The 71,067-nt window shown below is 39.7% G+C and overlaps 5 protein-coding genes and 2 pseudogenes across 7 annotated transcripts; 2 read left to right on the top strand and 5 right to left on the bottom strand.

Annotated features, from left to right (window-relative positions):
• Positions 1-32,291: 32,291 nt before the first annotated feature.
• Positions 32,292-32,401, bottom strand: LOC121999038 (annotated as a pseudogene).
• Positions 32,402-32,714: 313 nt separating this feature from the next.
• LOC121997047 lies at positions 32,715-33,502 on the top strand (annotated as a pseudogene).
• A 46-nt stretch (positions 33,503-33,548) lies between these two features.
• LOC121997046 (transcription factor ILR3-like) lies at positions 33,549-35,521 on the bottom strand. Its single transcript, XM_042551258.1, has 5 exons — positions 35,220-35,521; positions 34,715-34,777; positions 34,564-34,641; positions 34,301-34,463; positions 33,549-34,076 (listed from the first exon to the last, which is right to left on the bottom strand). Exons 1-5 carry the CDS (start codon positions 35,357-35,359, stop codon positions 33,807-33,809), a joined length of 714 nt encoding a protein of 237 aa, XP_042407192.1. The 5' UTR covers positions 35,360-35,521; the 3' UTR covers positions 33,549-33,806.
• Positions 35,522-37,092: 1,571 nt separating this feature from the next.
• LOC121997045 (protein H2A.7-like) lies at positions 37,093-37,876 on the top strand. Its single transcript, XM_042551257.1, has 2 exons — positions 37,093-37,380; positions 37,513-37,876. The coding sequence occupies exons 1-2, from the start codon at positions 37,192-37,194 to the stop codon at positions 37,723-37,725; spliced, it is 402 nt and encodes a 133-aa protein (XP_042407191.1). The 5' UTR covers positions 37,093-37,191; the 3' UTR covers positions 37,726-37,876.
• On the bottom strand, positions 37,799-42,247 carry LOC121997044 (formin-like protein 5). 2 transcript variants are annotated; one of them, XM_042551256.1, is made up of 7 exons: positions 41,911-42,247; positions 41,556-41,814; positions 40,483-41,086; positions 39,736-40,402; positions 39,458-39,657; positions 38,992-39,227; positions 37,799-38,891 (listed from the first exon to the last, which is right to left on the bottom strand). In XM_042551256.1, the coding sequence occupies exons 2-7, from the start codon at positions 41,709-41,711 to the stop codon at positions 38,040-38,042; spliced, it is 2,715 nt and encodes a 904-aa protein (XP_042407190.1). In that variant the 5' UTR covers positions 41,712-41,814; positions 41,911-42,247; the 3' UTR covers positions 37,799-38,039. The 2 variants fall into 2 exon arrangements, with proteins under 2 accessions (XP_042407190.1, XP_042407189.1); XM_042551255.1 differs by having other exon boundaries at positions 41,919-42,247.
• A 268-nt stretch (positions 42,248-42,515) lies between these two features.
• LOC121997042 (calcium/calmodulin-regulated receptor-like kinase 1) lies at positions 42,516-47,599 on the bottom strand. 2 transcript variants are annotated; one of them, XM_042551251.1, is made up of 8 exons: positions 47,447-47,599; positions 46,297-46,672; positions 45,760-45,913; positions 45,555-45,681; positions 44,392-44,483; positions 44,219-44,290; positions 43,402-43,605; positions 42,516-43,046 (listed from the first exon to the last, which is right to left on the bottom strand). In XM_042551251.1, the coding sequence occupies exons 2-8, from the start codon at positions 46,617-46,619 to the stop codon at positions 42,711-42,713; spliced, it is 1,308 nt and encodes a 435-aa protein (XP_042407185.1). In that variant the 5' UTR covers positions 46,620-46,672; positions 47,447-47,599; the 3' UTR covers positions 42,516-42,710. The 2 variants fall into 2 exon arrangements, with proteins under 2 accessions (XP_042407185.1, XP_042407186.1); XM_042551252.1 differs by having other exon boundaries at positions 44,392-44,477.
• Positions 47,600-48,368: 769 nt separating this feature from the next.
• Positions 48,369-50,845, bottom strand: LOC121997043 (organelle RRM domain-containing protein 2, mitochondrial-like). The gene is made up of 4 exons (XM_042551253.1): positions 50,666-50,845; positions 48,976-49,044; positions 48,791-48,897; positions 48,369-48,641 (listed from the first exon to the last, which is right to left on the bottom strand). Exons 1-4 carry the CDS (start codon positions 50,778-50,780, stop codon positions 48,522-48,524), a joined length of 411 nt encoding a protein of 136 aa, XP_042407187.1. The 5' UTR covers positions 50,781-50,845; the 3' UTR covers positions 48,369-48,521.
• Positions 50,846-71,067: the final 20,222 nt, after the last annotated feature.

Genomic DNA, 71,067 nt, shown 5'->3' with positions numbered 1-71,067 from the left:
GTTTTAAGTAGTGATGGTGTTCGACATTTCTATGGTCGAGCAAGGCTTCATTCGACAAACAAACAATCATTCACTAGATCTTCTTCTTATTGTAGGGTATTGAAGATAGAAAACTTGACCCGCTTGTACCCAAAAATGAAAAGTTCAAACTTATTGAACCTATTGTTTAAATTAACCTCAACTAAATTATAATTTGGATATATTATGGTACATGTTCTTAGGATCAGATCATACCATGGACATTTAAATAATATACACTTTTTTATAAGTAATGCAGGATATTCAACCTCTATGATTTCGTTAAATCTGACATATTAATCAAACTCAGTGTTACTGTTGTCCATAAATTTTTAACATATTCATATTCATGCATTGAGCCATATTTGTGGCATATCCATCTGAGAAGTTTATTTCTTTCAACCAACTATATAAACCTTGCTTATTATCTTTGTTCAATGTATAACGAGCCTTTAAAAATCTATTTGTTTTATTATGATGCAACTCTGGTCTGTTAACTAGTTCTTTTAATTTCTCACATAATTTTTATAGTGTTTTTAGTTTTCTAGGCACGTTCATTATAGTGTTGAAGATATTGACAAAGAAATTTATCTCAATATGTATGGCATCTAAATTATATCGAATGAGTAAATACTTTTAACATGACAGCTCCCAAAAATACTCATTTTTTTCCAATCACACTTACACAACCTAATAATGTACTTATTTATCTCATCGGAACTAGGTTGAGATATTGATAAAAATCTATAATTGTCTATTTATTTAATGATTTCTTCATCTGAAGTATAAACTATTAGAGGAGGTTTTTGATGAGGTGTGTCTATCACTCACCCCAAATCAAATTAAATAATTTCTAATCAACTGAACCCCTTAACCTAAACTAAGGTAGTGTAGTAGAAGGCCCGGGTCATCTCTCACGTGAAACTAATGATAGGAGGCTTACTTTCAGACAAAATCGAACAAGGGGTTTGTTTTCTAAAACTAATATAATAAATGAAATTCTAACTAACCAGCAGTGATGAATCCATAGTGCAGTGTCACTCTACGTTACAAGCATCACTTTTTACAGCATAAACATGCATAAAGAAATTAACTAACAAACCTAGCTAACTATCGAACACTACCCTGCACCGCATTGTCACACTACGATATAAGAATCATCACAAGAGGCATAATATGAAACAAATGCAATTAACACAAACATGTATAAGGAAAGTAATAGTCAAACAAAGGTAATTGGCTAAACAACTTAGCAACAATTAACAAATCCTAACTACGCATAAAAGCTAAATCTATACCACATTATCATACTATGAGACAAGATTAACAATCATGCATAACGAAACTAAACAAAGTGTCACACTAAACAATCAAACATGGATAAGAACATAACACATAAATCAAATAAAAAAATCAACTAAATTAACCAATCTCGTTTCCCTCGATCGAATCTAAATGACTACCCTCTGCCATCACATGAAGGGCCCTAATTTGGAACCACCAAAATATGGTGAACAACAACACAAATTTTGGAAGCGCTTTCATTAACAAAGACAATGGACGAATCTTCCATCGAAGCTAGACCACTTTAGTAGAAGTTGACTAGAAGAAATGGGGTTAATGTTGGCCTTTGTCGATTTGAGCTTCTGCCCACATGAACCATGGCGAGATTGCTTGGCCAGATCGGAGGAAATCAGAGAGGTAACAACACTGTGGAAACTTGATGCAGGGTCGGATGAGTTGCGAACTCTCCTTTAGAACCCCCTGACATCGCAACCACCCGACAGGGAACTCTCAGGGGCTTGATGATGGATTGTGAAGGAAGTAGAATATTGCTGAAGAATTGGAGATGAACCTCACTACCACCTCCTGCTCTTGCCCTTATCTTACCAAACCATGAGAAATAGGGATGAATGGATGGACGCTAGTGGATGGAGGACACACAGGAGAACTACTCCGGTGAGGTGAAGTTGATCAAGCTTGTCGCTGTCGTTGCTTCTTGAAACCCTAGCCTTTGCAACCACTCCAGTGAGAGCAACAAAGAAGCCACGGGAGAAGGGGAAATGCGGGAGAACCACTCCGACGAGTTGAGCTTGATCAGGGGATGTCATCACCATCGTTCACAGCCTGACAGGAATGCCACTGTTGTCACTACTTGGAGAGAATCATGGGGGGGGCATCGGGGGATTTTTGATGAAGAGAAAAATGTGCATACTTATGTTTTCCTATGTCGTTGTTTTTTGAACTAGATGTTGTTGGTTGCTACTCGGAAAACTTAATGGTTCCACTGTACAAAAATTTTGTACAAAGGTCCGAACCTTTTCCTAGCTACCATGTGTTCTTTTAAATTAAACTTGGATCGCCTGCGGAACTTAACACGTTTGATCCAAAATTTAATCTATATGTTCTTTTAGATTTTGACTTGGATCTCCTGCGGAACTTAACACGTTCGATCCAAATCACCTAAGTTACTAATTCCATTAAATATTAATTTCCATAATTGGTTCCCAGTACTGACGTGGTGAGACGCATAACCTTCTTGGATATGGGAGCAACCACCACCGACTAGACAAAACCTTTTAAGGAAAGCTAATATTTAATTTCCTAAAATAACTTTAGGTCAACCGAAAAGAACAATCAAATCACAAGGAAAAGAACAAACAATAGAACACTACATCGAAAGCAAATTCGAAACACTAAAATCGTATGCCTCTTGTATTTGGTATTATTTCCTAAAATAACTAGTATGATGCGGAAAGGAAAAATACTAGTTATACCTTTTAGAAAAACCTCTTGATCTTCTACCGTATTCCTCTTCTAACCTCGGACGTTGTGTGGGCAACGATCTTCCGAGATGAGAAACCACCAAAACACCTTCTTCTCCTCCTTGTAAGATTCGGCCAACTCAAGTGCACCTCCAAGGATGAAGAGAAAACATCACCAATGCTCCAAGGGATATAAGCTTTCTCTCCTTCTTCTCCAAGCTTGTATCCGGCCACAACTTGATCTCCAAAAGGAAGAAGAGGTTCGGCCACAACAAGGAGAAGAGAAAGCTTGAAGGGGTCGGCCACACCAAGGAAGAAAAGAGCTGGAGAAGAATAATAGAAGTTGCATCTTTTGAAGGCACCCCAATCCCCTCTTTTATATTCCTTAGCTTTGACAAATAAGGAAATTTAATTATAATAAAATTTCCTTAACTTTGCTTGACATGAATTAATTGGGAAGAATTAAATAAAACTTCCTCTTTATCCATACAATGGTCGGCCACAATCAAAAAGACAAATTAGGAAAGTTTCAATCAACAAATTAAAACTTCCTAATTTGTTTCCGGAAATTTTAAAAAATAAAATTTCTCTTCAAAAATCCCTTCATGGTTGATAAAAAGAAATTTCTATAATTTTAATTTTTCAACATGTGAATAATTTTCAGAGAAAAAAATAAAATATCTTTCCTATCACAAATAAGGAAAGAGATCTAATCTCTTTTCTTAATCTTTTGTAGAAGAGATATTTTAATTTTAATTCTCTCCAATAAATTATATCTTCCACATAAGAAAATATTAAAATTAAAATTCTTTTTAATTTCATTAGGGTCGGCCCCCTTTAGCTTGGGTTCAAGCTAGGGTCGGCCACCCATAAACTATGCTTAGGCCGGCCCTAGCTTGATCCCCAAGCTAGCTTGGCCGACCCCCTTTAGGTGGGTATAGAAGGTGGGTATAGGTGGGTATAATACTCTATAATTAAGAGGCTACGATAGGGACCGAGAGGAGGAATTGGTTTTGGTCTCCCGATAAAATTAAGCATGTTCGTTTCGAACACACAACTTAATTTTATCAATAATAATTCATTCCACTAGAGAACTATTATTGAACTACCGCACATATCCCAAATTACATTTTTGGGCTCCTTCTTATTATGAGTATGTTAGTCTCCCTGTGTTTAAGATGTCGAATGTCCACTAATTAAGTGAGTTACTGACAACTCATTTAATTAATATCTTAATCCAAGAATAGTACCACTCAACCTTATCGTCATGTCGGACTAAGTCCACCTACAGGGTTTAACATGACAATCTTTATGAGCTCATCTTGAGGACATTATCAACTTAGATTACTAGGACACAGTTTCCTTCTATAATCAACAACACACACTATAAGTGATATCATTTCTCAACTTATCGGGCTTATTGATTGATCGAACTAAATCTCACCCATTGATAAATTAAATAAATAAATATCAAATATATGTGCTTGTTATTATATTAGGATTAAGAGCACACACTTCCATAATAACTGAGGTATTTGTTCCTTTATAAAGTCAGTATAAAAAAAACAATCTCAAATGGTCCTACTCAATACACTCTAAGTGTACTAGTGTAATTATATAGTTAAGATAAACTAATTCCTAATTACACTACGACCTTCCAATGGTTTGTTCCTTTCCATTTTGGTCGTGAGCTACTGTTTATAATTTATAAGGTATTGATAACATCCTCTTCTGTATGTGGCACCACATACTATGTTATCTACAATATAAATTAATTGAACAACTACAACTAAATGTAGACAATTTGACTAAATGTGATTCTTTATTCAAAATAAATGTTTACAAAAGCTTAGGCTTTCAGTATACACTCTAACAGATGCTCCCTTTTAACACTCCATTAAACCGGACTAAACTAGCCTGAACCATTTGGAAATGAGCTAAATTGGACTGTTGAACCAATCAAACCAGTTGAAACGTAAATTTTATGGTTTCTTCAATTAGGGTTTGAATTGGGTTTCTGGATTGGGAATTTCTTTTCTTTTATCCAACAATTGAACTGAACCATAATTTGAACCATATTGGACCGAACCGGTGTTCTTCTCCTCAATTATTGTCTCTCTCAATTCCTGCCAAATAAAATATAATCAAATAATAGTCAAAATTCCCATAAAATGTATAGGAATTAAAATGAAGACTAACAAAGATCCAAACTCATTAAACACGCTAAAAGTATATATTTAGATACATAAGAGGAGGAAAATACTGATAAATAATACTAAAATACCTGCCCAAATGCTGGTTATCAATTTTCTGACTACAACATTCTTTAGGAATTTTTTTTTCACCTGAAAGAGTGATCAACTGGTAAAAATTTATGGTGATTATTAAACCAAGATACCTTTCTACTACAAGATAATGAAAATACATCAGACTCTGTCATGTAGTGTGGATATGTTAATTTATCAGTCGTGCTCCATCCTGATAATATTGAGTATGCTAGAAAATCACTGATCATCCATAATAATGCAGCATATAATCTAAAATTAGTTTTATTTGTAACATCATAAGTCACTGACCTTACATTTCATAATTCATTCAACTCGACTATCAGATGTTGCAAGAAAATATCTATTTTCTCTTTGGGATTGGTTGAATTAGGAATAAACATGGTAAGGAATATAAATTCATCTTTTATGCACATCCATGGTGGTAAATTATACAATGTTAATATAACTAGCCAAGATGAATATTGTTATCCTGACTGACCAAATGGCTGAAATTTATCTGCGAAAGTTCCAATCTCATATTATGTATTCCCATTGCAAATGAGGGAAATATAATATCAAGATGTTTCCATGCAGGGAAATCACAAGGATGACACATAATACCTCCTTCATGCTCATGCTCATGCTCATGCTCATGATGTCACATCATGTGATAAGCTATAGCGGCAGATGCATACAGACGTTGAAGTCTAGTAGTTATGTGAAAGTAATACATCACTTTCCAAGCATTATTTTTCTTCTTCTTCCCTGGTATGCGAGTACGCTTCTTATAATGAGGGTGAGTACAGATTTTGCATTCACTCAATTCGTTGTCTTTATTTTAAAATATCTTGTAGTTGTTATACAATAATCAATCTTCTCTATAGGCAAAGCTAAACCCCTAACTATTTTTTTTTACTATAGAAGCTATCAGTCATTATGTTATCAATATGGAGCAACTCTGAGATCAATTGACATATGTCATCGTAATATCTTTCTGAAAAATAATGTTCTACTTTCATATTCAATAACCTTGCAGTAGCTGATAGTTAAGAATGACCAAAACGAATGCCTTTCCACACTTCTCTTTCACTAACTTTTAATATTTCTTATAGTTATTGATATTCATGTGTTGGTATTTCATCAATATTAGAATAATCAACAACATTCATCGTATTGTGAACTATTGATTGCATTGCAATATCATTAGTTGATTATTCCCCAATCTATACAAATGATGAACCACCAGATGATCCAATTGGCTTATACAAATAAGGCTCTCCGTGACAGTACCGATTGCAGTAATTTAGCACAAAATTATATATATGTACTTTCACGGTATTCTTATCACAAAATGTTCTATTTCTACATTTGGAACGATTACATGGTACACCGTAACTCAGCACCATTCATATATTTTGGATGACTCTTAGTAAAATTCACAAACAGATCAACTTCAACAATAAAATCATCTATAATAAATTCATCATTTTCTAATCAATTGTACATCCAAACTTTGTTCATAGACATTGTCACCTAATGAGAATATAATTTCATACAATTTGTTACAAAATATATAAATTTCACAAAATAAGAAACTATATTATCTTTCATGTTCCAACTAAAAATAATAAGGTCTAAAATTATTTTAGATGTATATATACCAATAGTAAAATGACAAAATGACTATACCATATTATAAATCTAAATACTAACGTAATATAGGTATTGTTTAATAAATTATACATGAAAATGAGTAGTATAGCTGAAGAAGAGCAACAAATGTAGTAACCCATAAAACAAAAAATAATTGGCTAAAATTAATCATAAAGAATGACAAGCTAGGATAAATTCACAGTATGACCAAATTGGCGCTTGGATAAGCTGTCGGCCGTGTGCTAGCGGGCGGCCATGCTACCAGCCATGGCCAACAGTTGGTGGCCAGCCACGACCAATAGTTGGTGGCCAACCAAGCTGCAGCCCCGCATGCTTCTGACCATGAGCTAGCGGCCAACCATGACCAATAGTCGATGGCCAACCAAGCTGCGATTGCCCATGCTTCCAGCCACGAGTTGATGACCTAGCTACCAACGACAGCAGGCACAATAGCTAGGCGGTGTGCTGGCGGTCGACACAACAGCCGGCAACACCCGTGATGGTGGCCGACATAGCTGCCAATCGCGTGCTATGCTAGACACCAATCACTGCCTGCGTCAGGAAGAGGGGAGAGATGGGGAGGAGAGAACTCATCGAAATTGCCGAAGTAGATCGGGATTGGGGATCGAACGCACACGTGAAGAAAGTTTGGGATTGTGCCCTAGAATTTTCTGCAAACTTACCAACGGAATTATGTCCATCGGGGATCCGTCGATATTACCGATGAAACTTGATACCTGTCGTAATCCCTATAATACTGATAGAAAAGGTATTCCATCGGTAATTCCTATTTGGTATTATCGACGAAATAGTGATTCTGTCAGTGATTCCTATTTAATATTACCAATGGAACATATATTCGATCGATAAATCTATTAGTAAAACTAAGATTTTCTAGTTATGACTAACCCTATCGACGAAACTCGGTATTTACAGACAGAAATTAATTCCGTCAGTAATTCTGTTATTATTCTTAGATATTTTTGTAGTGTGATGTGGATGGAGTCTTCTTCAAAGACTGTAGCGTGGAGGGAGGGAGATATGAGGAAGAAGGAACTTTGCTGGTATAAATACAGATGTGTTTAGCAGGTAGGTGAGAGGTCATTTGTGGTTAATTAATTGCTAATTACCCCCCATGTAACTTCAATTTACCCAAACCGATCCATGTCATTACTTGATTTGGATAATGAGTTTATTCATAAAAAGCTTTCAAACATGAAGTAAAGCAATACGCCGAGGATATACAATAATAAAAAAAATTAAGTCTTATGGACTCACTCATCTTTTAACTTATTAAATTCTATCCTATAGTATTATATTACTCCTAAACTTAAATAAATTTTATACTAATTTTAAAATTGTTGGTATTTTTTTATCTTTCTTTTCTTAGTTAATATTCTCATTTTTTTTTTACTTTTGTGTTTAAATTATAACTCAACCTTCATTTCCATATAATATATCAATCTTTCTATTTCACTAAAAAAAATCGAGAATACTGACAGAATTATTGATATAAATTATATTCCATTGGGGTATTACGATAGAATTTGTATTACATCGCACTACCTCGACGGAATTGGGGTTCCGTCAGTAACCCTCGATAGATTTGAGATTCTGTTAGGAGGTGAGAATTGAAATCCTAATTTCCCGGAGCTACTGATGAAATTATGATTCCATTGGAAGCATTTCCCGATGGAATCCCAATTCCGTCGGTAGCTTGAGTAAATTAGGATTTTGATTCGATCATGAGAGGGCCGACGGAATAGTGGTTCCATCGGTAACCCCGTCTAGAATTACCGATAAAATCAAAATTTTGTCAGAATTTTTTAATGGAAATACAATTCTGTCGGTACATTTTACCGACAAAAATACTGACAGAATTTTGATTCCATCAGTAGCCTTGGATAAAAGTTATGGTTGAGCCCTAATTTTCTTACGCACGCAGCCTTTCTCCCAACAACAACCTTTCTCCTAGACCTGACCACGGTTCGAAACTGATGGTTCGGAACCGCCGGTTCGACGGTTCCAGGCAGGTCTGTTGGTGCAACCTTAGGTCAAGGTTGACCTGGTTGACCCGACTCGAGGTGACTTGACTCGAGTTGTATTTTGATATTTGACTTAGGAAGATTGTCGATGCAACCTTAGGTCAAGGTTGACCTAGTTGAGTTGCATGTTGATGTTTGACACTCGTGAGAGAGTTCTATTCTTGATATGGGACAAGAATAGATGTTTGGGAGGTTATTGGTGCAACCGTAGGTCAAGGTTGACCTGGTTGACCTGATTCGGGAAAAGTCCAAGCAGGGAGCTTGGCACTGGAAAAGTCCAAGTATGGAGACTTGGCACTGGAAAAGTCCAAGCAGAGAGCTTGGCACGCGAAAAGTCCAAGTATGGAGGCTTGGCACGGGGAAAGTCCAAACAGGGAGTTTGGCACGGGGAAAAGTCCTGGTGAGTGAAGCCAGGCAGTCGGGAAATCCTGGTGAGTGAAGCCAGGTGAAAATCCTAGTGAGTGAAGCTAGGTGAAGGTGAAAGTCCTGGTGAGTGAAGCCAGGCAGTTGTGGAAATCCTGGTGAGTGAAGCCAGGTGAAAACCCTAGTGAGTGAAGCTAGGTGAAAGTCCTGGTGAGTGAAGCCGGGCAAGGGAAAATCCAGATGGATCAAGGGTGATCGGACATCTGGTGATGAGAAGTCCAAGTAGGTCAAGGGAGTGACCGGATTGTACCAACAGGTCAAGATTGACCGGATGTTGGTTTGGACTTGGTTTGGGCAAAAACCAAGCTCTGGATCGATCAGTGGATCGATCCAGCGATACGCTGGCTATCTGATCGATCTGGTGACCGATCAGATAACGATCAGTGGCTTACTGAGGTTTTTCTGATTGGTCTGGAGATCGATCAGAGACGAGCCAACTCTCACAGAGAGTTGGCTGATCGGTCTGGGGACCGATCAGCCTAGAGCCCGATCGGTCCACGGACCGATCGAGCACGATCGATGGCTCTGTGAAGATGTCTGGGGACCGATCAGACTAGAGCCTGATCGGTCCCATGACCGATCAGAGAGGCTCTGGACCGATCAGGGTGGAGCCTGATCGGTCCAGGTCCTAGCCGTTGCGACACAACGGCTAGTTCCTGTGTCTTATTCTTCGCAGGTTATAAAAGGAGATCGAGCCTCTGCTTCTAGTGCTTCTTCTTCAACACTGCTGCGATTAGAGCTTTGCTGAGCTCTCATTGTGCTGAAGCTCTGCGTGAGTTTCCTGCTGGTTTTCTAGCTGAGTTTGGATCCTAGAAGCTGCTGTTTCATCTGGGTTCCAATCGACAACAAGAGGCAAGCAAGTGTTTTTACATTCCTGTTGTTCTTGTGTTCTTGTTCTTCTTGTACTCCTTATTACTGTTGCAAAGATTGTGGTGAGGTTTCTCCACCCCGAAGGAGTTTATATTAGCCGGTTCTCCGGGGTCTCATCCACCGACGGATTGATAGGGCTCGTCCACCTTACGGACACGTCGAGGAGTAGGAGTATCATCTCCGAACCTCGTTACATCCTTGTGTTAAGGTTTGGTTTTCTTTTCCTTCGTTTCTACGTGTTATTTTCCGCTGCGCTAACCCTAGTTTGTAGAAAGAAACGCGAACGATTTGGGGCGGCTATTCACACCCCCCTCTCTAGCCGAGGACCATCGATCCTAACAAGTGGTATCAGAGCAAGGTCGCTCTTCGTTGGATCAACACCCGGGGGAGCACGAGCTAGAGATGGATCAACTCGGAGAAGACATCACAATTCCACCCTTCTACGATCGCGATGACTTCGCGTATTGGAAGGTAAGGATGAAATATTTCCTTATGACTAACATTGAAAATTGGAGTTGTGTACAATTAGGTTTCAAGCCTCCAATGGACAAGAAAGGAGAAACCCTAGAGAAGAAGGAGTGGACCAAGGAACAAGTCCACCAATCCCTAGTCAACGATGAGGTATTGAAAATTTTTGAATTTTCTTTACCTAATGATGTTCTATGTAAGATAGGTGGATACAACAATGCCAAGGAATTGTGGAACAAATTGGCTAAGTTCCATGAGGGGAACTCCACTTCAAGCCATGAAAAGGAGTCAAGTGAGCCAAGGAGCTCACATCATGGAGGAGAGGAATTAGAAGTTGAGGGTTACTCAACATCGAAAGAAGAAGAGGAGGAGTGTTCCTCTTCAAGTTCGGAGCAAGGAGAAGAAGCTTCTACCTCCGGAAGGGATGAAGGAGAGAGCGTTCAACCATCCTCAACCCTAGGTAACTCAAGCAATTTAATTTCTTGTAAATTACGTATAATGTGCTTTGAGTGTAGGGAGTATGGACATTACAAGAGTAAGTGTCCAAGGAGGGTTAGGAAGACTCCACCGGCGCCAAAGGTCAAGGAAGTCGGAGTCCCAACACGCAAGGGCAAGGAGCACGTGGTGTGCTTCCAATGCAAGCAAAGGGGACATTATCGGAGTCAATGTCCGAGGGGGAGGCAACCTCACAAGGACAAGAAGACGAGCACATCGATAGGGGGAGCTAAGGCAAACCCTAAGGTAACCTTTAAGGCTCATTATTGCAATACTAGTAAGATGCATGCTAGTAGTTTGATTGCAATTGACAATAATGATAAGCATGATAATTATAAAAATCGATACACATGCTTAGGTGCCAAACATGTGAGCCTAGATAAGGATAACACTAGGAAAGCCAACCCTAGGATCAACTCATCTAAGGTTAAGGATAACCTAGGTAGAAATCCCAAATCATCTAGACATATGCCTAGGAATACCTCAAAGAAAATGATAAATTAAAGTTTGAGGTATTAGAGAAGAGAATCAAGTCTTGAGGTCAAGACTTGATACTTTGGAAAAGGCTCTTAAGAACTTGGAGAAGTCATCTCTAGGGTTTAAGGGTCAAAAACCAATATCCAAGGACAAGAAAGGTTTGGGTCACAAACCTAAGTCCCAAGTGGTCAAGCCCACTTATCATAATGTTCCATTCGATTATGGAACAAAATCTAGGGCTAGGAAGACCATCACCAAGGTCACAAGGGGAGTCACCCCTAGAGTTGATCTTGATGAGTCCCAAATGACCAAGGCTTTAAAGCCTAGGAGGGTCATTAGGAGGGTTGCTAGGGAAGTCATCTCTAGTGAATATTTAGTGAACCCAATGAGCTCAAATAGGTATTGGGTTCCTAGGAGCGTGATTTCATCACGCTAGATGGATTAGAGTGTGCCAACCTTATTTGGATAGATAGTTAATCTATTCATAGCAAAAGGTGGCATTTGAGGAATTTTCAAGGTGTAATCAAGCCTTGAAAATGAAATGGAAAATTATTCCTAAGGTGATTAGGATGTGCCAATCTCAATTAAGGAGTTTTCTAGAGTCAATCTAATTGGCACATAGTGATCTAAAAATCTTTTGTATTTGATTTTAGGTCCATTACACTTAGGAATATAGAATTTATGGCAAAATGATCAAAATTATCAAAAATTGCAACTAAGACTAGAATTAGGTATTTTCTATACCTTTATATGCTATTTGCCATGTATTGTTTGCCATATGCCATGTCATGACATCATATTTATTTTATGATCATTTAAAATGTCATGATAATGCTTAGGTTAGTTATATGTCATGCCTTAGTTAAAGTTTCATACTTTATGCCATGACATCATGACATTGGCACATGTTATTATGTATGATATCATTTTATGCCATGTCATCATTTCTTGCATTTATAATCAATGAAATTGATCTAAGGATAAACAACACAATTTGATATGGAGATCAAGTTGTTGTTTTAGAAAAATGCATGAGAACTTAGATTAAGCTAACCTAAACCCATATCTCACATCAAAATTGACTTGAATGTGTTTGATACACCTTAGATGTGTGTGAGATATTAGGATGATGAGTTAGGATCAAGGTGCATGGTTCTTGTACCTAGATGAGCCTAATTCTAAATGGGGGATCATAGGGAAAGCTTGTGTACAAGTCATGTACATTTAGCCCTAAGATTATGGTCCCAAATTAAAGGGTTTAAAAGCATTTTAAAATTGATTTGAAAAACCTTGATGAAGCTTTCCTAGTGATAGCATTCATCATTGAACATTGTGATACAAAGTTGAGTTAAACTTGAACTATTTCAAAGTTTTTGAACTTTGTATCAAGATTGAAAATGGAAACTATTTTCATAGAAAACTATTTTTCCTTGATAGTGTATGATATGAGGAATGTATCCTCAAAGTTTCGTAATTTTTGGAATTTTCTGTAATTTTCTGTGAGTTTCTGAACTTCTCCCGGGGAGAAAATCAGAAATCTCTGATTTCAGAGGCTGGATCGGTCACCGGACCGATCCAGGGAAGGCCTGATCGGTCTGGTGACCGATCAGTGACGATCCAGTGCGATCAGTGAAGCGTGGATCGGTCTGGGGACCGATCCATGGGGCTTCTGATCGGTCTGAGGACCGATCAGCGCGTGCCAGTTTCTGATTTTCAGCAGGTGTCTGAAATTTCAGTTTTTGGGAGTGAGTTTCGGGTTTCTAAAGGTTTGAAACTCTCCAAGACATTGTTCGTGCAATGGTCAAGGGGGAGTTGACCTTTAGGGGGAGTTTTTACTCCTTAAGACTTTCGAGGATTAGTGATATGGGATTATCACTAAATTGAGTGTTGAGTTTAGTTTCAAGGGGGAAATTAAGGGTTTCAATGAAAGGTATGAGACTTTCATTAGGAAGAAACTCTTGACCTTGAGTCCCTCTTTTTGATGTGTGTCAAAAAGGGGGAGAGATGTCCCAAGGGGGAGAGTGTAGGTTTTGGAAGAATGTTCAAGGAAGAACATTGGAAAACCTAAGTTAGGTTATCGGGTTAACCTAACTTGATTATGGGTTTTGTCAAACATCAAAAAGGGGGAGATTGTTGGTGCAACCTTAGGTCAAGGTTGACCTGGTTGACCCGACTCGAGGTGACTTGACTCGAGTTGTATTTTGATATTTGACTTAGGAAGATTGTCGATGCAACCTTAGGTCAAGGTTGACCTAGTTGAGTTGCATGTTGATGTTTGACACTCGTGAGAGAGTTCTATTCTTGATATGGGACAAGAATAGATGTTTGGGAGGTTATTGGTGCAACCGTAGGTCAAGGTTGACCTGGTTGACCTGATTCGGGAAAAGTCCAAGCAGGGAGCTTGGCACTGGAAAAGTCCAAGTATGGAGACTTAGCACTGGAAAAGTCCAAGCAGGGAGCTTGGCACGCGAAAAGTCCAAGTATGGAGGCTTGGCACGGGGAAAGTCCAAACAGGGAGTTTGGCACGGGGAAAAGTCCTGGTGAGTGAAGCCAGGCAGTCGGGAAATCCTGGTGAGTGAAGCCAGGTGAAAATCCTAGTGAGTGAAGCTAGGTGAAGGTGAAAGTCCTGGTGAGTGAAGCCAGGCAGTTGTGGAAATCCTGGTGAGTGAAGCCAGGTGAAAACCCTAGTGAGTGAAGCTAGGTGAAAGTCCTGGTGAGTGAAGCCGGGCAAGGGAAAATCCAGATGGATCAAGGGTGATCGGACATCTGGTGATGAGAAGTCCAAGTAGGTCAAGGGAGTGACCGGATTGTACCAACAGGTCAAGATTGACCGGATGTTGGTTTGGACTTGGTTTGGGCAAAAACCAAGCTCTGGATCGATCAGTGGATCGATCCAGCGATACGCTGGCTATCTGATCGATCTGGTGACCGATCAGATAACGATCAGTGGCTTACTGAGGTTTTTCTGATTGGTCTGGAGATCGATCAGAGACGAGCCAACTCTCACAGAGAGTTGGCTGATCGGTCTGGGGACCGATCAGCCTAGAGCCTGATCGGTCCACAGACCGATCAGAGCACGATCAGTGGCTCTGTGAAGATATGGCTGATCGGTCTGGGGACCGATCAGACTAGAGCCTGATCGGTCCCATGACCGATCAGAGAGGCTCTGGACCGATCAGGGTGGAGCCTGATCGGTCCAGGTCCTAGCCGTTGCGACACAACGGCTAGTTCCTGTGTCTTATTCTTCGCAGGTTATAAAAGGAGATCGAGCCTCTGCTTCTAGTGCTTCTTCTTCAACACTGCTGCGATTAGAGCTTTGCTGAGCTCTCATTGTGCTGAAGCTCTGCGTGAGTTTCCTGCTGGTTTTCTAGCTGAGTTTGGATCCTAGAAGCTGCTGTTTCATCTGGGTTCCAATCGACAACAAGAGGCAAGCAAGTGTTTTTACATTCCTGTTGTTCTTGTGTTCTTGTTCTTCTTGTACTCCTTATTACTGTTGCAAAGATTGTGGTGAGGTTTCTCCACCCCGAAGGAGTTTATATTAGCCGGTTCTCCGGGGTCTCATCCACCGACGGATTGATAGGGCTCGTCCACCTTACGGACACGTCGAGGAGTAGGAGTATCATCTCCGAACCTCGTTACATCCTTGTGTTAAGGTTTGGTTTTCTTTTCCTTCGTTTCTACGTGTTATTTTCCGCTGCGCTAACCCTAGTTTGTAGAAAGAAACGCGAACGATTTGGGGCGGCTATTCACACCCCCCTCTCTAGCCGAGGACCATCGATCCTAACAAGGTCGACCCTTAACCTTAATCGCCCAAGACGGTTACAGTTCGGTTCACGGTTCGTCACGGTTTGCCACGGTTCAAGATTATTATGTTAAAAAAATTAAAAATTAAACATTAAAAATTAAAAATTAAAATTTATTGGAAAAAGAGCTTGCACTTATTTAAGTTGCCTACGTATCCCTTTAGGGGAATCAAAGCCCACGTAGTTCTTTTAATTTTTATCCTTTTATATTTTCTTTTACATTTTTATCCTTTTACATTTTCACTCACTACCATTTCCTGTTCCTGTCGTATTTGTTCCTTCAGTATCAAAATCTTCAACTTCGTCATCTGAAAATTGCATTCCTTGGATTCTTTTCTCCGCTCTGGTCTAATCGTCTAGTAATGCTTGGCCTTCCAATGAGTCGGGAGACAAAGTTTATCGTCGTTCATCTAATATGTTGCCGTCGACACTGAACGTCTGCTCCATAGCAACAGTTGACACTGGGCAAGCTAAAATTTCTTTTGCGATCACGGAGAGAACGAGAAAGCTTTGAGCCTTCTGTGGCCACCACTTTAAAATATCGAAGTTTTCGCTATCTGCTTCATTAAAATCAAAAGAAGTCGTAAAATAATTCTCAAGTTCCTGTGTTGAACTTGTGGGCGTTTTATCCGTTCTTTTAATAAGAGTTGTGCTTTTGTATGTTTTAAATTACTACTAGTAGTTTGTTGTATTTCAGAAATATTAATTTGTGTTCCATATTTTGCATAATATTGATTATAAATATCATATAAATAAATTCTAACATTACATATAATATTAACTGGATCAGGGGAAAAAGAATCTTTAATTGGAATTAAAGCGTCATAATATAAAGTTAACATTTCTTGTAAAACTTCTAATTTAAATCTAGGATCTAAAGCAAATGCAATTAAATAAATTTCAAAAATTAAATAAAAATATTTTTCCCATTTAGTTTTCATAGCTAAGATGCAAGGAGATAAAGATTCATTATTAATATGTTCATTTAAAACTAATACTATATTAGAAAAAATTTTTAAAACTAATTGAGCAGTGAGATAATAAACACCGGAAAGTTGTTCGGTTGCATCATTAAATACTTTTAAAATTTCACAAATACTACTACAAATATTCCATTGTTGTGAAAATAAATATATATTAGTATTAGTGTTTTGTGCAAAAAATGAACATAATAATTATTTATATTGAAATGAATCTTGTAATAATTGGTATGTTGAATTCCAACGTGTTGGTACATCACGTGGAAATTTTTTAGGTCTCATACCATTAATTTTACAAAACCTACCCCATTGTTTCATTATAGATGGATGAGACCATAAATAAGAAATTGCAATTCTAATTGGTTTAATATAACTTTCTAAAATTTTTAAACCATCTTGAACACATAAATTTAAAACATGGCATACACAACGAATATGAAAAAATAAACCTCCAATAATAGGTTGACAAACAAATTTTAGATCGTCTATACAAGCGGTATTGGAACTAGCATTATCTAATGATATTGAAAATATTTTATGAGTTAAACCATATTCTTCTAAAATTAAACAAAATAATTGTGTGATATTATGAGTATTATGTGATTCATCAAAAACTATATAAGCTAATAATCTTTTTTGGAGGTTCCAAGAGTTATCGATCCAATGGCAAGTCACACCCATATACGAATGTGTTTGCCAATGATCACTCCAAATATCGGAACATAAAGAAACTTTATTATCTAATTTACTAAATTCATCAATTAAATTCTTTTTTCCTTGTTTTACTAATTTTTTAATTGTACGAGTAAGTGTAGTCCTAGGAACACGTTTAGCACATGGATTAAGAGATTCTTTACAAAAATCTTCAAATGTGCATTTAGATCCAAATCTAAAAGAAAGATATTCTACGGAAACAAATTTAGCTAATGATTCTCTTAATTTATTATCCGAATATAAAAATAAACCGAAATCAGTACTACCGCTAGTTGAAGAAAATCTTGATAATTGTGTTTGAGAACGGTCGAGTCCATATTCCGTCGGGTGCTTCGTTTCAACGACTCATAGCCGCCGCCGGCTTGGAATTTGTAGGAAGCATTGCAGTTCTTACATTTTGCACGCATTTCTCCCGACGGAAGAGTGACCTTCTCAAAATGTTTAGTGAAAATAGAAGACTTTAGAGGAGGAAGTTCCCGAACCTTAGAAGTAATTGCATCGGTACTTCCTTGTGTTTCGAGTGTCGAATTTGGAAGATACTCGATCTCATCATCGGTGAATTGAATGTTGGGGTCCTCCTCCCGCAGATTCATTATTTGCTTTCCCTTCCGAGCTCGAGATGATGCACCTCCGCAGCCTCCTTCCATTGTAATTGAAAATTGAAAACGAAAGCGTGTAGAGTCTAGAGATTAGAGAATACGAAAATGAGATTAAGAATAGAGAAGATGTGTGTGAAAAATGATGAAATGAGCTCTCTATTTATAGAGTTTTGATAGTAACGGACACTAAATCATATCCATTGATCAAAAACGGTCAAATGATCCTAACCGTTGAAAAAAATACCCAAAAACCCCTCCCAACGTCTACGAACCGCAGGTTAACCAGCAGTTCCAACGGCTATGAACCGCTGGTTAACCGGCGGTTCAAGTCGTTTAAGAAAAAAAAATTATCGGCTGAACCGACGGTTCAACCCGCTGGTTAACCGGCGGTTCACCGATTTTATAGCGAATGAACCGGAATCGACCCAACAACTTGCCGGGTCGGTTCCGGTTCAACCCGGCAAATCGGGTCAACGGCCAACCGGCCCGTTGACCCGGTTACGGGCCCGGGCCGGGGTCGGGTCTACTTTCTCCCGACGTCTTCTCTCTTTGGCAACATCTCATGTATGCTCCTCTCTCTTCGCGCCCCTCTCTCCTTGGTCAACCAAGCTCGTGGTCGCGAGCGGGGGGGGGGGGGGGGGGGGGGGGCGCCATCGGCGGTGGAACCTCTAGTATTATGGGGTTCTACCGATGGAGATGGAGGATATCGCCCCTTGTTCATCGTGATCGCCCCTCCATACTTAAATTCCTGGATCCGCCACTGGCCGCGAGCTTGGGTTGCCGCCAGCTCACAACCGCCATCTTGGGCGACCGACCAAGCTTGTGGCTCGCTATTGCTCACGGTCGGCCGTTTGCTCACGGCCGGCCACTTGCTCACTGTCGCTAGCTTAGCCTGTCGCTAGCTTGTAACCCTGACCTTGGATGGTCGTGTAAGTATCCCATGGTAATTTTGATATGATCAACCAATTTAAGTTAGGTCCTTTTGTTGTTTAACCCCTGTGTCTAAGTGTGCATGAACTTAAGAGCATAGAAAGTCGAGCGAAAGACACAGCTAGCGAGAAGGACAACACAGGAGAGAGTCGACGGGCTCGGTGTGTCCGAGGGACAAGGTGCTGCGGAAGAGTACGCTGGTGGACGAGAATGAAGCACGTGACATTTTTGAGAGACGAGAAGCCGAAGCGGAAGCTTGCTCGAGGAGAAAAGAAGTTGAACTACCTTATGGAAGGCGCCTTCCATGGCTTGGAAAGCACATCCGATGAATAATGCGAAGGCGCCTTCAAGCCATGGAAGACACCTTCCATGAATAGTGTGAAGGCACCTTCAATGGCTGGAAGGCGCCTTCTCAGTAACCCTTGGTGAAGATAAAACTTTACCTTCGCACGGATAAAATTGTCACATTGAAGGAGCCTTCCACCCTATGGAAGGCGTATTCAAGCCTCGGATAGAATTTTCCAGGGGCTATAAAAAGACCCCTGGAGCTAGGAATAATAGAACAACTCTTGTATTCATTTCCTAGCACATTTCTGAGCGGTCAACGAGTGTAATAAGCTTCTCCGCCTACACGAAGGAGATCTTTTCAGTGCTTTCTTTTATCTTGGATTAATAATCACCTAGGTTGTAACCAAGCAAATCCTTAGTGTCTTTAATTTATTAGTTGCTTAATTTCCTTTTTATAAGTGTGCTACTAATCTGAGTTGAAAAATCGAGAAGGATTTTTGTTTTATTTTTCAATAGGAAATTCACCCCCTCTTACCTGCCCAATCTGATCCAACGCGTGGTATCAGAGTTAGGTTGCTTCAGAAGGACTAACCTCCGACCGAAGCATAAGAGATGGCTGAACCGAACATCTACCCACTGAAGTTCAAGGGGAAATTCGCAAACTGGAAGAAAAAGATAGAGGTATTCTTTAAGATAGATTTTGATTTGTTATTAATCATGAAATTTGATTTTGTAGCACTAGAGGGCAAAGAAGAATACCAACGGACGAAGAACGAGCAAACTGACTTCATGGCAAACGACAAAGTAGAGTTTCATTTGCTTAGTATCTTACCACCTCAAGAAGTCAACCGGATCAAAGTCTACGAGTTAGCCAAGGAGCTCTGGGAGAAATTCATGGAACTACACGAAGGAACCTCGGAGGTAAAACTCGTGAGATAGGATCTGCTCTGGAACCATATCAGTAGCCTCCAATTAGAAGAAGGCAAAATCGTTGCACGCCTTCACTCTAGAATAAAGGAACTCATCATTGACTCACGAATCTCGAAGAAAATGTAACCAACTGAGATTCACTAAGGTATGTGCTTAACGCATTTCCTGGGACTGCTGAATGGACATAATTAATAGATGCTTATTATATCTCTAAGGATCTAGAAGTAAGTACTCTAGAAGAATTGCTTTCAACTTTTGAAATTTATGAAACAAGATGTGCAGATCTGAAGAAGGAGCCCAAGTACAACATCGCCTTAAATGCAAAAATGGACGAACCAGATTCTGAATCTTCTCTTGATGATGATGAAACGATGTTCATAGTAAGAAAGTTTAAAAAGTTATTTAAAACTAATAAATTTAATCAAGTATAGGATAAAAGAAGAAGAAGAAAGATAAGATGCTACCATTGTAATGAAGAAGGACACGTGAAAGATAACTACCATAAATTAAAGAGCAAGGACAAGAACAAGGATAAAAGCAAGGAAAAAAGACCAGTCCAGACAAAGCATCAAAATCTAAAGGCGACATGGGATGAAACGTCGTCCGAATCGGAGATCGAAGCCCTCGCAGGACTTGCGCTAGTGGCAAGCCACCAAGATTATAAAAATGAAGCAAGCTCGTCTGAAATGAGTATCGAGAGCATCGATGAAGGGGGAACAACATCAGAAGATAGTAGCATTTCTGGGGGAGCTTTAAATTACGGGGATCGACAAGATAAGTCAGGTATGGTCTCAACCTCCTGATAAATTATTTTAGTTTATAAAAATGTTATCAAAATTTTCCTATAAATTAGAAAAATAAAATGACAAATTAAAAGGAATTCTAGCAACATCTTGTCGATTAGAAGACTTTGACAAGATAAAAATGGGAAATGAAAAACTGAAAGCAGAAATAGAAAAGTTAAAAAATCATGCATGCTTACATATTCAACAAGTTAGATGATCTAATGGATTAAATTGACACTTTAAATACCATAAGGGCTAAATTAAAAAAATATCACAGAAATATGTTCATAAGAAATTTTTTATTAATCATATAGGAAGGAATCTATTTTGGGTTCTAAAATCATATTTAGGTTAATTTTTTTTGCATGGCATGCTTTTTTCTTAATTAAAATTTTTAAAAGTTAGACCTAGGGCTTTCAGAAAGAAAATTAAATATTTAATTTTTTTCAAAGGCTTTGTCTCGAAGTGGTTGTTATTCCAATAACCAAGAAGGTCTAGTGTCTCACAATAACTTGGAAGTCAATTAGTGAAATGAATGTTTAATTGACTAACTATTAAGCATTTAATTATTATAAAAATACTTTCAAATAAATTATTTTGCATAAATTCTATTAGAAATTAATTATATTTTTTTTAAAAAAATAATTTCATCATTTATCTGTAAGAAATTTTTTTAAAGTTTCTGATCATTATTGAATTTTCTATGAATTATCTATCCAAATACAAATTGTTAAAAATTTTTAAAACTTCAAATTTTTGAAAATTTATTTTTTTCTGCGAAGTTACTTGCTAATGTATTCTTAGAAAATAGTTCAAGATTTTTCATAATTAATAACCATTTTTTAAAAATATGTCTTAATGTAGAAAGAACTTTATTTCTACTTACAATAATTTCAACTTTATATGAAAATTTTTATCTACCTTATATATGTCTGTTAAAAATTTTTCAACAATTAAAAATATTTTTCAAAGTATTTTTTTAAGTCTAGATCTTTCGACGTTTAATCTTTCAAAATTTTCTGGATAAGAGTATTTTTCCTTAGATTTTATTTTCAAAGCATTTTAAAGTACCTTATTTTTATGTGATCAAAGGGGAAGAAGTGAAGATTAAGTCTAGAGGGAGGGTATCATTATTTTTTGCACATTATTATTTGCGATATTACTTACCTTAATATTATTTATTTTTTTACCCTAACTTAACTTGGGGTTGCTCACATCAAAAAGGAGGAAATTGTAAGTACCCCGTGGTAATTTTGATGTGATTAACCAAATCAAGTTAGGTCTTGTTATTGTTTAACCCCTGTGTCTAAGTGTGCAGGAACTAGGAGCACAGGAAGTTGAGTAAAAGATACAGCTAATAAGAAGGACGACACGAGAGAGAGTCGATAGGCTCGATGTGCCCGAGGGATGAGGTGCTGCGGAAGAGTACGTTGGCAAATGAGAAGGAAGCGTGAGGCATTTCTAAGGGACGAGAAGCCGGAATGGAAGTTTGCTCAAGGAGAAAAGAAGTTGAACTGCCTTATGGAAGGTGCCTTCCACAGCTTGGAAGGCGCCTTCGATGAATAGTGCAAAGACGCCTTCAAGCCATGGAAGGCACCTTCCATGAACAGTATGAAGGCACCTTCAATGGCTAGAAGGCGACTTCCCAGTGACCGTTGGCGAAGATAAAAGTTTATCTTCACACGGTTAAAATTGTCACACTGGAGGCGCCTTCCATCCTATGGAAGGCACCTTCCAGCCTCAGATAGAATTTTTCAGGGGCTATAAAAAGACCCCTAGATCTAGAAATAACAGAACAACTCTTGTATTCATTTTCTAACACATTTTTGAGCGTTCAACGAGTGTAATAGGTCCGTCTACACGAAGGAGATCTTTTCAGTGCTTTCTTTGTCTTAGATTAACAACCACTTAGGTTGTAACCAAGTAACTCCATAGTGTCTTTAATTTATTAGTTGCTTAATTTCCTTTTTATAAGTGTGCTACTAATCTGAGTTGAAAGATCGAGAAGAATTGTTATTTTATTTTTCAACAGGCAATTTACCCCTTATTGTCGGCCCAACCTGTTCCAACAAGTCAGTAGGCCAAGCTTGCAGTCGCGAGCTGTCAGTTGGTTAACCTTGCGATCTCGATCTTGGTCGACCGCATCCTCATAGTCGCGAGCTCGGTCGGGCTCCTCCTCGTGGCTGTGAACTTGGCCTGCCGCTAGCTTGCGGCCGCAAGCTCGCAGTTGCAAGCTTAGCCAATAGCTAGCTCGCAGCCGACAGCTTGGCTAGCCACCAACTCACTGCTAGCGGCTGGGCCAACCCCCCAGATCGTGGCTACGAGCTTGGTCTGCCGCAAGCTCGGCGGCTGCTCCTTTATTGTGATTGATTGTAGCTATTTTTTTTTTTTTGTATTTTGTAGTATACTGCATTTTATGCTTCTCTCTAGTCGCTCATCTTTAGGTATAATTTATTAAATAATACTTACAAATAAGACCTTTATAGAGACTCTTTAGTTTAAAATTATATGGGTGATTTATAAGTTTCTTGAATACTGAATATATGATAATATATATTATTTGTCCGATATAAAATTTAGGTTTATTGTAATTTATGTTGATACATACTACAAGTTTAATAATGTACAAGCTTAATTCAAATTGTACAAGTTTAATAATGTTTCAAATTATATTTTCATTAGGTAACAATATATGAACAAAGATTGGATGAATAATTGATTAGAAAATAAATTTATTAAAGATAATTTTATTACTAAAGTTGAACAGTTTATGAACTTTGCTAAGAGTAATCTAGAATATATAAATGATGCCAAGTTATATTGTTCATGTAATCATTGTAAATGTAGAAATAAAGTATTCCGTGATGAGGATATTGTGAAAGTATATATATATAGAGAGAGAGAAATAGTTTTGTGCCAAATTACTACAACTTGTACTATCATTGAGAGAGTGTGATGGAAGAGATACTCTGCATTTGCTGGGAACTAGTGCCCAAAACTATAGAGGAAGCTCTACTTGACCCAGATTGGATAATTACAATATAAGAGAAACTAGCTCAATTTGAAAGCCAAGTTTGGGAACTAGTACCTAAACTCATAAATAAATCCATAATTGATACCAAGTGGGTATTTAGAAATAAGCTAGATGATAAAAGAGAAATAGTAAGGAATAAAGTTAAACTAGTAGCTAAAGGGTTCAATCAAGTAGAAAGATTAGATTATGATGAAATTTATGTACCTGTAGTCAGACTTGAATCTATCAGGATGCTGCTAGCCTTTACAGCACATAAAAGATTCAAGTTATACCACATGGACGTAAAATCCATATTCCTCAATGGGTTCATTAAAGAAGAGGTTTATGTAAATCAACCCCTAAGGTTTAAGGATTTAGACCACTCATACCATGCCCTTAGGTTAAAAAAAGCTTTATATGGATTAAAACAAACACCTAGGGCCTGGTATGAAGAATGGACAACATACCTAACATATAAAGGGTTTAACCAAGACCAAATAGACCAAACCTTATTTGTTAAAACCTTAGAAAAAGGAATTTTTATAGCTCAAATTTATGTAGATGACATAATCTTTGGCTCAACAAATACTAAATTTTTTTAAAAAAATATTAAATTAATGAAAAATGAATTTGAAATGAGCCTAATAGGAGAATTTAATTTCTTCTTAGGATTATAAATAAAACAAACAAAAGAGGAAATTTATGTTTTTCAAAAGAAAATATACCAAAGAATTAATTAAGAAATTTGGAATGGAAAATTCTAAACTTATTAATACCCTAATGACAACCAATGTTAAAATTGACTTTGACTTAGATGGAAAACCAATAGACTTAAAATATTATAGAAGTACAATAGGAAGTCTGGTTTACCTAACTACAAGTCGACCTGATATTTTATTTGTAGTAGGTATGTATGCTAGGTACCAATCTTGTGTAAAAGAATCACACTTAACTAATATAAAAAGGATATTTAGATACATTAAGGGGACCCTAAGTGTAGGACTTTAGTACACTAGAACTAGCACATTTAACTTAACTAGGTACTCTGACTCAGACTAAGCTGGGTCCAAACTAGATAGAAAAAGTACAAGTGGAAGGTGTCAACTTCTAAAACATTACTTAGTAAGCCGGTCTAGTAGAAAGCAACATTATGTTGCCTTATCCACTACTAAAGTAGAGTACATATCCATGGGGGAATGTGTATATCAACTATTATGGATGATGTACACTTTAAGAGATTATCAATTAGAATATTAAAATATAAAAATTTTAATTGATAACATAAGCTCAATCAACCTAACGAAAAACCCAATACACCACTCAAGGACTAAACACATAGAGGTTAAGCATCACTTTGTAAGGGATCATGTAGCTAGAGGAGATATTGTACTTGACTATATTGAGTCCAATTCAAACCAAGCAGACATTTTTACAAAACTCTTACCTGAACTTGAGTTCAGTATACTTAGAAGACAATTAGGTATGTGCTTAGTAGAATAGATTCTAAATTTTTTAAAATCATTCCTTTTATAGTGTTGCTTTTTTAAAAGTTATGATTTTTTGAAATTATATTATCTTTTCAAAATTAGCTTAGTTTCAAAATTCTAGGATAAATTATTTTGTTTTCTTCAAAACTCATAATTTTACTAGTATTTTCAAAAATTAGACTTAGCTTATGTCTCTATCCCCCTAGAAAGCATGCACCCATATGTTTCAACCAGAGCATCTCACAAGCACATTAGAAATACCTTGCTTGTGTATAAAAAATACTTAGAATTGAGCGAGATGCATAGGGTACTATTTGGACTTCAGAATGCTTATGTTTGTGCATCAACATAAGTTTGGGCTATAAAAACCAACTCAAATTGATCAAGTTGAGTTATCCTTTTTTAGTTAAACTAACTAGATTACACATTTTACTTGACTAACCAAGTGAATGCTACAATCATATGGTAAAAAGCTAGTAACTAATGGTTAGACATTTCTTCTAAGAAAAATAGATGATCATTTTAAAGATTTTTTAAACAAAAACTACTTTTACTTTGATCTTTCCATGCTTGGACTCTAGGACCCTCAAACTTAAATAATTTTGTTAAATTTTTTTAAGATATTAATTAAGGGGGAGTGAAAGGAGTTAAGTTAAGCTATTTTTTTAAAAAAAATGTTAAATATTTTCTTTAAGTTAAAGTATTTTTTTCAAAATCTCAAAATTAAATATCCTTTTAAGTTAAAGTATCTTTTCAAAATCTCAAAATTAAATATCCTTTTAAGTTAAAGTATCTTTTCAAAATCTCAAAATTAAATATGCTTTTAAGTTAAAAGTATTTTTTTTAATTTCAAAGTTATTTTTTTTAAAAAAAGGTAAGTTCTTTAAAAAGGTCAAAGTATTTTTGAAAAAGGAAGTTAAGTTTTTTTAAGGTTTAACTATTTTTGAAAAGAAAGTTTAAACCATTTTTGAAAGGCAAGCTTAAATATTTTTTTTTAAAAAGACAAGTTTATATTTTTTTTTAAGTGGAAAAATAAGTTTTGAAAAAGTTTTTTTAAGTTTTTATGAAATCTTTTCAAAAAGCTTAAATAAGTTTTAATTTAGGAATGTTTTACTTAACTAAGCTTTTCAAAAAGCTAAGTAACTAAGTTTGTTTGAAATTCTTCAAAAGTTAAGAACTTGACAAAATATTTTTTAAATCTAAGAATTTAGTTAAGTTTTAAAACTTAGTCTGTTTGAAAGTGTTTTATCTTAAAAGCAGAGTTTGCTTCAAAGTATTTGAAAAACTAAGATATTTTATTTTAAAATTAAGTATTATTTCCTCCTTAAATTGCTTTTGATATGTGTCAAAGGGGGAGAGAATATACAAAAGTTAAGGGGAAAAGAAAGTTAAGGGATTAAGGGGGAGCTAATTGCACTTTTGCTATATGTTGCTATATTTTACTTAACTTTTGAATCAAGTTGTCATAATAAAAAAAGGGATATTATTGATGCAGGGAGCACCAGACGATCAAACTTGAGTTTTGATTATGGCAAAGGGTTCAAAAGTTAAGATGTCTTGTGATATAACAAATGCAACTGAGCTTGCAAGAAAGTCCTAAGTGTTCTTAAGTAAAAATCCTAGTCGATTCTAGGTAGGTGAAAAACCCTAGGGGGAGATAACCTTAGGTCCTACGGGGTGGTAACCCTAGGTTATGGAAAGCTCTAGATACGGTTAAGCAACGAAGTCCTGGTCCAGGGGACTGGGTAAAGTTTTAGTAGGTCAAGGATGTTAGGTGAAAATCCTGGGGGTCACGGACACCAGGTGATAGACTGACTAGTCGGGGATCGGACGTCCAGCGAAAAAGTCCTAAAGTCTCAGATGTTGACAAAAGTCCAGATGGTCTGGAGGACCGGTCTGGCAAAAGATAAACTCTTCTGAGAGGAGTAAGTGAGGATGCATTCCTCAAAGAGGGAACAGTAGGCATTGGTCCGACCTAGAGTTTCAGCGAAACTCAAAGTTAGGACTGAACAGTCTGAAGGCTGTCAAAACTTATCTTTACATGTTATTTGTGTATTATTCTAACTCTATTTTGCAAGAAACTAATAATCTTACAGGTTCAGATTTTGCCCTATTCGGTTGACCGAACGTCCAGATCGGTCGACCGAATCCCAGAGACCAAATCAGCTTGCGGCTAAGTTTCGACCAAGGATCAGTCGACTGAACCTCGGGTTCAGTTGACCAAATGATAGATAAGCAGCGACTTGATTGGGTTCAACCAAGGGATCAGTCAACCAAACCTCGAGTTCAGTCAATCGAACAATGGATAAGCAGCAACTTGATCAGACTAGAAAAGCTAGCGAGGATTGCAAGATCGGTCGATCAAATGACGGAATTGGTCGACCGAACAAAGGCTTTATCTGAAGTGGCAGTATATGGATGGGAAGCTAGGCAGATGCAGAAGGTTCGATCGACTGATCAGGGAGGGTCAGTCGACCGATCAACGTTGAGTCAAAGACTTATCCCAAGATCAATGGATCTAGATCAGGTCTACCTCGACTATAAAATGGAGTTCAACCAGTAGCTTCAGGAAGAGATATTCACACTCTATTCTTCTCAATCTTTCTCCTATGTGTTGCTCTAACGACAATCCTGCAACTTCGACAACCGAGAGCACAACCCTCCAGATCCTCAAAAGTTGTTGGTATAACTTCCAATTGTAATACTTAAATTACAAATCTGTTATACTCTTATTTGTAAAGAATTTCTGATACTATAGTGATTGTCCAACGTAAACAATCAATGATCGCAGACCTTGGAGTAGGAGTCGTCACAGATCCGAACCAAGTAAACAAAAAGTATTAGCATTGCTTTCTCTTTTCTTCGACTTATTTTCAACTACATTTTACTTCGAAGTTTTTAAACGAAAGAGAAATAGCCACAAGTGCTATTAACCCCCATCTCTGTAGCACGTCTCGATCCTACAGAATGATCACTCAGGAGTAGAGGAGGGATGTTGATGAGCAGAGGTGGGTCGCTAATCAGTAGTGGAGGGTCGAACAAGACCCAAATCAAGAGGCTATTTTGGGCCATATGCAAGCGGTACAATTTTCATTTATATATATATATATATAAAAACCATCACAGACGACGGCAATCATATAATCCATACACACAAATACAATTCATGCAATTCATACAATCACAATATAATTATACAATCAACACAATTCATATAAACTAATCACAAACACAATCATACAAACTAAGTTAAATTCCATACCATGATACAAACTATCCAAATATCTATAATAAAGTATTTAAATCTAAATTTTCAGAATAAGATATCTAAGTCCATACCATCATAGAAAACCACTCCAAATAATACATCCATATGCAATCATATGAGGTAGTAATATAAAATCACTCCAAACTCTTTTTTCTACCAAGTACACGATCCCTTCTCAAAATCCATATGCAATCTTTGTTTCCTTCCTTGTCGAGTGAATGAACCATCGACATATATTCTCCAAGTTGTTGTCGGCTTGGTGTTCCGGACCTCTGTACAAAATCAGCCAAGGCTTGAGCTTTGATCACCGTTCGAGGTTGATATTGGATATCAAACTTGCTTAGTTCGATTGTCCATTGATTAGCCGCCCGGACGTTTCTGAGTTAAGGAAAACTTTTCATAGGGTACTGTTGGTCATGACAATAATCAGGTGAGTAAGAAAGTATGGACGAAGTCTTCGAGCGGCAAGCACCAGAGCATAAGCTAACTTTTCTAGACCAGTGTAGCGAGATTCAACATCTTTCAATATATGACTTAAAAAATACACAGGCTACTGTTCATGACCGTTCTGCTTGACCAATGCCGATCCGACCACATGCTCGATGGATGACAAATAGATCAAAAGAGGCTCTCCGGCGTTCGGCTTAGCTAGTATAGGCAAGGAATTAAGATACTTCTTGAGTTCTTCCAAAGCTCGATCGCATTCTGCATCCCATTGGAATCTTGTAGCTCGCGCAAAGTACTTCGAAGAATGGCAGACTCCGATCGGATGTCTTAGAGATGAACCTTGAAAGCACGGTGATCCGTCCGGTCAACCGTTAGGCCTTCTTCAAATTGCGAGGTGGAGGTGTGTCTTGCAAGGCTTTTACTTTACTCGGATTTGCCTTGATCCCCCACTCGGTCACGATATACCTGAGAAAACAATCGCTCCTCGCACCGAACAAGCACTTGCTGGGATTTAGCTTTATTCCATAGGTTCTCAAACTTTGGCACGTCTCCTCGACGTCTGCACAGAGGTTGGTCGCTTGGAGAGATTTTATTAGTATGTCATCAACATAGACTACCATGTTTCGGTCGATCTACCTACGGAACATTTTATTCATCAACCTTTAGTAGGTTGCTCTGGCGTTCTTCAGTCCGAACGGCATGACTTTGTAACAATAGGTTCCGTCAGCCGTGATGAAACTGACCTTTTCTTGATCTTCTCAAGCGAGCGGCACGTGGTGGTAGCCTTGGTATGCATCGAGCATGCATATTAATCGTAGCCCGCTGTGGAGTCCACCATTTGGTCTATCCGAGGCAACGGATAGAAGTCCTTCGGGCATGCCTTATTTAAGTCACGGAAATCGATGCAGACCTATCATTTATTGCCTAGCTTGGAGACTAGTACCACATTAGTGAGCCAACTTGGGAATTGGACTTCCTGTATATGGTCGACCTCCGGTAATTTTTCTATCTCTACCCGGATGATCAAATTCTGCTCCGGGCCGAAGTCTCTCTTTTTTTATTTAATCGTTCGGGAGTCCGGTCGGACATGTAGCTCGTGCTAAGCCACGCTCGGAGAAATACGAGACAATTCGTGCGTCGACCAGGTGAACAGGTCATAGTTTCGCATGAGGCAAACGACCAACTCTGCTTTTTTTTTTCTTGCTCTCTAGATCGGTGATGATAAAGGTTGTCGCCTCCGATCAATTTGGATGAATCTGGGCCTCCTCCTTCTCATTGTAGACCAGAGCAAGAGGCTTCTCCCTGATAGCGCTCACCTTTAAGTGCGGTATCTTCCGGGCAGCTCGTGGTTCCGGTCGTAACCATCTCGATGTAGCAACGTCGAGTGGCCAATTGATCGCCTCTGACCTTGCCCACCTCGTCCCCTACTAGGAACTTGATCTTCTAGCAAAAAGTGGATACCACTGTTTGGAACTCATTTAGCGTCGGGCGGTCCAGAATGACGTTGTAAGTTGACGGCGCATCCACCATGATGAAATTGGTCGTCTGTGTCCTCTTCAGCGGCTCATCCCTGAGCAAGACAACCAAACGCAGTTGGTCGATTGGCAATATTTCATTGTCGGTGAACTCGTAGAGTAGAGTCATCATGGGCAGTAAATCTTCTCAGTCGATTTGCAGTCGATCGAATGTCTTCTTGAATATAATGTTCACCGACCTTCCTGTGTCCACAAAAGTACGGTGAATAACATAATTAGCTATTACCGCTCGGATAATCAGGGCGTCGTCATGGGGGATCTCTACCCCCTCCAAATCCTTCGGGCCGAAGCTGATCTCAGGTCCTTCGGCCTTCTCCTTGTTGCAGTCGACTGCGTGGATTTCAAGCTGTCGAGCGTGCAACTTTCTTACTCGATTGGAATCACCGTCGGTCGGCCCCTCGGCGATCATTCCTATCTCACCTCGAGCGGCGTTGCTCCTATTTTCTTCCTCTCAAGCTGACGGTCGTCTCCGTTCGACCTTCTCCCAAACAGGACTTAGATTGTTCCGTTGTTAAGATTGATTGCGGCGTGGTTCGACCTCTGTCCTTTCGCCTTCCTTTGCCCAAATGATTGGCGCCTATATCTCCGATCGGGTGACGGTAACTGACAATACTACCTTCTTGGGGTCGGTTTGTTAGCCAGGTAGTAGCCCCGGGTATTATGAGTCATCGACTGATGGAAGGTGCAAAACATCGGTGTCCACATTTTGCCCCTGGAGTCTTTTGGACGTCCGACCCCAACGTGTTGCACGGCATGTGTCCTAGACTCGTGTTGTGATTGAGTTCCTCCCGATCGGGGTCCTTTAGGAGGCTGATGGTTACTCGGTTGACGCCGCTCGGATGCCACCACTGGTTCGGCGGGTGCCTCTTTTTTCCTGGCTGCTTGGGCTTCTTCTACATTGATATATTCATTGGCTCTTTTCTGTAGATGGCCAAAGTCCTTTGGCGCCTTCCGGATTAGTGACCGGAAGAATTCTCCTTCAATGAGCCCCTGAGTGAAAGTGTTTACCAATACGTCCGAGGAAACCGTCGGGATGTCCATCGCCACCTGATTGAAGCGTTGGATATATGCCCTTAAGGCCTCTCGGGGCCCTTGCTTTAGTGAGAATAGATTTACGCTCGTCTTCTAGTAGCAGTGACTGCTAGCAAAGTGATGCAGGAAGGCCGCTCGAAAGTATTTGAAGCTATGGATCGAGCCGCTCGGCAAACGTTTGAACCAACGTTGTGCCGATCCAGATAACGTGGTAAGGAAGACTCGGCATTTTACCTCGTCTGTGTATTGGTGCAGCGTGGCCGCGTTGTCAAACTTGGCCAGGTGGTCATCAGGGACGGTCACCCCGTTATATTCCCCAATCATCAATGGGATATAATGCTTCGGCAGAGGGTCATTTAGAATCCCTCCTAAAATCTGTTGATTGACCCGTTCAGGCGACTCGTCCTCCCTGGGTGCCCTAATTAAAATCTGTTAAAATTCACTAATACTTGATATTTTAATGAAACGAATATTTTCATACTATTAAAGTGTATTTGAATCTGCTTATATCGACCCTGGTGTTCTACAGTGTGACTTGATATTGTGATTTTATTCTTAACGTGCCATGAATGGGTCATCCTCGTATGCATAGATCAAAATGCTTTAGTAGTGCCTGTTATCTATCTTCTTTTTGTCACTCTACTTAATCCACTGCTGATGCCTTAGGGCAATAATGCCTATTGTCAGGATTACAGAAGAAGATATGCTACAACAATTGTATTTGGATTAAAAAAATAATACATATCATTGAGAAAATTGGGTTCTACTTTGTTGTTTTTAATTTGGCATGGAAGGAGGGAAAATAGAATCAAATCTCAGTCTGATTGATAGAAAAACAAGTGAATCAAATGTATTTTACATTTATCAAACTTAAGTATAAGAATAATAAAATTCATGTTCTATTGAAACTGGTCATCGCGCACACGTGTTATATGTATAATATAATGCATTAAGACACATAAATTAATATCTCAAACCCATAATTTGTAATAGTACAACGAAAGGACGACTCTTCTTTATAAAAAATTAATTTAATTTTTTATATCAGATATTAAATTGATAAAAATAGATACTACACTTGATCTTAACCAAAAGACCGAAAAATGTATGCTTTCTAACGTCTCTAGCCCAAGGTATTTATAACTTCTCTGCTTGTTAATTATAATATGCGGGACTAAAGAGAATCATAACAGTATATATTTTTTATATAAAAAATAAAAAAAATACCAATAAGTCTTAAAATTATTTTCACTGTAAAAATAAAAAAAAGGACATTCATATAATTTCATTTTGAATTTCACTAAAATTAGTTAGATTCTTAATCAAATAGAAAGATAAACGGGATCCATACGTCCTGCCAATTACCATAACTTTGATTTGTTCATTCTTATTCAAACAAGATGTCCTATTTTTTTCTCCCATTACAGTTATGATTTATTCTTCATTTTTACCTTTACAAATCTGTCTTCATAGTAGATAATGAAGCCAAAGTAGACCAAGATGGAAGAGGAAAGGTTTTGCAGACAAATCCCATGTCAAAAATACTTCTTCAATTGCAAACTTCTTTAAAGCAATCAAAGAGTAATACTACTTTATCCAGCTCCATTGTTTATCTGAAAGTAAAATTAGAGGTAGACGAGTTGCTTAGCAGGCCACATTTGGCAAATATTCACCTCTCAAGATGACAGACAACATTTTCAACTCAATCCAGAAGAGTCTTTCTATGTATCATGCTCTAAAATGCATCAAGATTGTGAGAAAGGATGAAACTCCTACGGAAGAATTAGATTTATGGTAAAATTTCACTTCTGAAAGGAAAGGGTTCCCTGAGTTCTACAAGGCATATTCTTATTTAAGATCCAAAAATTGGGTGGTTCGCTTGGGAACTAATTATCTTGTAGACTTCGTGACTTGCAGGCATCATCCTGCACTTGTCCATGCTGAATATGCGGTGTTTGTTATACCCAAGAAAGATAGCAATTCAAAAATTGATTGACTAAGTGGCTAGGTTGCCGAGACATTGTTAGTTCTCTACATTATGAGCAGTTGCAATAGCAATAAGACTACGACAAGTTGCTTGGAGAAATTCATTGTGAAAGAGCGAATATTTAGAAGATGGATTCCCGAACACTCGCGAGAAGGTTAGAATAGATGAATCTCATGTTTGAAAATTGATAGTTTGTCTTCTTTGCTTGTAATTATGTAGTTCACCTTGGCTTCAAATACTGTAAAACATCTTAGAAATATCTACCCAGATTAAAGTGAAAACCAAGGATTTTCCACATAAATATGGTAGAAATTACTGTCAGAATTTCTCAGATTAGAACCTTTGTGACCACTTAACCAAAGCTAAAAAAGCTTACATAACTCAAACAGCAGTTTCATCAAACCTACAACTGTACTCTGGCAAAAAGCCTACAGAAGAAGCAAATGGAGGGATGACAACTAACCTTGTCAGCCCAATGTCGAAGAGGCTTCAGCAATTGTTCTTGAGATTGACACCCCTATTATTGGTTAAGCAACAGGAGGACAGTTATCAGCATCCTGTGATGTATCGACATCGGAAGGCGGCATGTATTGCCACATTGGGAAGCCGGAGAAACCGACGAAAGGGACCATGAGTTTGTGCCCTGGTGCTAGTCCTTGGGCTGCATAGGGACTCGGCATTAGAGGTGGTTGAGGCACATAGCTTGGTATTGCATTCAAAAGCTTTATTTGCTGCTCAAGACCTTCCTTCTCTGCTTTCAGCCTCTGCTTCTCGTCCCCAAGCTCATTCTTCTCATCCTGCTTTTCATAAGCATATCGAATGTGATGCGGAACCAACAGTATCATGAAAATAAAAAAGGAAAACAAAAACAATCTTTGAAAATGAATTGTACAAATGAAAAGGAAATCTCAAGGAATGTCTTCATGTACCACAACTAAATTTTGAACCATGAAATGGAACTAAACAAGTAGAATTATTTGCGCATCCACAAATAGAGATTAGTAACACACAGAGAACAAACCTTCAATTCTTTTATCTTTTCCAGGAGGCCTTCATTTGAATCCTTCAACTTTTGTGCTTCATTGCGTAGTTGAGTCACTAGCTGAGCAGCATCACTTAAAATAGCAGCTTTGTCTGTTTTCGGTGGATTCCCACAGTCAAGAACTGAGCTTAATTCCAAGAACCTTAAATTGAGAAATAGATCAAAATCTGGAGGCATGTCTGAAAAGGACCACAAATCCTGATAAAAAAGAAAAAACAATATAAATCGATGACAAAACTAACCTATCATTTAACCTTTCCCTTCTCATCTTCTCCCTACAGGCCTTGGAAGAAGGTTTACTAGAAGACTCTGATCTCGCACTGCAACACATAAAATGCTTAGCAATTACAAAACCCTAAAAGTTGATCTGCAAACTGAGGATGAAGATCTAACCGCTTTGCGGAGCCAGGGTCTTTAAAACCACCAAAATTTAGAAAGGAGCTATCAATATCCACACTGTAAAAGAAAAATATAGATTATTAAAACTATAATCAGTACGATTTAATGTAGATATCAAGATGAGAAATTATCAGTAAAATGAAAAAATTGAGAGGCCTGGCCTATTGTTTCTACTCGTTTCAAAATAAATAAATAAATTAGACAGGTTTTCCTATTTGGACAAGCGGCAGAAGACAAAGAAGAAGAAAAGTCTAGCGGGCAACAATGTCTGATCTTCCATTTGCTCCTAAAATACAGAGAACAAGCACGGATGACCACAATCTTAAAATCATGCACAAATAGATCAGGTGTGTTGGTGACAGAATCAAGCAGAAATTTGATATTAAAAAAAATTAAACCCGTTTGCGCAAGCAATAAACAAAAAAAAAAGGGTTTGATTTTTCGAAGAGAAGTAGCAAAGCTACTGTTCGTTTTACCAAGAGAACGAATATTTCAGTACCTGGTATTGGAAACAGGTTCGAGGCCCCGACTATCCCAATAAAACCCGCCATTGTCGGCGGCAAAATCGGCGCCGGCGTCGGGGATGTCGTCGATGAACGGGCAATTGAGGAACCAATTAGCGTTATCGGAGGAGCCCATCCTCGTAGTCGGCTCCCGACACCCAGATTTCTGCTGATGGATTCCGACAACAACGCGCCTGCGCCGCAGGGGGGGAAAGATGCCTCCTTTCCTTTCGTCGATCTAGCAGCCCCCTCTTCGTCGTCTTGAGGCTGTGTCGGCGAGAAAAAAGGAAGAAAAATAGATTCGGGATTGTTTTAGGGTTCGCGTTTTGATGAGCGAGGCTGACGTGGCGTGATTGTATAGGTGGAAGTCTATCCAATGAGATTCTGGTCCCACCCCAGAATTACATGGCTTAAATTAAAAAAAGATTTTAAAAACCATTAATAAAATCTATCCAACAGTATTTTAAATATGTTAAATTCATTCGTTAAGTTGCTGACCTGTACCTGTCTTGCTGACGTGTCAAAATAACAGGTCATCGGGTTAATCTAACTCACGGTTAATTCGATCTGCCCATTCAGAGGAGGCCACGTGTGCACTTTTTAGAAAACATTTTTTAAAGGTCGTGCACACGTGGCACATTCTGAATGGGGCGCCGGCGAATTAATCCTGACTCGTGGTAAGTTGGATTCTACTCGTACAGACACTCTTTAATCCCGGTGCCATGTGTACATCAAATATCTATTTTTTAAAAAATATAAATGGATATTTGAGGTATACATTGCGGATTCAAATAGGATTGAACTTACCTATTAACTTAATAGACAGTTACCAACTCAGCCTAATCTGCCCTTTAGCTAATTATTTAAACATATTATTATTCTGATTTAAAAAATGAGTTATTTTAATATTTTAAAATATAAAATTTAAAACTCCAAGTCTCATTTTTTAAAAAAATACACTTTAATAAGTTTAAATAAATTTGATAAGGTATGCTTTTGATTGTTCGCTTTATACATTTGACATAAAAGGGAGACGATACACAAATATACCGATATGATAAATTCAATATTGTCTTCCTGTAAATGAATCAAGTATTCATAAATAAATTTGGTATTTAGTTTAGTAATAATTTATTTATGTTTATTCAATAGATACAAGATTAATTAAACAAATAAGTTTAAACAACTCGTTAAGCTAAGTAAACAAGTTTAAAAACATATATATTCAATTTGTTAACGTTCATAAACAATGTTCATGAACAATATCCGTGAATAATGTTTGTGAATAATGTTCGTGAATAACATTCATGAACAATATTCACAAACTCGATTCGTTAATAAAATATTTTTCAATATGTTAAATAAATAATAAAATAAATTTAAATTATCAAGCTCAATGAGTAATTAGACAATTAAAAATTTAAATAATCAAATAAACTTGAATTGAAAATTTGATAACATCTAAACGAATCAAGTTTAAATTAAATTTAAATTAAGCTCAAGTTAATCTTGAATTGAGAATTTGATAACATCTAAACGAATCAAACTCAAATTAAACTTCAAATAAATTTAACCTAATAAAAATTAAATTAAGTCAAACTTAAATAATTATTTTAAAAATTTTATGTATTTAAACTAGACTCTCTCGACTCAATTTAGTTAGATTCACCTCAACTTCTTTACGGTCCTACCGTCCGATACGTGTATCTTTAAACAATCAATCCTTCCGTAGATTAACAGGCAGGATTTGACCGTTCAGACTGTTACGATCTAACGGTCAATATAAGAATCCGTGTGCTAGCACATCATTGGTTGATTCCGTCCGTTCCGCTAGCATATAAACACGAAGCGAAGCCAAAATAAAAAATAAATCGAAAGTATTGCCTCAGGATTACCAAATCCGGTTCCCTCGTTCACCAGATTAGCTCGACGAATCCAGGGCCTGGCTACGCCGCCGTCGTCGTCGCTATGGCCGGAAGAGGGAAGGCAATTGGCTCCGCCGCGGCGAAGAAGTCCACGTCCAGGAGCAGCAAGGCCGGACTCCAGTTCCCCGTTGGCAGGATCGCCCGATTCCTCAAGGCCGGCAAATACGCCGAGCGCGTTGGCGCCGGCGCCCCCGTCTACCTAGCTGCAGTCCTCGAGTACCTCGCCGCCGAGGTGTGCATATGCCTTTTTTCCCCCTCTTCTTTATTAAGCCTCGATATTTCCTAACGTTTGGTTGAAATTACCTTCTTTTGTTTTCAAAAAAAAAAATGCAAGATGTTTGATAATTTTCGTCTCGGCGATTAGGTTTTGGAGCTCGCTGGGAATGCTGCAAGAGACAACAAGAAATCTAGGATCGTTCCGAGGCACATTCAACTAGCCGTGAGGAACGACGAGGAGCTCTCTAAGCTGCTGGGAGAAGTCACCATCGCGAGCGGCGGCGTGATGCCAAACATCCACAATCTCCTTCTTCCCAAAAAGGCTGGATCTTCCAAGGCGGCCGCAGGCGATGAAGACTGAAAGCTGAAAACCTTCTGGTCTAGGGTTTCATGGCCTTGTAATTTTCATGATTATTTGTTTTTTATTTTTTTGGTTTTCCCAACTTTTGTACCATTAGCATTGTATCATCCGGAATTGTTTAAGATCAAGCTTGTTCATCCTTAAAATATCAGACTTCGCGAGCAATTTGCCAGTGAACATCTGAGAATTGTCATGCCGCATGTATTATTTTCTCTCTTCCTTTCCGCTTCCTAGCCAGTTCTTCCTCCAACCCATTTTCTTGATGCAGATTTGTTCCTGCTGCTCGAGGCCAAGCCAACAATCACTCGAACTCATCAATCGTCCTCTTCATCTGAACTGGAACTTTCAACCCTCTGGTCCCTGATCGCAGGAAATAATCGTCGTCGGGGTTCAGTAGCAGGTGCTGCTGGTGGGCCGTCCCTAATTTTCGATGGCTTTGCGACTCTCTTCGGCGATTCCTTCACCTCCTTGCAGATCTTGTCTACCATGCCAAGGAAATCCCGGACGGTAATGAATAACCGTAAACCTTCGTCCTTCGTGGCACTCCCGTGAAAATAATCTGTGGTACTCTGTACCAAGGTCCTTATCCTCCTCTCTTCTTGCAATAAGAAAGTTATGGCAGCTTCAGCATGCTCCACGAAGCATTTGAGGGAAAGGTGGAAGCCACTGTCCTCGTCCAAGCTTTTCATATCCTTGTTCAGGAATTCTTTAGTGTCTATCAACTTGCGGCCAAAATTAACCACCGTTGTGGTGAACGCATCGATGTCAATTCCTGCTGCTTTCTTGACATTCTCGAGCTCGCAGCTAAGTCCAGAAACTATCTTGAGGCCTTCGGCGTGGAGGTTATCTTCGGCTTCTCCTGGAATAACTTCGGACAAATCGTTGGAGTTGAAGCTGTAATTGTCCAGAGAAGTCATGCTTCCGCTTTCTTTTGCTAAACGTGCAGAACGTCTTCCTTCAGAACGAATAGTCTGTTTAACAACAAAGTGCAACAGAGTGGTTTTTCCATCGGTACCCTTAACATCTGCCAACTTCAACAGTGTGTCGAGCTTGAATGCCTGAGCACCTCCACGGTATGTGCCGACATTCATGCGATTGCCGGTTTTGAGAACAGCTTCCAAAAGCTTTAGAAAGAGACGACTGTTTCTGAGTTGAGTGCAAGCTGCCTAGAACAAAAGAACGTTCATTTGCACTATTCAGTCTTACAATATGAATGTACTAAGAAGCGTCTAGGCAGAGAGCAGGATCAAGAATACGAATACTTGCCTCCATTGTTGCAAAAGCTGCCTTTATGATTGTGACATCCTCGTGCAGAGAGGACATGAATAGCAAGGCATCCATCCTTTTATAGGCATAAGGAATATCAATCAAGTCTTTGAGAAATTGTTCTGCAGGTGCTAGCAGGGACAAATCACCAGCATACAGTCGGAGTTTCAGCTCTTCATCAGTGGTAGGTTGCATTCTCAGTAATGATTGAAGAAGAGCAGTAGGAAGTTCATTTCCTGGTTGCAAGAAGATCAACAAGGGGACAAATATTAAAAAACATTCAGTAGTGTACCAATATTAAAAAACTAACTAATCGACATTCATGAGTAGGAAGGAAACAAAGAGGGAGATTTGAATAGAGAAGCAGCTCCATTGACTTATATATGGTTGAATGAAACCAAAAGAGCTAGTATGATCTAGTTTACTATTAACGCTTTTTTCTACCAAGCACACGATCCAAGCTCACCTTCCATGAGTGCTTCACGAGCTTCATTGCTTTTGACGCTCAGAGCTTTTAATGATATTGATAAATTCTGTGATTTCTTTGGTTCGAGAAGTTGAATAAACCGAGGTGAAGCATCTTTGGACTCTTTCTTTTTTTCAATACTGTTTTTATCAGCAGCATTGGTGTAGCCAAATAATGATTCAATCATCTCTTCATCAAACCTGTAATGAAATTAAACTATCATAAAAGGCCAGTTGTTATACAGACGATCACAGTGCCCAATCAGAATACAGACTTACTGGAAGGATCCTGCTTTAATGTGAGACCAGACGTTGGATCGAGAGTTTGCTTGAACTTTATCCCAAAAAAATGGCTTCAGCTTTGTTTTAGGACCATCGTCGTCACCATCAGCATTAACATGTTCGTGAGGGCTTGGTGTGAGATTTGATGGCTTCTTAGTTCTTGAATTTCCTTGAAATTGACGAGGAGGAAGAGCAACCTTAGGTGGAGGTGGAGGCATCTGGGCACCAGGTTTTTGGTTTCGTAATGGTGGTTGTGGAGCAGGGGGTGGTGGAGGTGCAACTTTTTTAATAGGAGGCTTAACAGGAGGAGGAGGAGGAGGAGCAGGGGGAGCAACAACAGGTGGCAAAGGAGCAACAACAGGTGGAGGAGAAGGAACATCGGCAGACATAGGACCTGGGACAACAGGAAGTGGAGTAGGAGGGGCAGCAGAAGGAAGAGGTGACCTACCAGGAGGAAGAGGAAGTAATATTTTGGGTTCAGAGCCATCATTGAGCTCCAGAAAAGGAGCATTTGACACTATATCAGGTGATGCTGCACCTCCGGGCTTGACATCTCCGGTGAAGTCATGACAATTTTGGCTAAATCCACTGTTATGCTGCAGGCCTGCAGGCTTATCTGTATGATTATTTGAACCAACAGGACCAAATGAGGTATAAGATGATCCTGGAAACACATGATTTAAAACTCTCAAAACATAGCAGTCTGGTGAATTATGTCCATAAGAAAGACGAGCAATTCCATACCAGAGGCATTGCTCAATCTTAGATGCAATAGGGGCTTATCATCTCTCCTTTTTGCTGAGTCCCGCCGTCTGCAAAATTTCCGGTAACAACAGAATATACAAAGAAAAAGAAGAGATGTCCCGATTGATGAAAGAACTACAGCAACGAGAATTAGTTTTGTTGGGTCCTCTTGCTCGTGTGAGGGTGGACTATTGGGAGTACTTTTGAGGTGTGTAGGTTTTGATGATTTTGGTGCAGAAATTTGTGAAACTGTTGGTCCATGTCTGCCAGATGTAGAACTCACAGGTAGCTGAACAGGAGATCGCGATAGAGCAGGACTTGGTGTTTGTGGTTCACCTTCAGGAGTAGGTGATGCAGCTGGAGCAGATCGATCAACAGCTAGGGAGAAGGTAGGTGCAGGACTTGGAGATTGAGTTGCTAAATATCTTCTCTGAACATGATGCCAATTAACCACCAATTCTAGACACTCTGTGCACATTGCATTACGTCTAAAATCACCATTAGAAAGATGCAAGTGAAATCCTTTCCTAATGAGACAAACAATAACAGCATGCTTCATTTCTGGGAACAGAGACATCTCAACTTCATGATCATACACTCTAACCTGCATAATTGATAAAGCAAAGAAACTTTCCTGAACTTTATATTTAAGATAATTTATGGGAAGGTAAATTATTCAAAAGGAACATAGTAACTAGTTCATCAGGAAGTCAGAAGAAAGGGCTCAGAGTTATCTCAAGTTCTTATCTTCACAGAACATAAAAATTTAAAAAGGTTTCTTCTTCCAGTCTAGATAAAAGGTACAAAGAAATTAGCAGACCAGAAGAATTTTGATAGTAAATTCATCTTCTAGGCATCATATTGAGGGAGCAGCGAATGCAAAAACAAATAATGCACCATTTTTTATATCTGCAATTTGCTAGTTTCTTTACCCAGCTAGGTTTATGTGCATACTTTTAACAATAATCCATAAATTTAAGATAGTTCATGAATCCTGAAACTTGAGTTAAGAAATTAAACAAGTCTATTCACAATTGTAGAACAAAAATTGAAGAATGTAAAGAACCCCATACCGTGCACTCGCTCAGCTGAGGAAATTCTTTCAGCTCAAAACTTCCCGATTCCAGCCACAAGTTCCTCGGCCCTGTCCTCCCACCTGATCCGTGCATCGGCAAAACAAGGACCAAACCTAGAAAAACGATAGGAATCGCAAAGTTCTTCACACCCATCGTCCCGTGGATCAATCTTGATCGATTTCATTGCATCTGCAGCTCGACCTCCGCATCAAATCAGCTCCAGCAACCAAAGCACAATTCTTGCCTCAGAAAATACCTTCAATGTCCACCCGATGTAACCCGATGAGCACGACGACAGAAGACAAGCTTTTTCCGCGCCAAAAACCAGGAAAAAAAATCGAGAGAGAAAAACCGAAGAACCGAAGCTTCCTTCCGCTCCCGCCTTCATGCCATCGCGACCTGGTCGGAACGGTGGCAACGGAACGAGAGATGGAGAACGCCACGGAACCTAGGGTTTGGTGCTCGAGGGCGACGAGGAGGAAGAGGAAAAGGCGGAGAAAATTTGGGGAACTTTTTTTCAAATTGACGTTTGAAATTTTCCTTTTTTTACCTTCCGGAGTTGAAACGCGCGAAGGAGGGGATCGGATCGTTGAAGGTCGATTCGTTACAAACTCACCGGCGACGCTTTCCTTGCAATGCGCCTATTTTACCAACACGGCCCACATCGCGGAGCCGCATCCTCCAGCTGTCACGCTGGAGATCGGGCTGTAAGTTGTAGTTGATGTTTGACCCGTTTGAGACAGCCGGGTTGACTTAACGAACTTGCTTAATTAAGAAAATGGAAGGTTAAATTTGGACTTCTCCGATTTGGGAATCAATATATGCTAGTCCGTACCATAGGCGACTTTAAAAAATAATTAAAATAAAATAAATTTGATTTAAATACAAAAATATAATCGAAACTCCTTAAAAATATAATCCACTATATGAATGTACTGAGAAATGGTAGACTTAAAATAAGTCAACAACAGCAATTCATTCAATCAAAATTATACACTTTGAATTGGCAAAAACTAATACATTGAGCCATAAGTCATGGCTCCTCGAATTACAATTTTTTGTCATATATTAAATCTAACACACCTATCTTTCAAAACTATGAATTCAATGAATGGATCAACAAAGAAGGGAATGAAACACATTCTTAGTAGATCAAACATCTGGCAGATCTGATGCACTGCCTATCGACTCGTCTCTATGGTGTTCAGATACAATACTCTGATGTTCTGATGCTTCCATGTCGACGGAGTCTTCCTCTTCAGTGAGGGGCAATGATCTCCTCGTATGATGCTTTCTGTGCCTTGTTTTCAGGATCTGAGAGAGCGCTTGGACTGCATCTCTCATGGATGGTCGTTTTCTGGAGAGTCGATTGATGCATTTATATGCAAGAGCTGCCACATCATTGACTTCTGCTATGTGGAACACACCGTCTAGTCGGGGATCTACAATTTCCTCCCATCCAACTTTTCCATCAGCATCCATTGCGGCCTAAGACATAGTTAAATAGTAAGTCTTTTGATTATGATAAGAGTACTTTATTCTTTGAGAAAACATCATGAAGTAGTCACATAAGTTTTATTTGCCAATTTAATGAATTACAGAACGAATTCATACTTTTTGTTGGCAAACTATGTATAACTTGGCTTCATTGATATTACTGAAAATTTGCAACTATTTAGTTTCCTAAAGTGCCATTCACATGCAAACTTAAAGCAAGATGATTTTAGACAATTTACTTGAAGAAAAGTTAGCTTGATATCCTAGCTACTCTCATGGTAAAAGTTGCAAAAGTCTAGCTGCTAAATTGAGTAACATGTGGAAACAAGGATAGAGACACACTCACAAGTTCAACGTATTCCATTAAGCCCTGTTGTGGATTGCGTGCGGCAATCAACTCGAAAAGCAAAACCCCAAAGCTATAAACATCACTTTTCTTTGTGAACGATCTTGATGATACATACTCGGGATCCAGATACCCTAGAGTTCCTCTGATGTTAGATGCCTGATGGCTAACCATTTCTTCTCTTGATAGCCCAAAGTCTGCAACCTGGTTGACAAAGTGTTCTTCCAGTTTGCAAGTAAAATTAACAAACTATGCAGTGATCAAAGATAATATAAGGTGGATGCTCCAACAGAATCAACTCTTGATAGGAGAAGCAAATACAACCACATCTTGGCGATACATATACAACCTCTCCAAATTCATCAATTTGTTACTTTGTTAGTAAGTTCCTTAGATTTTTTTTTTTTTTTTTTTGATAGCTATGAAAGCCCTCGTCAAGCACTCACATTTGATGAAGGCCAAGTTTCAAACCCAAGACCTTGGCAACAACTTTGAAGAAGTTTACCAACTAAGCTAGTTGATGCCCGCTATTATTTTCTTGGCCATATTCCATGTCTATAATCCACGGTGTTTCTAGATAGCTAGACTGAGCACATAAATCCAGAAAATAGCTACCAACAATATTAAGGTTATCATTTATTGACAACTGAATAATTAAAAAAAAAAAGATTTAGATGGTAAAAGCACAAATCAATAAGTATCTAAATTATCAATTCCTTCTGTAATGCCCATTCATAGCATAATAGAATCAGAGAACTAATGAAAGTAAAATTAACAAAATATTCTATTTGCATGAGTCCTGACTTATTTGTCGTACCCTAGCTCTCATGGAGTGGTCTAACAATATGTTTGCAGACTTGATGTCACGGTGAATTACAGGTGGAACAGCCTGCAAGAATGGAGACCAAAAGTGCTTTTTTACTCTTTCATAAAAAAATATATATTAAAATTCTTTAGTCATCTCAGACAAAACAGAATATGTTTTCTTACACCATCATGAAGATATTCTAAACCTCTTGCAACATCTAGAGCTATATTAACCCTCAAATCCCAGCTCAATACTTGATACTTTTCGCCTGCACCTGATGAATAAGTTAAAGGCAACTTCCTCCAAATCAAAAGTAGAAGCAGTTTGACAGTGAATATATTAAGGATAAAAAGTGGACTAGAATTCTTAAGATGCTTCTTGAGGGGTCCAAACACTAGTGGAAAAATTGTACCAGGTCAAGAGAGTTTCCTTGCCAGGTAACATAAACCCATCAAGGCTAGAAAAAGTCACTTCCTAGTGCTCTAATATCAAGGACTAAATCTCATATTTGTCAGATTATTTCAAAGCAATACTGCTTATTTTTAGTACAATTCACTTGAGCAAGAGCTATATACATGTTATGATGCAATTCAGTTCAATTAATAGAAAGACAAAGGATTAATTGACAATTACTTTCTTTCCATATTCCTAAACACCAAAATGGCATACATGAAGATATGACTTTGAAATGGAAAAATATTAATTAATATCATTCAATGGTTGTTTTTATTCCTTACATCAAAAATAGTACTTGCTAGGAATATCTAGTTCTCGTTGGTATCAACTACACACATTTGCCTTGTTATCTGCAACTTAAAATGCGTACTTTATGTAAGATTGCCTTCCTATAGTTCAAGCCAATCTAAGATGAGGCAGACTAGTATTTTCTAGGCATATATTCTCTTTAGCGACTAAATTGGTATCTGTAACTATACACATCTGCCTCATTATCTACTAGTTAAAACCACATGTCCTTAAGTAAGATTGTCAAGGGTATTGTTCCTGTAATTCGAACGAATCCAAGAAGAGGTCGACTGCTAATTAGTGAGGCTTTGCAATCATATAATTCATATTTTCTACTTAAATCCCACTAAGTCTCTAAATGATGTAAGGACAACCATGGTACACCAATAGCAGAGAGAACTAAATAATAAAATATTTAAAGTTCTGTTTACGATTGTCTAGATATAAATATATTGTCTAGTTATAGGAAGCCCGATATGTAACACAAGCATAAAAAATATGGTTTGATCGGCAAGCATACACCTGATGTCCTGAACCTCATCATTCTCCTAAATAAAATAATATAAAGTGTAAAAAGTATCTAAGCAGTGATCAGACATACTGTAGAGGTGAGAAGCTAGGCTACCATTAGCCATATAAACATATATCAACATATGCTGGCCCTTTTCAGCACAATATCCAACCAAATTTACAAGATTCCTGTGATGCAATCTCCCAAGAAGTAGAACCTGAAAAGGATGAAACAGTGAACTCCTCTTTCATCTTGTTTGGAATTCCCAATCAAAAGTAAAGATATTTAGTGCTACCTCGGTATGAAATTCCTTCTCGCCTTGCTTGGAGTTAGTAGCAAGCATTTTAACTGCAAGTGTCTCACCAGTGGCCATCTGAGCTTTATAAACAGGACCAAATGCCCCCTGACCAATCAATGTTTTAAAGTTACTAGTACCCTTTTGCAAATCCCTGGGAATAGAATACAAAAAGCTATTTTATTTTTACATTACCAAACAGAATACAACATGGATCTAAGTTATATTGTAAATTCACAAATTAGAAACCAAAAAGATGGAAGTAGAAATGGTTGCATTAAAGATTTGCATGCAGAAATACATAAATGGTCTCTGTTAAGATATTTCAAGAGCCTGTTTTAGTAGTGGAATCATCAGCTATGAGGCACAATTGTGCTTTAACATATCAAATTAAATAAACATGGAAGATCAAAGGATCATCATAAAGATAAATTGAAAGGGATTGTTTTTTTTCTTAACAAAAACAGTGAAGATCAGAGGCTTGAATATGCATATGCATCAGTATCTTGAAGATGATGTGGATGGAGCTGTTCTTACTTGTATGAATATTTGGGCACTCCAGAAACAGACACAAGATGCTTCCTCTTGGTTCCTTCAGTCCATAAGGAAGGACGATCTTCTTCAAAGTCATTGTGCTTCGGTGACTCTTGATCCATGGTAGAGTCTGATTGTATTGAAGAAGCATCAACTCCATTGGCACGCATGGGGACAGTTGATGCTCTCCTTGAGCTGGTGATCCTTATTTGAGCACGCTTCTTCTGGAATCTGATACAAAGCAGAGCACCTATAGCTAGGAAGATTCCAATCAGTACTCCTGCTGTCACTCCTAAAATCAGTACCCATGATGGCACACCATTCATCTCCCCAATACACCGCTAATAGCAGCTGTCGGAGGTCCACTCCATAATATCTCCTGCAAGAAAACCCCTTTAATCTCATCGAATAGAACCAATTGAAAATCTTTTAAGCATGAAAAACAAAACTATGTCGTGTCACGGACACGACTATTCTAATCTGAATCACCGGTGCATAAAGGTCAATATCAGTTGGCTAAAGACAAGAAGCAGAAGTAGATTTCTGTGACACGGATGCCAAATGGATGTTCAAACAAAACGATCTCGGCCACTGAAATATATAAAAGTTAAACCCCAATCAGGATCATCCATAGAAAAACGTGGAACTGGACCAACAAAGAATCTTTAAATCTTCATTCAACCTCGAGATAGAAAAATACACTGCAGCCTTACAAACGAAACCTACGATTAGAGAAGATGGCGATGTTTCACTTCATACCTAAAATTATAAAATTATGTCCTCTTTCTAGTATCATACACGAGGACAGAACACACATGAAAACCAAAATCTAAGAAATCATGAGAAGAAGTAGACAAAAGATCAAACAGAAAGGAACAAAGCAGGGGAGTAGAAAAGGAGCTTCATTCAGCAGGGGAGTAGGAAAGCAGCAATTTTTCCTACGGAAAACAAAACGAACCGGCCACGCCATCTTCCATAGAGGGCACGAGAATGGACCAGCCAAAAAAAAATGTTTTGCCCAACAATCACAAAACCAAAGATCGAGCTTCAAGAAACCCCCGAATCCTTGCGTGGATTGAGACAAAAGCAACCTCGAGACAAAGGTGAAACACCTGATTCATAAAGAAGATCCGCCGAAGCGAAGCGATCTAACCTGTTTGGGCGAAACGAGCACGCCGCAATGACGGATCGAGCAGAGGAATCGTAGAGCTACGCCACAGATCTCATCTAAGATAGTCGCATTTCATAGAGAAGAAAGCGAGCTGCGAAGACTCGACCATTAAAAACTCTTTTTGCCCTTTCATATTAAAAATCAAATCATATTAAAAAAAAGGTGAGGATTGACGCGGCGCAGCCATCTTCGATAGCGCTATTTCTAGCTTAGGGGATCATGAAACCCAAACCACCTACTATTACACAAAATCGTACCGATCTTTTATTGGTTCTGGGACAGGAAGACTCCAAATAGCAGAGAGGTAACCATCGGTTGTGGAGCGAACGAGTTTGTTCAGCCACAGGAGTAGAGAGCAGTCGTGTATCCGCACGATGACGTAGGTATTAACGGTCAACTCTGCGGATATTTTGGGATTTTTGCCACTGTAATATGAAAAAACTGATACCATTTTTTAAAAAGATAATAAAGTAATATAAATTCTCATAAAATTTTAAATTTTTATTAAAACATATATTAAAAATAATTATTTTAAAATTTATCGCTTAATATTTGGATTAAAAACACTGTTAAAATTCAAATTCAAGTGATCAATTTAATCCCGCAGATCCATCCAAGCAGTAGGTACACTAGAAGATCCATCCAAACGAACATTATCGTTCTGAAGAAATTTTTTTAAGGTGCACCGAAATTCAAATTCGGATATTAGATACCTAATTAACAGCCTAACCGCTACTCGCAGGGCAAAAACGGCAAATTTGATAGATAGCTTCAGAAGATTGGTCAGCATTGAATTACAATGGGCACCATGTCGCCGTTATAGGCAACATGCATTTATTCACGCGTTCTTCATGACAAACTGATAATACAACATAATAAAAAAGACAATATCCAACAAAGTGCATTTATAATTCAATGTCTTTTTAAGATCTTATTAACTCTCCAATTACTTGAATTGTGCGATCCAAGTACCTTTCAAGAGAATAATTGCACATAAGTCTATACTATAATGATATCTAGTCTCATAAATTTATGTAGCCATACAAGAATTCAAGCTCTACTGATGATTGAATGGTGGCTCAGAAGTTTGTTGTGGGGGAGGGGGAGCCTGTGTTTGGTCTGGTGGTGGCGGCCTTGGTCTTGCGTATTCGGCGAAAATAACCCAGCCATCAAGAAACTGCAGCCAAGTAGACATGTAAAAAAAAAAGATTGAAATTAACTTTCAAACTTCAAATAGCTTCAACTATTAAGTTTCCTATCTGTATGCACTTGAAAATTTGGAATATTTACATAGATGAAACGCATGATTCATTGTGCCAAACTCACCTTGCCATCCATTCCTGTTATACCTTGGGCAGCTTCTTCCAAGGTTGAATATCTCACAAATCCAAACCCTTTAGAATAGCCTGACAGACGATCAGTCACAACCCTAGCTGCGGGGATACAAGTATCAACATCTTGCAAAGATAACTTTCAAGACAAATGTAAACTTAGTTTTAGGAAGAAAATACCGTAGACTACTTGTCCAAACTTTGAGAAAGCTTCTCTCAGTCCTTCGGATGTTGTTCGCTTGCTGAGTCCTGAAAACAAGAAAGAGGAATTTAACAAATATACATAGAACTCAAGTGAAATATTCTTTTAACTCATATTCGTCCAAACTGACATAAATTCCTGCACAAATCATAAGCTCATGACAATCCAATTTGGCAAGAACCATAGACTCAAGTGTGGATCATGTACCAGCTTAAGTTTATCATTTTTTAACGTATATCTCTACTCATTAGACCTAGCTTATTTCTTTCCAGCAAACACAATATTGCAGGCTTCTTATAACAAAGCCACCCTCTTTTTCAATTCTTGGTAGCGTCTCACTCTTCTTCTTATCTTCTTTTCTGGTTTCTTTGCTTTTGCTGATTGTGTAAAGCATCTAGAAGCTAGAATATGTTGTAAACTTGTAATCAATCCATACTCATCTCTCTTCGTCGCTGATATTTCAACTTGAAGTATTTAGGTCTATCTCAAATACCTAATATCCAAAACATCTGAAAACATGGTCATTTTTTCCATCTTGTTATTTAAAAAAAACAACGGCTCGTATGGTTTAAGACTTTTTTTAGTGTTCTCGGATTTTCCACCTTGGAGTATTAAGGTGTATCTCAAATACCTAATGGTTAGAGTATTTGAATCCATATCTATTGTTTGATCTTTATATTACAACAACAACAAACAACACCCAAGCCTTATCCCACTAGGTGGGGTCGGCTATTGTTTGATCTTTATATCTCATGTTTAATTACTCTATGTACTAATAAACAAATTTTGCAATCAAAAAACATAGTAAAATTAAATCCAATATAACAGCCAAGCAGCCGTTTTCAACAATCATGATTTTTATTAAACTTTAGATGTTAATCATTTTATGTATTGAGTTCATCAATGCTCATTCTAGCCAAATTCAAAAAGCATCCCTTCAAGATGGAGTTTTATTGAAGCTCAAGTTCACATCAAGCTTTAAGAAATGTCAAAATCCTTAAAGTTTATTGAGCTTGTGCGATATTATACTCAGATTATGAAAGTTTCATCTAGTTATAAACCTGCTTATGAGACTACAAATGATGTCATAGAAGCATATAGATCAGCTTACTGATGAAGTTCTAAATGACAATTTTAGATAGCCTAAAACTGATGGAGCCAATAAACCACAGTGATTATGAACTCCTTAGAAAAGCACTAACTAAAGGTGTTGAATTGAGCACAAATAATTGGATATCAAATTAAGCCTTAAGGAACGTTTAAGTAGTTGGGTAGTCGTCAATGCTACTCCCAACCCTTTGAAAGCCCTATAACTCACCTAGAATTTTGACTTACGAAATAACTAAACATAAAACCTAACAAAACCCTAGTTACCTTAAAGCTATTCTGACCCTTTCCAGAGCATTGTAATAAACAGTAAGCACACACAGAATTTCTTATTTAATTTAACGCCAATCGGGTTGTGCTAAAGAACAACGAAAAACTCAAAAGAAAATTTAGGCTTTTGTTGGTGAAGCAATTTCAAAATAGCTAGAGCTCCACTTGGAACTGTCAAGATCTACAAAATGCATGTCTTCCATCGGTAAATTCCGTACAATAAAACGGGGAAAAAAATTACGAAACAGCTAGGAACTGAAAGCCTAAGATGCGAAAAGGAGGGTAACTCGCCTGAGACGAAAAGGTTGGTCGAAGGCTCAGCGGGCGGGGGGACGGCGGCCGAAGGCGGGGGAGAGAAGGCGGAGATGGAGAAGAGGCGACGGACCCCGGAACGCAGCGCCGCCATGACTCGCGGGTCTCGCACGCGCGCTCGATAACTGCACGAAGAAGAGCCGATCCGCCAAGTCGCCCTTTCTCGCATACCGCCCTCCATTTATAGACCGAGGGCATCACAACTCACAAGGACCCTTAAGACGGCCCAGTGGGGCATCGTTATGGGCCTGGAGACAAATTAGGCCCATCGTTGATAGTGACCTTCTTCATTCACGATTTTTTTCCTTCATATTTTTATTTAATTTTTAATTTCAAAATTTGAATATATATATATATATATATATATATATATATATATATATATATATATATATAGTAAATTAAGTGGGTTGGGTATTAATATAGTAAAAGGTGAAGATAAATTCAGAGGTTATTTTCTTTCAACATATGTTTATTTGGTTGCGAATGGATCTAGGCACACAGTGGAGGCGCACTACCAAGATCACTCCGCGCCTCATCCACCATCCATCTCTCTTTCTCTTTAGCTCAACTCAAAAGTAAAGGTATAATTGAGTCAAATTGAATCGGATTCTTGAATATTTAAATTTACCTTATTTATAATATAGTCAAGCTGAAAATTTATTTAATGGAAATATTCATAGTTCACGAGTTTATTTAAATTTTTATTTTAAATAAATTTAATAATTATAAATTATAAATTTAAATATTTATTAAAAATTAAATTATATATTTAGAGAAAATTATAATATTCTTATTAAAATTTATAATTTTATTCTAATAAATAAATTTAATATATTTATCTATATTTTTAATATAGTCTAAAATCTAGAAATTCAATATCAAAACTATTATTTTTTAAATCAACTTAATAATGAAGATATTCATGAGCTAATGAGCCTAGTACTATGAAGCTTGAGTTTGGTTTGGTTATCTTAACGAGCCTCATTAAACGAATTCAAATGAGCTTTTATCAAATCGAACGTTGAATAATTTATGAGCGACTTGATTTATTTATACCCTTGCTCAAAAGAATCCACCCCGCCAGAGACACATACAGGCTGTCGACCCTTACCCGAGCTTCTCCCTCGAACAGCGAGCAACAACTGTTGTTTCGTGAGGTGAGACTCCGTCGGCATGGCCATTCCTAACGGCAAGCTTGGCACCGACAATGTGGCGGAGGGTAAGGGCTGGGGGCTCTGTCACCTACCTTTCCTTAGCGGCATTGAGGGCGGGCGACAGAGCAATCGCTGAGTTTTCGTCGTCGTCCAACTCTTCGGTTGCGCTTAGCTTGACCCAGAACCGCCACCCCCGCTCGTCGGAGGAAGACAGCGCTAAACGGAACCCCGGCATGAGCTCGGTCTCGTTGGCGGCCAGGTCGCTGCTCCCCACTCGATGCCACCTCCGGCTAGATCCCACCTCTAAGCTCTACTTTCCTTGTATGTCCTTTCTCCTATAGTGGTTAGAGTTGCGACCTTTGCTTGCACTTTTCGTTGCTCGTTTGGATTTTGGTTGACAAAAACCATAAAAGAGAGATCTTTTTCTATTTTTATTTGATTCCCAATTTAGGGCTTCGTGGATTTCATTTTTTTCATTGACACCTGTGCGAGATTAATAATTCAATTTCATGGTCTCACAAACAAGCCGCTAAGCTGATTTAATAGGGACTATGGGATCTAAAAAGAGCAATTTATCAAAGGCATACCCAGATTTTTTTAAATTTATAAAAGGGGCCTATTATTTTGTTATTTATTAAAGATGGCACATTTTTATATATTTTTTCTATTCCATCCTCCAGTTTACTTTTCTTTTTATTTTCTTTATCATTTCTTTCTCCTCTTTTTCCTCCTATGAACATTTTTCTCTTTCCTCTCCTTTATTTTCCTCTCTTTTGAATGTCGATTCTTCTAAAAATATTTTAACACCCCTAAGAAGTCGAAATAAACAATGGATAGCATATTTGAACTCCTTGCAATCTCAGAAATCAATATAAAATGAAATTGGTACAATCAGAGTTCTCTAGGTTCATCAATGAGTTTTGATTAAAATTCACTAATGGACCTAGAAAGCTCTGAATGCACCTATTTCAATTTATGTGGTTTTCTGGAGTTACAAGAAGTTCAAATATGTTATCTATTGTTTAGTTCAGTTTTCAGATATATTAAAATGTAATAAGAATGAATTAACAAAATTCTCCACATTAGGCTTGATAGGGAATCATATCAGACCCAACGTGGGTCTGATATCATTTCATATCAGACTCAATGTGGACCTGATATCATTCTATATCAAGCTCATATTAGGCCTGATATGATTCCATATCAGACCCAACGTGGATAATTTTGATGATTCTTCCTTATTACATTTTAACACATCTGAAAAGCCAAAATAAAAAATAGATAGTATATTTGAATTCCTTGCAATCCAAGAAATTCACAGGAATTGAAATGAATATAATCGGAGCTCTCGAGGTCTATCAGTGAGTTTTAACTCTATTCTGGATGTACAATTCCATTTCAGTAGTAATTTACATTTTACTTGGAAAATGCAGTCGGATGTTTGGGGTATGTTCCTGTCGGGAATCTGAGAAGACGGGGCTGCAGAAATAACGTGTCTGGAATGTTGACCGCCTCAACATGATCTGGATGGTGAGCAGTCTTCTGTGTTGACCAAGTCGTCCGAAGTCCTCTGGTCAACAGTACCTGCAAGCAACGACCGGGTTGCCCTAGTCCCCCAATGCTCGAGGCAAATCCCACAAATGTATAAGCAATCGAATAATAGTAGAACAACAAGATGAACGAATAATGAGTATGAAAACGTACCCTGACCTCGGGAGGCGCCCTCGGATGGATCGGTGAGTTGATCGCGGTGTTGATCGAGTCGTCGCGACCCTGACGGGTAGATGGATGTGAGTCAACTGAGGAGCCGGATCAGAGGGCGGCGACATGAGATCCGATGCAGCAGGGATCCAAAGAGACGGCACGTAGGTCGGATATAATAGTGACTCGCAGGCCAACACACAGCACGCAGGCCGGATGATACCAGTAACTCACAAGCATAATAACGGTGTGAATAGCGAAACACATCAGCTCGATGACCGGAGCACAACACACAAGACATAACACTGATCATGGGGGCAGAATGCAATGGCAGCGGCCCGAAGGCCAGATCAACGATGGCTTGGGCACCGAATCAACACCGAAATTGTACATCGACATGGAGGCTGCAGCAACGCCCGCTGGAGGCTACGGCGGCGCACGCTGGAGTCTGTGGCGGTGCCTGCTGGAGGCTACAGCAACGCCCGCTAGGGGCGATGGCTGCTGGAGGCACCTGTTGGGACCGAAAAGTAGCTAGAGGGGGGTGAATAGCTCGTCGCGTGCTCGTGGTCGGCGTTGCTTGTTTCTTCAAATATGTGCAACGGAAATATACAAGAAACAACATACATAACGCTAACAAGTAGATTTACTTGGTATCCACCTCCAAAGGAGGTGACTAGTCCAAGGATCCACACACTCACACACCCTCCACTATGAATAACACTCCTTTATGATAACTACCAAAGGCGGAGAAGCCCTACAAGTTCACACTACAAGAAGAAAGGGAAAGAATACACAAATACAAGCAAAAGCTTACAATGAGTATAGAAAACCCTAACCCTAGCTTTCTTCCTCAGCTGTAGAGCCGCCTCTTGACTTGGAAGACCTCCAAGAACCCTCAAGAACTGGCGATCTGAACTTTGTGGAGAAGCTCTGGAGTTCCTGTGAAGATCTGAGAGGAATCATATGAGCGCTACTGAAGGAAACGCTCGCCTGCAGCTAAATACGACGCCAACGGTCGGATCCCGATCGATTGGATTGCTCCCAATCGATCGGGGAGGCTTTGGATCGATCAACCGATCGATCCAGAGTACCTCTGTGCTCTCTGGAATAGCCTGGATCGATCGGCTGATCGATCCATGGCTTATCGCCTACAAACAGCAGCTCCCAATCGATCCACTGATCAATTGGGACCTCTAGATCGATCCACGGATCGATCCAAAGGGGTTCTGTCTGTGGGGACTCACCCGATCGATCGGCTGATCGATTGGGCATGATCCAATCGAATCCAATCAATCGGCTGATCGATCCAGATCTGCTGGATCAATCAGCTTGTCAATCCAGATCTTGGTTTTTGCCCAAAAGCAAGTCCAAAGCCCCCTAAACCAATATCCAGTCAACCATGACTTGTTGGTACATAAAACCTAGCATCCGGTCACCCTTGACCAGCTAGGACTCTCTCACAAAGTGTCTGGTCAATCCCTTTGACCCACTTGGACTTTTCTCCTCTTGCTAAGTATCCAGTCAATCCCTTTGACGTACTTAGACTTTCACCAGATGTCTGGTCAACCTTAACCCATCTAGATTTCCCCGTGTCTGGCTTCACTCACCAGGACTTCCCTTCTGCCTAGCTTCACTCACTAGGACTTTCATCTGCTTCACTCACCAGGATTTCCCTTCTGCCTAGCTTCACTCACTAGGACTTTCACCTGCCTTCACTCACCAGGATTTTCCTTCTGCCTAGCTTTACTCACTAGGTCTTCTCATCTGCCTAGCTTCACTCACCAGGATTTTGACCTAGCTTCACTCACTAGGGTTTCCTTCTGCCTGACTTCACTCACCAGGACTTTCACCTAGCTTCACTCACTAGGGTTTCCTTCTGCCTGGCTTCATTCACCAGGACTTTCACCTAGCTTCACTCACTAGGATTTTCAGTCAAGTATCCAGTCAACCTTGACCTACTTGACTCTCCTTAACAATCTCCCCACATGAACAATTGCACCTGCAATGTTCATGTGTTGTCTACACGTATTTTCAAACATCAAAACCAAATCATCAAGACTCGAGCTTGACTCACTTCAAGCCCAGTCAAACAGGTCAACCTTGACCTAGGGAATATTGCACCAACAATCTCCCCCTTTTTGATATTTGACAATATCACTTGTAAGTTAGACTAATCCCATAGCCTAAATCTCCTTCATGCCACTAGGTAATGAAGGCATAAGTTAAACCCTTCATTCTCCTCCTTAGAGGGCAAACTCCCTCTAGGTAATGAAGTCCTAACTTAAACCCTTCATTCTCCCCCTATTGACACACATCAACAACATGCTCCATCCTTAGACACACATCAACAAATTCACTTGTTGAAAACTCTCCCTTTTGAGACTCTCCCCTTTGAGACTCTCCCCCTGAAGAGTTGCTCATCGTTGTTCACAACTTCACTCGTTGTGATCAACACGATAATGAAAGTCTCATACCCTTCATTATCCTTAACCCTACATTCTCCCATTAACGTAGTCAAATGCCCATCCGTGAGTTTTTTTAACTTAAACCACTTGAACAATGAGGATATCCACTCCCCATTAAAGTTCAAACGCTCAACCTTGAGCATGTTCTGAAAAGAAGGTTAACCACCTTCCAAGGTTCATGAAAAAATAGTTTTCATGTCTTTAAAGATTCCCTCCCCCTAAAGACATGGTGGTAACTTCTGTCATTGCACCAACAATGACTTGGAATCCCTAAACCTTTAGGAAACCCAAATTTAGAAGTTTTGAGGTTCAAAAATTCAATATTGAAACAAACCTCAACCTAAACTTCAATTTAGTCTTCCTTAACCAATCCATCCTTGTTTTCAACATGAAAACACCCTTTTTATGTATACACATGTATTTTGAGGGGTTAGGAATGGTTACCTAGACTAAAATAGGTTCAAAATGCTGAAAATAAGCTTTCCCAGCCAAAATCAGCATCTTCGATCGATTGGAGTTGGGTTCCAATCGATTGAACCCTGCTGAATCGATCCACTGATCGATTCAGTCTTCTTGGATCGATTGGCTGATCGATCCAGCGAGCTTCTGCTCGCGAGAAATATCTTCTCAATCGATCGGCTGATCGATTGAGGCACTCCAATCGATCCACTGATCGATTGAAGGCCTGAAATTGCTGAAATTCAATTTCAGCCAATTTCAGAAACCCTTAGAAAATTCTATAAAATTCTAAAAATCGTGAAAATTTGTGTAAACATTATTTAGGGTATACTTTATCATGGAAAAATAGTTTTCTATGAAAATACATCATATTTTTAAAGATTGACACAAACTTGAACACTTGCATAAACTTTAGTGTTTTCTTCAAGTTTGTGTCTAACTATTCAATGGTGATTACTATCAAAAGATAGCCTTCACCAAGATTTTCTAAAATCATTTTAAAACCTTTTCAAAACCAATATCCCATCATGTTCCTTGGGCTTAATGCACATGACTTGTACATTAGCTTTCCCAATGATGGAAAGACACATAACTACGTGTTTTGATGAACTCAAAACTCAAAAGAATGCACTAAATCAACTTGTTGAGTTTTGTTCATCATCCTAACATCTCACTTGTATCTAAAGTGCACAAAACACATACAAGTCATCTTATAGGTCTTTGTGAGATGTAAAGTTTGGTTTTGCCCTAATCTAGGGATCATGCATATTTATCTAGGCATTTTGTAGATATTGGACATCCACCTAGGATGTCACTTGTTGATACACTTGTACCACTTGTTACCACTTGTTGATAAATGTCATTTGTCCTTAATTTTAAGGAAATAAACATAATGCATGATAATGTTATAGCATACATCAAAAAGAATTATTTTTCAAAAGAAAATTTCCTATAACTACATGATGTATGTATGTCATGACATGGTATTTTTGTGTTTTTCATCATAAGGTATGAATGCAAAACTAATCATGATGTCATGGCATATAATGGGCAAGCAAACATGGCAAGGTTTAGCATAAATAAAATATACTTAGATTATCTATCTAAGTATCCTTAAGCACATAGCTAAACCTAAAACTTAAACCCTAGATTGCCCAATTTCCTCAAGAAAATGCCAAGAACCTAGATTAACATTTCTATCTCTCTTGATTAAATTTATGCCAATTAAAATTAAGCACATTCCTCAAATGTTGACATATCTATTATTCCAAGAGAGTAATCACTAAGAATATACCACAATCCTAACTTGGTATTTCCTTATGTTTTCCCAATATGTGTCATTTTAAAATAAACTCAATACTTCTCAAATTTGGCACATTTTACTCTTTCAAAGAGTAAATCATAAATCCATTTCATTTTCAAAGGTTAATAATACCCTCGAAAATGCTCGTTGAGTGTCAATTTCTTCAAAGTTGGGTTAACTACCCTTCTTCTTAGAGTTGACACTCTCTAACCCATCTATGGGGTAGAGAAAATGCTCCTAGGAACCCAAAATCTATTGGTGCTCCTTGGATGCTCTAGGTACTCACTAGGGATAACTTCCCTAGATACCTTCCTAGTGACCTTGTTTGATTTCTTAGAAGCCTTGGTCACCTTTTCTAGGTCAACCCTAGAGATTTCTTCCCTTGTGACCTTCTTAGTAACTTTATTAGACTTCTTAGAGACTTTATTAGACTTCTTAGAAGTCTTAGTCACATTTATTGCAAAAATACTCTTAGGGATGCCCTCCCTAGTATTTTTGGCTTGCCCACTAAGCCTAGGGTTGGTTCCATAGCCATATGGAACCTTATGGTAAGAGACTACATCCTTTTTAGCCTTTGGTTTGTATCCCAAACCCCTATGGCCATTGGATGGCTTTGATACTCCTAGCCCTAGATTTTTATCCTTAGACCCTCGTGTTTCATTTTTGATTTTTCTAAGGGTCTTCTCTAATTTATCAAGTCTTGACCTCAAGACTTGATTTTCCTTCCATAATCCCTCAACCATAGATTTTTCACTAAAATCATGACTTTTCTTTTTCTTAGACAAATACCTAGAATCCTTAGGGTTCTTGCCTAAATTCTTATCTACCTTTCTAAACCTAGGTTGGGAGGTTTTAGCATGATAAGCTACATGATTTTCCTTAACTTTATCATGCCTCCTATTTTCATGGTAAATAGCATTGAAATGATATAAATTTGAACTATCATGCTTTTTACCATTATTTAAAAGAGTAGGCTCAATAAATGTTACCTTCCTTTTTACCTTGGAGGCTCCCCCTTGAGTTGAGCTTCCTCCTTGAGCCTTGACCGCTTTCTTCCCCTTGGGACATTGACTCCGATAATGTCCCTTTTGATTGCAAGAGAAGCACACAATGTGCTCCTTGCTCTTCTTTGTTCCGGGAGCGGTCTCCTTGGGCTTCTCTTTACCCTTTGATGCCACTTGACCCTTTCTTCTTGGCTAAGTTGGGACACTTGCTCTTGTAGTGCCCATTCTTCCTACACTCAAAACATATAATATATTTTTTATTATTAATTGAGATATTTATACCTTCTTGTGTAGGGGTGACACTTTCTCCTTTGGATCCGGAGGTAAAAGCTTCCTCTTGATTCGCAAATGATTTTCCTCCCATTGATTTAGCTTGACTTGTGGAAGTGGAAGCTTCTTCCTCCACTTCTTCTCTTGACCCGGATGTAGAAGCTTCTCCTTCTTCTTGATCCGGTGTCACCAAAGATTGCTCCCCCTCAATCCTAGAGGTGGAGGCTTCTTCATCTTCATCTTGTATATGGAACAAGGAGTATGCTCTCTCCTTGCCCTCTTCATTGCATTCCTCTGAAGATGAAGCTTCTTCTTGGACTTCTTCTTCGGAAGTTGAGCATCTCTCAACTTTGGAGTCCTCCTCTTAGTATTGCTCCATTGAGTCGCCCTCTTTGGATTCCTCTTGATTTTGTACAGTGGAGGGGATCTCATGAATTGATATCAATTTGCTCCAAAGCTCCTTGCCATCCTTGAATTCTCCAACTTGAGCCAAAATATTGCTTGGCAATAAGTTGACCAAAAGCTTGGTCACTTTATCGTTTGCCTTGCTCCTTTGAACTTGCTCTTGACTCCATTTTCTTTTCTTGAGAGGCTTGCCCTTGGAGTTTGTTGGAGCTTCAAATCCTTCCATGAGAGCAAATCATTGTTCTATCTCCATCATCAAGAAATTTTCGATTCTTGATCTCCAAGAATCGAAGCTTGTAGATGTGTACGGTGGAGCCATACTTGTATCAAATCCAAGTCCATCTTGGAATTGCATCTTGAAGTTGAGCTTCTTGAATTCTTTGACTTTGATAATTCTTGCTCCAACTTCTTCACCCTCTAGCTTTGTTTGTTTTGTTTTCCCCTTCCGGCGATGATTCCAGTGAAGAGCGACCTTGCTCTGATACCACTTGTTGGGACCGAAAAGTAGCTAGAGGAGGGGGGTGAATAGCTCGTCGCGTGCTCGTGGTCGGCGTTGCTTGTTTCTTCAAAGATGTGTAGCAGAAATATACAAGAAACAACACACACAACGCTAACAAGTAGATTTACTTGGTATCCACCCCCAAAGTAGGTGACTAGTCCAAGGATCCACACACTCACACACCCTCCACTATGAATAACACTCCTTTATGGTAACTACCAAATGCGGAGAAGCCCTATAAGTTCACACTACAAGAAGAAAGGGAAAGGATACACAAATACAAGCAAAAGCTTACAATGAGTATAGAAAACCCTAACCCTAGCTTTCTTCCTTAGCTGTAAAGCCGCCTCTTGACTTGGAAGACCTCCAAGAACCCTCAAGAACTGACGATCTAAACTTTGTGGAGAAGCTTTGGAGTTCCTGTGAAGATCTGAGATGAATCGTATGAGCGCTGCTGAAGGAAACGCTCGCCTGCAGCTAAATACGACGCCAATGGTCGGATCCCGATCGATTGGATTGCTCCCAATCGATCGGGGAGGCTTTGGATCGATCAACCGATCGATCCAGAGTGCCTCTGTGCTCTCTGGAATAGCCTGGATCGATCGGCTGATCGATCCAGGGCTTATCGCGCACAAACAACAGCTCCCAATCGATCCACTGATCGATTAGGACCTCTAGATCGATCCACGGATCGATCCAAAGGGGTTCTGTTTGTGGGGACTCACCCGATCGATCAGCTGATCGATTGGGCATGATCCAATCGATCGGATGATCGATCCAGATCTGCTGGATCAATCAGCTGATCAATCCAGATCTTGGTTTTTGCCCAAAAGCAAGTCCAAAGCCCCCTAAACCAACATCCAGTCAACCATGACTTGTTGGTACATAAAATCTAGCATCCGGTCACCCTTGACCAGCTAGGACTCTCTCACAAAGTGTCTTGTCAATTCCTTTGACCCACTTGGACTTTTCTCCTCTTGCCAAGTATCCGGTCAATCCCTTTGACCTACTTAGACTTTCACCAGATGTCTGGTCAACCTTGACCCATCTAGATTTCCCTGTGCCTGGCTTCACTCACCAGGACTTCCCTTCTGCCTAGCTTTACTCACTAGGACTTTCACCTGACTTCACTCACCAGGATTTCCCTTCTGCCTAGCTTCACTCACTAGGACTTTCACCTGCCTGGCTTCACTCACCAGGACTTTCACCTAGCTTCACTCACTAGGGTTTCCTTCTGCCTGGCTTCACTCACCAGGATTTCCCTTCTGCCTAGCTTCACTCACTAGGACTTTCAACTGGCTTCACTCATCAGGATTTCCCTTCTGCCTAGCTTCACTGATCACTAGGTCTTCTCATCTGCCTGGCTTCACTCACCAGGACTTTCACCTAGCTTCACTCACTAGGGTTTCCTTCTGCCTGACTTCACTCACCAGGACTTTCACCTAGCTTCACTCACTAGGGTTTCCTTCTGCTTGGCTTCACTCTCCAGGACTTTCACCTAGCTTCACTCACTAGGATTTTCAGTCAAGTATCCAGTCAACCTTAACCTACTTGACTCTCCTTCACAATCTCCCCCACATGAACAACTGCACCTGCAATGTTCATGTGTTGTCTACACGTATTGTCAAACATCGAAACCAAATCATCAAGACTCGAGCTTGACTCACTTCAAGCCCAGTCAAACAGGTCAACCTTAACTTAGGGAATATTGCACCAACAGCACCGACAGCGACGTACCGTGCGTCCCTGTGCTTAAGGCGCCAACGCGCATACGAGAAAAGGGAAAGGAGCGACGATAGTGGCCTGTCGCGGCTCGTAGGACAGCGACAGTGGTCGGAGAGAGCGACAACGTATGGGAAGGTAACAATAGTTGCTGGATCGGTGTTGGGAATAGCCGCGAAGGCGGTGAGCTGAAAGAGAAGTGTCGTCAATGATGGCGGAGATCGTGGATGGCGATTGAAACGGAGAAGAGAGCTGCTGCGACACTGGAAATGAGGCCCGAGGTGGTCGGCGCCAATAAGAGGGAAAGGCGTCTTTGACGGCGACGTGGAGAAGGAGAGAAGAGAAGGCGATCTCACTAGCCCGAGAAGATGAGGAGGAGCGATGTCGAGGGCGGGATCGGCTCAGAAAAGGGTAGCGGTGGTGAAAGGAAACAATCCCCTCCCCTATGCTTGACGGCGGGCGAGACCAAAAACACGAAACCATCCCCCCTTCCCCTGATGAACAGTGCTGACTATAAACTCAAAGGCCCTAATTCTGAAAAGACCAAATTGCCTCTCTCTTTCCCCCTAATTACTTCTATACCCTATGCTACATCCGGATCACAAAGCTCCCCTTCAAGTCTAGTTGAAAGAGGTGTGAGTCCGACTGACTGTACAGTCCATCGCCAAAGCTGAATCACTCTTGATAACAGAGTCGAATCACTGAACCCCTCGTATAATGCCGCACCAGCGGTCGTTATAGTAATGGGGGTACACGAGAGATGGTAGCAATGCTAAGCAAACAGGTGAACGAGCGGGTGATCGGGTGGATAGATGTCGGGCGGACGATGCCGAACGTGCGACCAAGAACATGCAGACCGGACGATCAAAAAATACCAGTCGAATGGTCGTAAAATGTGATCGGACGACCCAACAATGTCAACTAGGTGACCGCAAAACACTGACCAGACCATCGAGAGCATGTCGAGTGTTTGACTAAGTAGTTTAAGTGTGTGGCCGAACGGATGGCTGAGCGATACCGGTCGGACGACTTCGCAAGTGCTGATAGAATGGCGCGTGCTCGGCAGAGTGGTGAAAAAAATGTGTCGAACGAGTGGCGAAAAATAGTGCCGAGCGGATGCCATGCAAGCTATCAGGCGAACGCCAAGTGAGCGTTTGTGTAATCCCGAACGAGTGATGAAGCAATGTCGGGCGGAAGTGGAGCTCGAAAACGGAGCGGAAGCATAGCCCGCAAAATCACATGGGCCTGGAAACGAAAGTCGTGAGCCGAGCGAGCGCATCGCCTGTGAACTGAACGGGAGTATAACCCATGAATCGAAAGCGCACGCCAGCAAAAGTCATTAACCGAGCGGGCGCGTCACCCGTGAGCTGAACGAAGGTGTAACCCGGGAATCGAAGATGTGCGGAGGCCAAAGTCATGAGCCGAGCGGGCGCAAAGCCTATGAGATATTCTGGCCCGAAACCAATGGAGAAGCTACACCCCCCAGCCTGAGAAGATGAGGAGTGATGTCGAGGGCGGGATCGGCTCGGAAAAGGGTGGCGGCGATGAAAGGAAACAATTCCCTCCCCTAAGCTTGACAGCGGCCGAGACCAAAAACACGAAGCCACACCCCCCCCCCCTTCCCCTGATGAACAGTGTTGACTATAAACTGAAAAGCCCTAATCCTGAAAAGACCAAATTGCCCCTCTCTTTCCCTTTAATTACTTCTATACCCTAAGCTACATCCGGATCGCAAGCCTCCCCTTCAAGTCTAGTCGAAGGAGGCGTGAGTCCGACTGACTGGACAGTTCATCGCCAAAGCTGAATCACTTTTGATAATGTTAGGACCAAAAGTAGCTAGAGGGGGGGGGGGGTGAATAGCTCGTCGCGTTCGCTCGTTGCTCGGCGTTGCTTGTTCCTTCAAAGATGTGCAGCGGAAAATACAGAAACAAACACACAACGCTAACACGGTTGGTTTTACTTTGTATCCACCTCACAAGAGGTGACTAATCCAAGGATCCACACCAACACACACACCCTCCACTAAATAAAACTTTCCTGTATGGTAACTACCAAGGGCGGAGAAGCCCTACAAGACTCAATACAAGAAGAGAGGGAAAGGATACAAGAAATACAAGCTTACAAGCTTACAATGAGTATAAACCCTAACCCTAGCTTCTCTTCTTGGCTTTGATCCGCCTCTTGACTTGGAAAACTTCCAAGATCCTTCAAGAACTGGCGATCTGAGCTTTGTGAGTGCTGTGGAGGAGCTGGCGAGAAATCTGGAGTGAATCGGAGAAGAGATACCGAAGGAAATGAACGCCTGCGGCCTTTATCGACGCCAACGGTCGGATCCCGATCGATTCGAATGTTCCCAATCGATTGGGAGGCTTTGGATCGATCCACGGATCGATCCAGAGCGCCTCGTGCTCGGAAAAACGATCCACGGATCCAGCGCTTATCGCGCGAAGCGGCCGCGTCCCAATCGATCCACTGATCGATTGGGACCTCTGGATCGATCCACGGATCGATCCAGAGGCTCTCTGTTCGCTGGGACAGGTCTGGATCGATCCACTGATCGATCCAGAGCCTGGATCGATCCACTGATCGATCCAGCACTTGATTTTTGTCCAAAACCAAGTCCCAAACCAACATCCGGTCAACCTTGACCTATTGGTATGTCATGCCTAGCATCTAGTCACTCCCTTGACTTGCTAGGACTCCCTTACCAAGTGTCCGGTCAATCCCTTTGACTCACTTGGACTTTTCTCTGTGCCAAGTATCCGGTCAATCCCTTTGACCTACTTGGACTTTTCTTTCATGCCAAGTATCCAGTCAATCCTTTGACCTACTTGGACTTCCCAGCACCAGATGTCCGATCATCCTTGATCCATCTGGATTTTCCCTTGCCTGGCTTCACTCACCAGGACTTTCACCTAGCTTCACTCACTAGGGTTTTCCATCTGCCTAGCTTCACTCACTAGGACTTTCACCTGGCTTCACTCACCAGGATTTCCATCTGCCTAGCTTCACTCACTAGGACTTTCACCTGGCTTCACTCACCAGGATTTCCATCTGCCTAGCTTCACTCACTAGGACTTCCTTCTGCCTGGCTTCACTCACCAGGACTTTTCTTCTGCCTAGCTTCACTCACTAGGACTTCCTTCTGCCTGGCTTCACTCACCAGGTCTTTCATTTTGCCTAACATCCCAGTTAGGACTTCCCAGTCAAGTATCCAGTCAACCTTGACCTACTTGACTCTTCTTCAATCAATATCTTATTGTCAAACATCTAAACCCAAACCAAGACTCAGCTTGGTTACCCAGGTCAACCTTGACCTGAGGGATATTGCACCAACAATCTCCCCCTTTTTGATGTTTGACAATACCACAATAACACTTACAATCCCATATGTAAGTTAGGCTAATCCCATAGCCTCCTTCTTCATGCCACTAGGTAATGAAAGCATAAATTAAGCTCTTCATTCTCCCCCTAAGAGGGCAAACTCCCTCTAGGTAATGAAAGCCTAACTTACTCCCTTTCATGAGTCCTTTCATTCTCCCCCTATGACCTTCCCATAGGTAATGAAGGCCTAAACTTAACCATACATTCTCCCCCTATTGGCACACATCAACCCATCGTTGGACACACATCAACCTATGCTCCAATTCTGGGCACACTTCAACAAATCCATTTGTTGAAGACTCTCCCCCTGAAGAGTTGCTCATCGTGATCACAACTTCACTCATTGTGATCACCCGATAATGAAGGTCACATACCCTCCATTTATCCTTAACTTCTCCCTCAATGTAGACAAATACCCAACCTTGAGCATTATCTAACCACTTGAGTTCCCACTTGAAATAATGAGGATATCCACTCCCCATTTCAAGTTCAAAAGCTCATACATGAGCATTTTCTTCAAAGAAGGTTAACCACCTTCCAAGGTTCATGAAAAGAATAATTTTCATGTCTTTAAAGAGTCCCTCCCCCTAAAGACATGGTGGTAACTTCTGTCATTGCACCAACAATGACTTGGAATCCCTAAAACATTAGGAAACCCAAATTTAGAAGTTTTGAGGTTCAAATATTCAAAATTTGAAACACACCTCAACCTAAACTTCAACTTAGCCTTCCTTAACCAACCCATCCTTGTTTTCATATGAAAACACCCTTTTTATGGATACAAATGTATTTTAGGGGTTTGGAATGATTACCTAGACTAAACTAGGTTCAAAGATGCTGAAATCAGGCCTTCCCAGCCAAAACCAGCAACTTGGATCGATTGAAGTTGGGTTCCAATCGATTGAACCTTGCTGAATCGATCCACTGATCGATTCAGACTCCCTGGATCGATCGGCTGATCGATCCAGCGAGCTTCTGCTCGCGGGAATTGCCGTTTGAATCGATCCATCGATCGATTCAGGAACTCCAATCGATCCATGGATCGATCGGAGCTCTGATAGTTGCTGAAATTCCATTTCAGTCAACTTCAGAAACCCCTAGAAAATTCTACAAAAATCCAAAAATTATGAAATTTCGTGTAGACATTATTTAGGGCGTTTACTATCACGGAAAAATAGTTTAATATGAAAATACTTCATATTTTCAAAGATTGACAAAAACTTGAAAACTTGCAAAAACTTTAGTGTTTTTCTTCAAGGTTGTGTCTAACTATTCAATGGTGATTACTATCAAAAGATAGCCTTCACCAAGGTTTTCCAAAAACATTTTAAAAACATTTTCAAAACCAATATCCCATCATGTTCCTTGGGCATAATGCACATGACTTGTACATTAGCTTTCCCAATGATGGGAAAACACATAACTATGTATTTTGATGAACCTAAAACTCAAAGGAATGCACTACATCAACATCTTGAGTTTTGTTCATCTTTCTAACATCTCACTTGTATTTAATGTGCACTAAAACACATACAAGTCACCTTATAGTCCTTGTGAGATGTGAGATTTTAGTTTTGCCCTATTCTAGGGATCATGCATATCTATCTAGGCATTCTAGAGATATTAGACATCTACCTAGGATGTCACTTGTCAATAATTGTTGTTAAATGCCATTTGTCCTCAATTACAAGGAATTAAACTTAATGCATGATTATGTTATGGCATACATCAAAGTAAAATAATTTTCAAAAGAAAAATATTCTATAACTACATGATGTATGAATGTCATGACATGGTATTTTTGGATTTTTCATAATAAAACATGAATGCAAAACTAGACATGATGTCATGGCATATGATGGGCAAACAATCATGGCAAGATTTAGCATAAATAAAATATACCTAGATTAACTATCTAAGTATCCTTAAAGTCTTAGCTAAACTTACAACTTAAACCTAGATTGCCCTAAAGTGCTACAAGAGAATGCCAAAGCCTAAATTGGCATTTCTAATTTCCTTGATTTAATGTATGCCAATTGAAAATAAACATGTCCTCAAATGTTGGCATATTCCATTTTTCCTCAAGAGTGATTACATAAATCAAGGCCCGGATTACCTTAAATTTCCAAGAGAATACCAAAATCCCAACTTGGTATTTCTCAAGGTTTTCCCAATTTGTGCCATTTTAAGATAAAATCAATTTTTCACCATTAGACACATTTTACTCTTTCAAGGAGTAATCAATAGGTCCATTTCATTTTCAAATATTAACTAAAACCTTGAAAATGCTCCTGGAGTGTCAATTTCCTCAAAGTTGGGTTAACTACCCTTCTAATCGGAGTTGACACTCTCTAACCCATCTATGGGGTAGAGAAGATGCTCCTAGGAACCCAACACCTATTGGTGCTCCTTGGATGCTCTAGGTATTCACTAGGGATAACTTCCCTAGATACCTTCCTAGTGACCTTGTTTGGCTTCTTGGAAGCCTTGGTCACACTTTCTAGGTCAACTCTAGGGATAGTCTCTCTTGTGACCTTGTTTGTAACTTTCTTAGACTTCTTAGAAGCCTTAGTCACATTTATTGCAAAAATACTCTTAGGGATGACTTCCTTAGTATTTTTGGCTTGACCACTAGACCTAGGGTTTGTTCCATAACTATATGGAACTCTATGGTAAGAGGGCACATCCTTCTTAGCCTTTGGCTTGTATCCCAAACCTCTATGGCCATTGGATGGCTTTTGTACCCCTAAATCTAGGTTATGCTCTTTTTGCCCTAATAGGATATTTTCCATCCTTTTTAGGGTCTTTTCAATTTTATCAAGTCTTGACCTCAAGACTTGATTTTCCATCACTAAGTCCTTAGTTTTTGGTTTTCCATTAAGTTCATGAGCATTTTTGTTTCTAGGCTTGTAGCTGCAATCCTTAGAGTTTTTACCTAGACTTTTACCTACATTCCTAGTCTTAGGTGTAGTAGTTTTAGCATGAAAAGCTATATGTTTTTCTTTAACGCTATCATGCTTTCTATTTTCATGGTAAATAGTATTAAAATGATAGAAATTTGACCTAGCATGCTTTTTACCATTTTGTAAGGGAATAGGCTCAATGAAAGTTACCTTCCTTTTTACCTTAGAGGCTCCCCCTTGACTAGTGCCTCCTTGAGCCGTGACCACCTTCTTCCCTTTGGGGCATTGACTTCGGTAATGCCCCTTTTGATTGCAAGAGAAGCATATGATATGCTCCTTGCTCTTCTTCGTTCCGGGGATGGTCTCCTTGGGCTTCACCTTGCCCTTTTGTGCCACTTTGCCCTTCTTCTTGGTCAATTTAGGGCACTTGCTCTTGTAGTGCCCATGTTCCCTACACTCAAAACATATTATATGATTTTTATTATTAATTGAAATATTCATACCTTTGCTTGTAGGGGTGGCATCTTTTTCTTTGGATCCAGAGGTAGAAACTTCCTTTTGATAGGACCTTGATTCTCCTCCATTTGATTTTTCTTGACTTGTGGAGGTAGAAGCTTCTTCCTCCTCTTCTTCTCTTGACCCGGATGTAGAAACTTCTCCTTCTTCTTGATCCGGTGTCACCAAGGATTGCTCCCCCTCAATCCTAGAGGTGGAGGCTTCATCATCTTGAATATGAAACAAGGAGTATGCTCCCTCCTTGTTCCCTTCGCTGCATTCCCTTGAGGATGAAGCATCTTGGATTTCTTCTTCGGAGGTTGAGCATCTCTCAACCTCGGAATCCTCCTTTTGGTCTTGCTCCAAAGAGTCACCCTCTTTGGATTCTTCATGATCTTGTACAGTGGAGGGGATCTCTTCATGAAGCTTGGCCAATTTGCTCCAAAGCTCCTTGGCATCTTCGAATTCTCCAACTCGAGCCAAGATGTGGCTAGGCAATAAGTTGACCAGAAGCTTGGTCACTTTGTCATTTGCCTCGCCCCTTTGAATTTGCTCTGAGCTCCATCTGCTTTTCTTTAGAAGCTTGCCCTTGGAGTTCGTTGGAGCTTTGAAGCCTTCCATTAGAGCAAACCATTGCTCTATCTCCATCATAAGAAAGTTTTCGATTCTTGATCTCCAAGAATCGAAGCTTGCCGATGTGTATGGTGGAGCCACCCTTGTGTCAAATCCAAGTCCATCTTGGAATTGCATCTTGAAGTTGAGCTTGATAAAGTCTTGAACTTGAAGAATTTGCTTCAACTTCTTCACCCTCTAGCTTTTCTTGTGATGCTTGACCCTTCCGGCGATGATTCCGGTGAAGAGCAACCTTGCTCTGATACCACTTGTTAGGACCAAAAGTAGCTAGAGGGGGGGTGAATAACTCGTCGCGTTCGCTCGTTGCTCGGCGTTGCTTGTTCCTTCAAAGATGTGCAGCGGAAAATACAGAAACAAACACACAACGCTAACACGGTTGGTTTTACTTGGTATCCACCTCACAAGAGGTGACTAATCCAAGGATCCACACCAACACACACACCCTCCACTAAATAAAACTCTCCTTTATGGTAACTACCAAGGGCGGAGAAGCCCTACAAGACTCAATACAAGAAGAGAGAGAAAGGATACAAGAAATACAAGCTTACAAGCTTACAATGAGTATAAACCCTAACCCTAGCTTCTCTTCTTGGCTTTGATCCGCCTCTTGACTTGGAAAACTTCCAAGATCCTTCAAGAACTGGCGATCTGAGCTTTGTGAGTGCTGTGGAGGAGCTGGCGAGAAATCTGGAGTGAATCAGAGAAGAGATACCGAAGGAATCGTGCGCCTGCGACCTTTATCGATGCCAACGGTCGGATCCCGATCGATTCGAATGTTCCCAATCGATCGGGGAGGCTTTGGATCGATCCACGGATCGATCCAGAGCGCCTCTGTGCTCTGGGAAAACGCCTGGATCGATCCACGGATCGATCCAGCGCTTATCGCGCGAAGCAGCCGCGTCCCAATCGATCCACTGATCGATTGGGACCTCTGGATCGATCCACGGATCGATCCAGAGGCTCTCTGTTCGCTGGGACAGGTCTGGATCGATCCAGAGCCTGGATCGATCCACTGATCGATCCAGCACATGATTTTTGTCCAAAACCAAGTCTCAAACCTCCCAAACCAACATCCGGTCAACCTTGACCTATTGGTATGTCATGCCTAGCATCTAGTCACTCCCTTGACTTGCTAGGACTCCCTTACCAAGTGTCCGGTCAATCCCTTTGACCCACTTGGACTTTTCTCTGTGCCAAGTATCCGGTCAATCCCTTTGACCTACTTGGACTTTTCTTTCATGCCAAGTATCCAGTCAATCCTTTGACGTACTTGGACTTCCCAGCACCAGATGTCCGATCATCCTTGATCCATCTGGATTTTCCCTTGCCTGGCTTCACTCACCAGGACTTTCACCTAGCTTCACTCACTAGGGTTTTCCATCTGCCTAGCTTCAATCACTAGGACTTTCACCTGGCTTCACTCACCAGGATTTCCATCTGCCTAGCTTCACTCACTAGGACTTTCACCTGGCTTCACTCACCAGGATTTCCATCTGCCTAGCTTCACTCACTAGGACTTCCTTCTGCCTGACTTCACTCACCAGGACTTTTCTTCTGCCTGGCTTCACTCACCAGGACTTTCATACTGCCTAGCTTCACTCACTAGGTCTTTCATTTTGCCTAACATCCCAGTTAGGACTTCCCAGTCAAGTATCCAGTCAACCTTGACCTACTTGACTCTTCTTCAATCAATATCTTATTGTCAAACATCTAAACCCAAACCAAGACTCAGCTTGGTTACCCAGGTCAACCTTGACCTGAGGGATATTGCACCAACAGATAACAGAGTCGAATCGCTGAACCCCTCGTATAATGTCACGCCAGTGGTCGTTATAGTAATGGGGGTGCACGAGAGATGGTAGCAATGCTAAGCAAACGGGCGAATGAGTGGGTGATCGGGTGGATAGACGCCAGGCGGACGATGCCGAGCGTGCAACCACGAAGATGCCGAGCGCGCGACCACGAAGATGCCGACCGAACG

Source organism: Zingiber officinale, chromosome 6A, assembly GCF_018446385.1.
Source record: "Zingiber officinale cultivar Zhangliang chromosome 6A, Zo_v1.1, whole genome shotgun sequence".
In the NCBI taxonomy this organism is placed as follows: domain Eukaryota; kingdom Viridiplantae; phylum Streptophyta; class Magnoliopsida; order Zingiberales; family Zingiberaceae; genus Zingiber; species Zingiber officinale.
Note: the sequence above shows the minus strand (reverse complement) of the source record. Positions and strands in the feature narration are given on the sequence as shown.

Excerpts from the sequence above, each read along its gene's own strand:
- LOC121997046 (XM_042551258.1), bottom strand. The coding sequence starts at position 35,359 with ATGGGCTCCTCCGATAACGCTAATTGGTTCCTCAATTGCCCGTTCATC. Across the intron at positions 34,778-35,219 it reads GAACCTGTTTCCAATACCAG|TGTGGATATTGATAGCTCCT; the intron begins GTACTGAAATAT and ends TTTCTTTTACAG. Across the intron at positions 34,077-34,300 it reads AAAAGATAAAAGAATTGAAG|GATGAGAAGAATGAGCTTGG; the intron begins GTTTGTTCTCTG and ends TATGAAAAGCAG.
- LOC121997045 (XM_042551257.1), top strand. The coding sequence starts at position 37,192 with ATGGCCGGAAGAGGGAAGGCAATTGGCTCCGCCGCGGCGAAGAAGTCC. Across the intron at positions 37,381-37,512 it reads TCGAGTACCTCGCCGCCGAG|GTTTTGGAGCTCGCTGGGAA; the intron begins GTGTGCATATGC and ends CTCGGCGATTAG.
- LOC121997043 (XM_042551253.1), bottom strand. The coding sequence starts at position 50,780 with ATGGCGGCGCTGCGTTCCGGGGTCCGTCGCCTCTTCTCCATCTCCGCC. Across the intron at positions 49,045-50,665 it reads GACCAACCTTTTCGTCTCAG|GACTCAGCAAGCGAACAACA; the intron begins GCGAGTTACCCT and ends TCTTGTTTTCAG. Across the intron at positions 48,642-48,790 it reads TAACAGGAATGGATGGCAAG|TTTCTTGATGGCTGGGTTAT; the intron begins GTGAGTTTGGCA and ends ACTTGGCTGCAG.
- LOC121997044 (XM_042551256.1), bottom strand. The coding sequence starts at position 41,711 with ATGGGTGTGAAGAACTTTGCGATTCCTATCGTTTTTCTAGGTTTGGTC. Across the intron at positions 39,658-39,735 it reads ATTAAAGCAGGATCCTTCCA|GTTTGATGAAGAGATGATTG; the intron begins GTAAGTCTGTAT and ends ATTTCATTACAG. Across the intron at positions 39,228-39,457 it reads TCGTGAAGCACTCATGGAAG|GAAATGAACTTCCTACTGCT; the intron begins GTGAGCTTGGAT and ends TCTTGCAACCAG.
- LOC121997042 (XM_042551251.1), bottom strand. The coding sequence starts at position 46,619 with ATGAATGGTGTGCCATCATGGGTACTGATTTTAGGAGTGACAGCAGGA. Across the intron at positions 44,484-45,554 it reads CCTAGCTTCTCACCTCTACA|GTGCAGGCGAAAAGTATCAA; the intron begins GTATGTCTGATC and ends CTTATTCATCAG. Across the intron at positions 44,291-44,391 it reads TAGAATATCTTCATGATGGT|GCTGTTCCACCTGTAATTCA; the intron begins GTAAGAAAACAT and ends CCATTCTTGCAG.